General features: G+C 39.0%; 3 protein-coding genes across 4 annotated transcripts; 2 read left to right on the top strand and 1 right to left on the bottom strand.

The window, feature by feature from the left end:
• Window positions 1-47,003: 47,003 nt before the first annotated feature.
• Window positions 47,004-51,499, top strand: LOC145072157 (vacuolar-sorting receptor 3-like). Of its 2 annotated transcripts, XM_079018541.1 has the most exons (12): window positions 47,004-47,620; window positions 48,161-48,853; window positions 48,948-49,036; window positions 49,117-49,186; window positions 49,270-49,353; window positions 49,912-49,988; window positions 50,078-50,159; window positions 50,235-50,317; window positions 50,410-50,476; window positions 50,580-50,708; window positions 50,963-51,072; window positions 51,171-51,499. In XM_079018541.1, exons 1-12 carry the CDS (start codon window positions 47,323-47,325, stop codon window positions 51,267-51,269), a joined length of 1,881 nt encoding a protein of 626 aa, XP_078874667.1. In that variant the 5' UTR covers window positions 47,004-47,322; the 3' UTR covers window positions 51,270-51,499. The 2 variants fall into 2 exon arrangements, with proteins under 2 accessions (XP_078874667.1, XP_078874666.1); XM_079018540.1 differs by having other exon boundaries at window positions 50,078-50,317.
• A 1,792-nt stretch (window positions 51,500-53,291) lies between these two features.
• On the bottom strand, window positions 53,292-56,018 carry LOC145073557 (uncharacterized). The gene is made up of 8 exons (XM_079020097.1): window positions 55,728-56,018; window positions 55,381-55,461; window positions 55,178-55,298; window positions 54,972-55,066; window positions 54,754-54,825; window positions 54,323-54,629; window positions 54,081-54,255; window positions 53,292-53,506 (listed from the first exon to the last, which is right to left on the bottom strand). The coding sequence occupies exons 1-8, from the start codon at window positions 55,749-55,751 to the stop codon at window positions 53,416-53,418; spliced, it is 966 nt and encodes a 321-aa protein (XP_078876223.1). The 5' UTR covers window positions 55,752-56,018; the 3' UTR covers window positions 53,292-53,415.
• A 1,283-nt stretch (window positions 56,019-57,301) lies between these two features.
• On the top strand, window positions 57,302-60,772 carry LOC145076650 (mitotic checkpoint protein BUB3.1-like). The gene is made up of 8 exons (XM_079022460.1): window positions 57,302-57,607; window positions 58,344-58,474; window positions 58,565-58,647; window positions 58,751-59,020; window positions 59,281-59,437; window positions 59,687-59,765; window positions 60,161-60,261; window positions 60,508-60,772. Exons 1-8 carry the CDS (start codon window positions 57,491-57,493, stop codon window positions 60,593-60,595), a joined length of 1,026 nt encoding a protein of 341 aa, XP_078878586.1. The 5' UTR covers window positions 57,302-57,490; the 3' UTR covers window positions 60,596-60,772.
• Window positions 60,773-72,089: the final 11,317 nt, after the last annotated feature.

Raw genomic sequence — 72,089 nt, 5'->3', positions numbered from 1 at the left:
TCGTGTATCAAATTGTTGAGTCTATCTTTATGTGTGTAATTGTCCCTAGATTCTTTCTTTTAAATTGTAACAATATAAAGGAAGTCTTTGAAAGTTTTCTTCATGGGTCCCTCTCAACAATTATAGAGCACATATTTTTGCATTCCATGTTTGTCATTACGAAATATATACATTAACACAATCATTTATAGTTCATTGGATTTGTTTTCCCATAGCATATTACCAGTACTATCAGCTAATATGTCATATAACAAGTGACCCAACACTTTCTTGTTGGTTTGGCAATGATGGGGACAATATTGTGTGTTTGAGCAAGTATGGTATTCTGATTGTTTACGGACTTGAAATGAATTAATATATTTATCTTTTTGTAGCCCTTAACCATCATTTATAATTTTCTGCAAAGCAAGCAGCTTCAAACATGTATATTGTAGATTTTCTTACTCTTATTTGAAAGCTCTCATTTACACATTCCAAATTAAGCTTAAGCTCTTCTTTGTTTTTTAAACAATTGAAACAACTTCAAATACGAAGAGTGATTGTGGGCTATAGAACCTTTAAGTTTTTTGATCTGATGATTTAGGCGATGGTAAGGATTCGGGCATCCCTCAATGAGTTGCTTTTGTTTCTTCGTAATCTGAAAAATAATAAGGGTAACTTTCTTGTCAGGGTATAGTTTCCTCCTCTTCAAATTCAGTCACACCCCACAAAATTCAGAAAATGACTTCAACTGTTCCACTGTGTTTGCATGTGAAGTTATATTACCATCATCAACCAATATCATTAGTTTTTCCTGATCATTTGCATATGCATCAACCTCAAATGTTGGACCAACATCAACAACAACCTTACATTTATACCTAACATCACCCCATGTATATTATGACATCCCGAAATTTAGGTCATAGACTACAAACAACTAAATTATAGTAAATCTTTTTGTAATTTAACTCATTCAGCTTTAGTGCATCTAATGTAAATTAAGGGAGTGTTTGGCTTTCCTTTTAAAACAACTTTTAGACTTTTAACTTTTCTAAAAAGTTAAAAAAAAAGTCCAAAAAATGTTTGGCAAAATAGAAAAGTTCTTCTAAATCAACTTTTACTCATGACCAAAAAAGAGTCTTTTTAAAAGTCATAAAATCTCATATTTTTGTGACTTTTGGCTTTTGTCTCTTAAAAGTCTTAAAAGTCCACCCAAACACATTTTAAAGACCTCCTTTTAGAAAAAGTTCTTTTAGAAAATGTCTTTTTTACAAAAGGACTTTTAACTTAAAAAAATCTTAAACACACCCTAAATGAGTTCATTTCAAATATTATAAGATATCAAAAGATACCTTACTTCAAAATGTGTAAATTGTCAAACGAATCAAACAGCTCAAACCGCAACACTGTAACATCCATAAAAATCAAGCCAATTTAAAACTTTTTCAAACGTCTAAAACCATGAGTTATTACAAAAAGGTTTCTAAAAATAGTTTCATATCTGAGTATCCCAGAAATCCAAATCATAAAATGTGAGGATGTGTACGGTTACGCCTTCGTCATCCTGCGGTCATCCACTGCACCTGAAACAATAATCGATAAATGTAAGCTCGAAGGCTTAGTGAGTTACCCCCAAAATACCAAAAACATACCGATATAACCATATCATATAAACATATAAGCAAACAGCATGCATAATGAGCCGTCAGTGTGACTGGACAGCCTAGCAAGCCTTCAGTCTATCTGGACCGCTCTCCGAGCCTTCGGTACGTCTGGACCGCCTCGCAGGGCCTTCAGCCTATCCGGACCACTCTCCGGGCCTTCGGTCTGACTAGCATACCCTCCTAGGTCTGTAGTATATCTGGACCGCCCTAGGTATGTTGGCCCTCGGCACAAAGCAGGACCGCCTCAACCCAACCCCCAATCAAACAAACATGTGCACATATATATCATATGCTATCATAATAATAGTCAAACTGATCTAGCATATCAAATAGCATAGAAAACATCCTATAACCAAGACACTGACCTACCCAGGTCACTAACATAGCATAATCCTATAACTAGGATACCGACCTAACCAGGTCACTAACATAGCATCATCATAACCAGGATACCGAACAAACCAGGTCATTAAGCATAAGCATATCACCATCCTAACTACCAGGATGCAAAACAATAAACATATCATGTAATAATCCGGATACAAATCCATAAAGGACCGCCCTGAGTGCCTTAGACCCTGTTGATATAGTGAGGATAACTCACCTAGCACTGTTAAAGTCCCGCGGATGAAACTTCAGCTGCTAGTTGACAGATTCCTGAACTGCCAACATCAAAAAATACCCAGTTAATAATTAGGTTCTAAGCCCAAGATCCAACTCACACTCTAAAGGTCCAATAGTCAAGTAATGGGCCAAAGCACAACATATGGCCCAATTTTCCAAATTTGACCCAGACCTCTACATGGTCTTTCCTTAAGGTCCATCCAATTGTTCTAGTCCAACATCTTGGTATTCCCAAGACCCAATATCACATAATCATAAAGGCCCAGACTATGGCCCAATTTTCCAAATTGGGCGCAACCCCCTTACAAGGGCCTTATCCTAAAGCCATTAAATTATTCTAGTCCATGTGCTTGATTTTGGATGGCCCATTAATAGTCCAATCACCAAAGCCCAAAAGAAAGGCCCAACATAAAGCCTAAGTGAAATTAGGGTTTCACATAAATTAACATTTAGGGTGAAGTGTTTTTCACTTAACCCATTAAGGACTTAATCCATTAAGTCCATTAATCTATTAGTATGCTCAGGTATGATTAATAATTCAATTACAATGGCCCAAACATGGGTCCCGATAAGTCCAAGGCCCATATATCCAAAATTAGGGTTTTCTAAACCCTAATTAGGGTTTCCAACCCAATCCTAACCCAATAGGCCCAGTACCAAGTCCTTAGATCCATTAGGGTTCATTAAGCCATTAGGGTTTTAGCCCATTTATACAAACAAGTCAAAACGCAAACGAGGCACACCGCCACCCGACACGGCAGCCGGTGGCGGCAGCCACCACCTCACGGTGGTGGTTTTGAGTTTTCTTTTCATTATTCTAGCCACTATTATAATTTTACAATGAAATAAACCAAAATAAACACACACTCAAAATAATCACACACACACACACAACCACCCTTGTGGTGGCCGGTGGCCGGTAGGTGGTGGTGGTGGATGTTCTTCATTTTCTAGCCACACAAACACATGCAACACACACTTCAAATAGTAGTATACACTCCAGTCACCCACCTGGTGGCTCACGGTGGCGACAACAACGAATTAAGGATGGCAGCCACCACCTCACGGTGGTGGCGGTGATTTCTTTGGTTCCCAGTCAAACAGCCAGACCTAGGAAATAACACAAACCACTCGGACTTGAAGCAACAGCACACTCATACCCACGAGAAACACGAACACGCCAGTCCTTAGGGCGATAAGCGATAACCAGATCAACATGGGAGTTGCACAGGCGGCGGCGGGTCGAGGCTGGAACATAGCACATGAGAACAGGAAGCAACAGCGGCCATTAGCGATAGAAGATGGTGATGGGACCATTGTTGAAGTGGTAGCGACGATGCTCGACGGGAACTGCGTCATTCCGACGACGTGAGTTGTAGAGGCAGCAGTGGAGAGAAGCGGCAGAACTATCAGCGGTGGCTACGAATTCGACTGCAGGAGGGGTAGCGGTGGTATTTGCTGGCAGGAGAATGGAAGTAGATGGGTGGTGCGGCGGTTGGAAGAGGGAGGCATAAGGGTGGCGGCTGTGAGAGTGTTTAGGGTAAGGGTTGGTACTGGGGGTGATGGGTTTAAATACCCCGATCCCCTTAACTAGTTTCCATAATGTCAAAAAGTAGTCCCTCATTTCCCCATTTCTTTCAAAATAAATCCAATATTTACCATTTAAACCATCAGCATTAAAATCCATTACAACTTAGGTATAAAATTTACCAAACAACCCCCTATCCTCCAAAATCTCTTCAAATGAAGTCCCATAAATTCCCATTTTATCCCTGCCTTCAATAATACTTACAAATTAAGTTCGGATTTTACACTTTAATCCCCGCCTTCTAAAATTATGACAGTTAACTCCTCGAGACCAACACCTTGCTATATAATTATTAATTTTAGGGCTTTTATCCATTTATTAATTAATTAATTTATTTATTTATTTAATAAACGGGATGTTATAACTCTCCCTCACTTAAATTAGATTTCGTCCTCAAAATCATTCCTTATCATTCCTTACACGCCAAATGTCACACCCCCGAACCAGACGACGGAAACGTCCGGGGGCTTGAGCGTGATTCCATTGTTGTAGTATCATTACAGAGTATATAATTGAAACATAACATCATCATCATCACACTTGCAATATAACAACATCCATTGTTTACATCGAGTATTGTATTTGAATATTATATGCCAAAATAGTCAAAGTATGATGAAACAAAATATCCATTAGTTTGTTCCGCTCAACCTGCTTCAACGGTTTCCTGATAATACAAGTTAATTTAAAAAGGTCAACATAAAAATATTGGTGAGTTCATAAGCATGTTTGTGAAAATGATTTGTATAACTTTGTAATCACCAGAAAATCCTATATTTTCTGAAAACCAGTTTTAGTAAGTTTGTGTTCGATCTTGTATTAATGCATGTGTGTTAATGTTTATTAGAATGTATAAAGGTAATGCAGAAAATGAAAAGAGAATGTAAGGAGAATGTAAAGAAAATGTCCCCAGACAACCCGATGTTGTCTGAAAAAGAAAATGTTACCATACCAACTCCTGAGGTTGAGTACCAGTGCGAGTATGTTCCTGATTAAATCCCAATAGAAAAGAGAATGTCCCCAGACAACCCGATGTTGTCTGAAAAAGAAAATGTTGTCATACCAACCCCTGAGGTTGAGTACCAGTGCGAGTATGTTCCTGAGTAATCCAAAGAGAAAAGAGAGTGGTCTCCCGTAAATTTATAACGTTAATTCCTCTAAGTGAGCCGCTATAACCATACTTGATAATGACAATTTCGTCTGTCTTGACGTCTGAAAGACGCCGACTTGTTTAAGGTACGGTTTGTCACCCTAGACTGGACTAGTCTAACTGTAGCGAACAGCTCAGGTGTGGGGCGTCACCCCCGTATAGATCTATACACAAACTCATCCTCTCCCTCCAAGAGACTCTGGTTATAAGTACAGGCTACGATCGTACACTCAATAGGTGTCAACCGACAAATCTCGCTAGATCCTTAATCGAATTTACGCGAAGAGAAACATATAAAACTTATTCCAGACCCAATAAACCATGTAAGTGAACCACTAAGGCATCGCTAAACATGTAAGTCATTTCAAGGCCCAATAGGAATGAGATTATATAACATTGACCCGAAATATATGTAAAAGGACAACATAGGCCCATTTCACATGGAAGGTATTTACAGGCCCAAATAGCATGCAAATAGTATCCAAGGTCCGTCGCACATGTTAATGGGTCAATGAGGCCCAATAAGCATACAAATAGTATTCAGGACCTATCAAACATATTAATGGGTCTCTACGGCCTAATAAACATGAAAAGGACCTAAATAGCCCGTTTGTTATTATATTGTTTGTTTTAGCTCAATTATTTAATAACATTATATAAAAGTCCACTTTTTGTAAAAATGACACTCTTGGCCCAATAAGCCAAAAATTTACAATTAAGGCCCAATCTTAGTAAAAATAACACTTTTCAGAACTTGTATTTATGGCTATTTTTTGGTAAAAATACATTTTTAAACCATTTTTGTCAAAAATATCATTTTTGGCTTGCTTTTTGCGAAAATACACATTTTTCTGATTTTTTCACTTTTCTGACCCGGTTGTTGGAAAATTTGTAGAAAAATCATCGTAAGTCGGAATTTGGATCCGTAAACTCTGGAAATTTGGAAATTTTGTCTACTTTGTTCACAATTTTTTTTCATAATTTTTAATGGCCTCAAATCAGTGTAAAATTGCTCACCTTCACAGGCTGGTCCGAGATTATTTTAAATATGATAGGCAGTTTTGTAAAATTCGCCAAAAATTGTAGAAAAATCGTATGAAAACGTGAGAGTAGTCATTTTAAAGGTATAAACTGGAACGTTTTTCATATAAAACAGTTTTGAAAAATATTATCGTTAAGGTGGTCAAAACACTCCAAGATTAGGCTAAAACTTTTCTGTCAAAGGCTGATTTTTGAGTTTAAGTTATCCATGTTTGGACACAACACTTGTTTTTGCCATTTGAAGTGTATAAATCCCAAATCTACAAGTTTACGTGTATTATATGTGATAACACATACTTATCCCAAGGTTTTTATGAAAATCCAAGTGATAAACTTCATATTTTTAGATTTATGGAGTAAACAACACATAATCACCAAATAAATCATGAAAACACACATAATCATGCATATACACATAGATCTACACAAAACAACTTGTATTCTCCCCTAAAACAAAGTAAAATTCGAAATCAAGGGGGTATGAACTCACTTTGGGGTTTGGATTCGGTTTGATGAAGAGATTAAAGAAGATCTCGACTTTAGCAAGCCTCTTGAAGAGGTTTTCGAACTTGGATGGTTCTAAGAAACATGATCCACAAAAATATGGGGGTAAGAGGAGATTTTTGAAGAGATCAAGAAGTTAAATCCTAGATCTAAGTAATAACTTACCAAAGTTGATGATCTTCAAGAAGAATCTCTTGAAGCTACACCCAAAATCTCGAAAATTTTGGAGGAAAAAGGGAGGTGTTCTAGAGAATGTTTTGAAGATGTTTGAAAGGAAAATGAGAGAGGTGAGGGGAGGGGTTTTGGCTGATAATAAGAGAAGAGAGAGAGAGAGAGAGAGAGAGAGAGAGAGAGAGAGAGAGAGAGATGATGAGGTGATGTTTGCATGGAAGACCACCATGCAAACATGAGGTGTCTAATGCACAAAATGCCTCCTTTTTTTTGTCTAATAAGCATAATGGGCTGAGAATTTGGGCTTAAGAGAGATCAGGATGAAATGATTTGGCCCATCATTGGTCTTGTTCGAATTTTTATGAAGCTCCAAGCATTTGTGATAAGAGCGAAGTATCCCCATTTGTTTTAATCATTATGATTTCGGGGACGAAATCCTCAAAAGGAGGAGGTATTTGTAACATACATGTTCTGAAATCGTGTATTGTTATTATTTAAAGTGAATAAAATCAAGTGTTGAGTTCTAATGGATAGTTTTTACTAGAAATGAAGTAAAACTATGTTTAGAATCACTCATAAAATATTGGAAGTCTTATGAGATTCCAATTAATAGCCAAATAGTGAAATTTAATGAAAATATAAAATTTGGAATAAGTAAAATTTTATTATTGAAATTTGTAGATAGTCTCGTTAGAAACATTTAGGCGAAAACCTTATCAAAATCTGAGTTATAACGAAGAAGTTATGACCAATCGAAGATCCGCGACAAAACCGGCATGGCGCCGAATGATGTAAAAAGTGAGTTTTTGATAAACTACTTTTTAGCCTTAGTAATCTAAATGAAAGTCGTAGTATTCATTAAACTGAGAAATTCGATAAAAAGAACGCCAAAATCTGACATCGTATGAGGAAGTTATGATTTTTCTAAGTTTCAGCTTAGCAGTAGACAACTAAAAACTCGAATTTTAGATCGAGTGATTTTTAGCCGACACAACCTAAACGAGAATTGAAGGTATCGTCATTAGTAGTGTAACGGTAAAAAGTCTGACGAAAACGGATGTCGGATGAAGAAGTTATGAATTTTCAACGGATTATCCTGTCCCGGTCTGTTAAAAATAATAATATTAAAAATAAAGTCAAAATTAGCCGATAAAGTCTAAACGAAAGTTGTAGAGCATAATTTTACGTACGCGTTCATATAAAGAACGTCGAAACATATGCGAAAGTTATGGATTTTAGAAGATTAGGGCTCATTTTCCGAGGAATCTCGCATGGATAAGCCTTATCTGGATGAGCCACGTCACCTCGCATGAACAGTAGTCGCGTGTCGCACACCTGTCGCCTTCTGATTGGACCGAGCTTCGGTCTGGTAAGCATCCGACGCGCCTTTTTACGTCCTAGGCGACGTCAAAGACACCTCCTAAGACGCCTCGCATCTGGATGCCACCTCCTCGCATCTGAGCCAGCTGCCGCGCCACGTGCTTCGCTCCTCCTGCTGCCTCTTGTCCTCGGTGCTGACTCCCTTCTCTCGGCCAACTTTGGACCTCGCCTATAAATAGGAGGCTTGCGAGATTTGTCGGGTAATTTTGAGAAATTGCCACTTTTTCACCCCAAATTTAATATTTTTAGTATTTTGACTTCCCTCGAAGCCCCGATGTCATTTTTAAAGCCCGAAATACGTGCCGAAGTGCCCGGAGAGCCCGAAAAATTTATCTTTTCGGTTTGAAGCTCTATCTTCGCAGAGCCTGATTTTCAATAAAGCTCTCGGTTTTCAACGACGAAAGCTATTTATAGAACCGAAGTGCTGCACAAATTACTATTTTAACCCCCAGTTATTTTAAGATGAGTTTAATATATAGAAATAATTGTATGTTATGTGTTATATGTGTTATGTGCTTTTCAGTGTTATTATTCTGGGTTATTTTCCCGTGTTATTTTTATTCGCTATTTTTATGTAATGACTCGTCTCTGGTATGTTGCTTCCATGATATTTATTTAGAAGTTTTCAAGAGGGACTCGGCGAGTCTATAGCCCCACTCGTCGAGTAGGGACGGGATTTCGAGCACGTGTAAGTCGGTGACTCGGCGAGTCCATATTCGGGACTCGGCGAGTCTGCCTGCCAGGAAGAAACCCTAAATCCCCGGGTTTGCTCACTATTTAAGCAATGTTATGTGCCCCAAACTCGCCTCCTTCACCCTCAGAGAGCTGTGAGAAACCCTAAACCATCCCTTGATTGATTAAAGTGACTTTGTGTGAATTCTTGAAGGTTTGAAGAAGAAAAAGAAGAAAGGACCAAAGAGAAGAGGTGTAGAGCAAAGATCCAAGGTCAAAATCAGAGTTCATTGAGGTATTTCTCGGAATCCTTCTGTTTTATGCTTAAAACCTCCATTAGAACACTTCTAGGGCTAGTTTGATGTATTTTCCAAACCTTATAGTTGTATGGATGCCTTAATAGGTCGAGATATCCCTAGATCTGTTCATTTAGGAGTTGTAGAGCCCGGATCTATTGCCTTTTTGAAGTTGCTTTGCATGAGAACCCTAGATCTAGCCTTTATTATGCTTTTTGAGCCTTATAATCTTCATGGATGCTTATGGGCACGTAAAGATAGAATCTTTACGTGTTAATCGAGCTAAGGGAGCCCAGATCTATAAGTTTTATATGCTGGATTCAAGCAGAATCGAGTTTAGAGTAGCTGCATGCATGCGACTCAGCGAGTCGGAAGAACGACTCGGCGAGTCGAGTCGCGAGTCCCCGATTTTTCCCCTTTTGAGTGATGACGAGTGGGGACCAGTGAGTAGTAGAGTGGACTCAGTGAGTTGGAGGTCAGACTCAGTGATGGAGGGACTCGACGAGTTGTTCATACAACTCGGCGAGTCCAAGACAATCTTCTTAGCTCAAGAACAACTCGTCGAGTTGTTCATACGACTCGGCGAGTCGGATGCAAATTGCCTGAGTCTTAGAATCGAAAGGGAACTCGTTGAAGTTGATGCCATACTCGACGAGTAGCCACGAGTAGGGTTGAGAAGTGAGAATAGAGACTCGGCGAGTTGGCGGCCCAACTCGGCGAGTCAGGTCAACTGTAGGTTGACTTTGACCTGGAGAGTTGACTTTGACTAGGGGTAAAGGAGTCATTTTACCCTAATGCAGTGATTAGTATTTGATTGAGTGTGTTTATGGAATTGTAGCTGGGAAGATACCGGAGCAGCAGCAGATAGCTTCCAGAGCCATACACACAGCAGCCAGTTCACGAGGTGAGTCTCCTTCTAGTAGGAACGGGTCTACGGCCACAATGTCGGCCCGTTAAGTTAGCAGTAGTTCCGAACTTCAGTCAAATGTAGTAGTTAGAGTGCTTGATGTCTTTGTGATTCAAGCATGTTTTGTGTTATGTGTTCCGGACTTCGGTCCGATGCAGTATATGTGTTATGTTAGCAAATACGTGTTTATGTTATACTATGTTCAGACAGTTCCGGACTTCGGTCTGATGCAGTTAGTTCCGGACTCCAGTCCGATGCAGGGGACAAGGTCCCAGTCAGTTCTGGACTTCGGTCCGATGCAGCAAGTTCCAGACTTCGGTCCGATGCAGTCAGTTCCGGACTTCGGTCCGATGCAGTCAGTTCCGGACTTCGGTCCGATGCAGCTAGTTCCGGACTTCGGTCCGATACAGTGGGCAAGGCCCAGTATGTGCTTTATTTGTTATTGTGTGGTATGTGGTAGTTTGGGGGAGCTCACTAAGCTTCGTGCTTACGGTTTCAGTTTTTGGTTTCAGGTACTTCCGCAAGTAAAGGGAAGAGCTCGGGATGATGGCATCGCACACACCACAGTTTCAGTTTTGTCCTGGGAGTCGATTTAGTTTCTTAGATATGTTTTGATACAGTTGTGACACAGTTTTTCTCACATTATTTTAGTATGGTTTGAGATATGCGGCGTATGGTTTTAATATGTGATACTCAGTTTTATGATTTTTGGTTATATTAAAAGTGAAATTTTCGGATCGTATTTTTGGGATGTTTCAAGTTGGTATCAGAGCCTTGGTTTGAGGGATTCGGATACACTTCCGGGTGTATCTGAACTCAAACTAAGGGAAAAATAAAAAGATTTTCAAAAGGAAAATGTTTTCGAAAGAATTTTGAAAAGCACTTAGAAAGAAAAGAATTTTTAAACGAGATAAGAGTGTGGTGCATGCGATCAGCCGAGCTCAAGTAAGTACTCCCAAATTACCCATACAAGTTTATTAGTTCAGTTTCAGTTTTAGTTCTAGTTTCAGTTTCAGTTTCAGTAGAACAGCATGCTAGTATAGGACTAAGGATCTAGGAGGATGCCTTATGTGCCTACTATATGTGTTTCAGCTTTATGAGAATTGCATGCTAGTATTGAGTAGACAGCAGTAGGATAGCCTGTTTAGTTTATGCCTGATAGTATGAGTTTAGCATTGTATGCTAGTATAGTTTTCTCGGTATGAGGATAGAATTGCTTGAGTAGTTTCTTGTGTCCGAATGCTGCTTGCTTTGTGCTTTGTGGTACTCCGAGTGATGGGAGTTAGCCATTAGGTGAATACGTCACATCACATGTGATCAGGGTTGAATAATCTCAGAGTGTTGGATTTGACCCTAATGCGCAACTCTTGTTTGAGTCCAACCGTTGTAGAGACGAGCCTTTTACTCGAAGGATTATCTGAGCCTCATCACATGTGATGGTATTCAGGTGATGGCTAATTAGCATTATAAGGAGGCCTTCAACAGCTGAGGACTGGTTTGAGTGGAGTCAGAGATTTCCCTAGGGCAAGCCTAGGATGAGAGTAGCAGAGATCAGTAATAGTAGTAGTGACTTGGTGGAGTCAAGGCAGTTCTTGAGGAAAGTACGGATAGATGTGGAAAGTAGTATGGGCCCGTACTACTGAAAGCAGAGGATCCGTACTCGAATCAAGGAAGGCTGAGGCAAGACCAGGAAGCTAGTAGTAGTATCAATGATCCCTTGTGATATTTCAGTTTTCTGATGTTGCCATGATGTGTTTCAGAATGGTGGTTTTGCGTTCGAGGCTAGCAGACGGCAGTACCGGTGCCGGGGAGGGATCAGGATCAGGCTCGGGGGCCGAGCGTATGGATGAGCAGACCAGAGAGTTTCTTTCTTCAGAGATTACTCGTATCATACTGGAGCAGACTCCTGTGATCTTCGGTTCGATCAAGGAGGGTATCCTAGAGCTGATGGATGAGAGGTTGGGCACCTTCCGTGCTAAGGTGGCGGCCATGATGGGGTCGCGCACACTTACGTTCAGGGAGTTCAGGGCATGTGGAGCTCCAGATTACCACGGGGTGCGGGACCCCATAGCGAGTACTAGATGGTTGGCGAATGTAGCCAACGCTTTCCGCACGAGCAGGTGTCCCGAGGGGGACAAGGTTAGATTGGCGTCCTGTCTTCTGAAGGACAGGGCACGGGATTGGTGGGAAGAGGTCGGACATACCATTGGAGATGATGCAGCGCTAGATGCCATGACATGGGCTGATTTCTCTACCAGGTTCAGGGCGGAGTTTGCACCGGTTATTGAGGTGCAGCAGTTAGCTAGAGAGTTTCAGGACCTCACCCAGAGTACAGAGACCGTGGCGGAGATCACCGCCAAGTTCAGGGAGAGGGCTCTTCTCGTTCCTCAATATGCAGCCGATGAGGAGATGAAGATGGCACGTTATCATGAGATGTTGCAGAGCGATATTCGCCAGTTTGTGAGCCGGTCCAGCTGTAAAACGCTGGATGACATGATTGCTAGGGCTCGGGAGAGGGAGATTGGCCTTGAGATGGAGAAGAAGAGGAAACCGGAGGCGGTTTCGGGTATAGGTAGTTCGGGCAAAAAGCCCAAGGTTTCAGATCACAGATCTAGGAGTCAGCAGAGCCACGGTCGATGTGGCAAGTGTGGGAGATTTCACGATGGGGTGTGCAAGGCAGGGAGTTCCGGCTGCTACAAGTGCGGTCGGACTGGGCATTTGAGTAGGGATTGTACGGCCGCTGCTACTGCTGTTGCAGCATCAGATCTGATTTGCTTCTAGTGCAATCAGAGGGGACATAAAAAGTCCCAGTGTCCAAGTTTAGCTGCAGCAGGGAAGGTGGCTGCACCTGCCCCTGCTACTTTGAGGATTACAGATGGCCGGCATGGCCGAGCCGAGGCGCCAGTGGCGAAGAGTAGAGCTTTTCAGATGACAGCAGAGGAGGCACGAGCGACTCCTGATGTGGTGACGGGTATGTATCTTCCCTTCATCTCTATATTATTATTGATTGATTATTGCTTATGATTATATGTTTTGTATAGGGTCGTTCTTTGTGAACGGCATTTCTGCTACAATATTATTTGATTCGGGGGCTACCCGATCGTTTGTATCGCTAGCGCTTAGCAAGAGATTTAGTAGAGCTCCAGGGGAGCTGGATTGTCCGCTAGAGGTTGAGATAGAAGATGACAGGAACGTGAGGGTCGCCAGAGTGCATAGAGGATGTTCTCTTCAGTTGTTCGACGAGCAGTTTTCGGTGGACTTGGTCCCTATTCCCCTGCGAGGGAATAAGGTCATAGTAGGCATGGATTGGTTGAGTCCCAATGGGGCGGTGATTGATTGTGAGCTGCAGCTAGTGAGAGTTCGCACTCCCAGTGGGGGAGAGTTAGTGATTCAGGGCGAGAGGCCACAGCACGAACCAACTTTTTGTTCAGCTGCGAGAGCGAGGCGCTATTTTCAGCAGGGTTGCGCCGGATATGTAGCTTATGTTTTGGATGCCCGGGAGAAGGGTAAGGTGGCAGTAGATGATGTCCCGGTAGTGCGAGACTACCCTGATGTATTTCCAGAGGATTTTCCTGGAATACCTCCAGAGAGACAGGTCGAGTTCGGGATTGATCTGATTCTGGGTGCGGCGCCGATAGCTAAGGCACTGTATTGGTTAGCTCCCCCTGAGATGCAGGAGTTGTCTACGCAGTTGCAGGAGCTGCTAGACAAGGGTTTCATCAGACCGAGTAGTTCGCCTTGGGAAGCTCCGATTTTGTTTGTGAAGAAAAAGGACGGGTCGCACCGTATGTGTATAGATTACCGGGAGTTGAATAAGGTAACGGTGAAGAACCGTTACCCACTCCCGAGGATAGATGATTTGTTTGACCAGCTTCAGGGAGCGTCTTGGTTTTCCAAGATCGATTTACGTTCCGGGTATCATCAGATGCGAGTCAGAGATGAGGATGTGCAGAAGACTGCTTTCAGGACCAGGTATGGTCATTATGAGTTTGTGGTGATGCCATTTGGGCTTACCAACGCTCCAGCCGCGTTCATGGGCCTCATGAATCACGTGTGCAGGCCGATGCTGGATCGGTCTGTGATAGTATTCATAGATGATATCTTGGTGTATTCCAAGACGCAGGAGCAGCATGAGGAGCACCTGAGAGAGGTGCTAGAAGTTCTAAGGGGGGAGAGACTTTTCGCAAAGTTCTCTAAGTGCGAGTTCTGGTTGCGCGAGGTGCAGTTTCTTGGTCACCTCGTCAACCAGAAAGGCATTTTAGTAGATCCGGCCAAGATAGAGGCCGTGATGCAGTGGGAGGTCCCGAAGTCTCCATCCGAGATTCGGAGCTTCCTAGGGTTGGCAGGGTATTACCGGAGATTCATTCAGGATTTCTCCAAGATAGCAGTGTCGCTCAACCGACTGACCAAGAAGTCAGTGGTGTTTCGTTGGGGGCCTGAGCAGCAGGCAGCATTTGAGACCCTCAGGCGAAGGTTGTGCGAGGCTCCGATCCTTACCCTGCCAGAAGGAGTAGGGGATTTTGTAGTCTACTGTGATGCCTCAATCACAGGTATGGGAGCAGTATTGATGCAGTGAGGCCATGTTATAGCTTACGCCTCGAGACAGTTGAAGCCTCACGAGGCTAACTATCCTACTCATGATTTAGAGCTGGGGGCGGTTGTGTTTGCCCTCAAGATTTGGAGACATTACCTTTATGGGGTCCGTTGTACCATCTACACGGATCACAAGAGTTTGAGGTACCTTATGGATCAGCCGAATCTGAACATGAGACAGAGGAGGTGGTTGGATGTGCTGAAGGATTATGATAGTGAAATCCTTTACCATCCAGGGAAGGCCAACGTAGTGGCCGACGCCCTAAGCCGCAAGGTGTCAGCAGCCCCTATCAGAGACTTATGTCTGAGGATGGCAGTGATTACTTCGTTGTTGGAACGAATCAGGGAGGCTCAGGTTGAGGGCCTCAAGGAGGAGAGAAAGAAGTGTGAGAGGATAGTAGGCCGAGTAGCTTCGTTTGATTATGATAGTCAGGGGTTGTTGACCCTTCATGGGAGAGTATGGGTACCATACTGGGGCGAAGTACGACAGGTGTTGATGGACGAGGCTCATAAGTCTCGATTTTCTATCCACCCAGGGGCGACGAAGATGTATAGAGATCTTCGACCCGATTACTGGTGGCCCTGCATGAAGCGAGATGTCGCCTGGTATGTAGAGAGATGCCTGACCTGCAGGAAGGTCAAGGCAGAACACCAGAGGCCTCACGGCAAGATGCAGCCGTTAGACATTCCCGTGTGGAAATGGGAGGACATCACCATGGATTTTATCACCAAGCTTCCCAGGACCGCACGTGGGGTAGATTCGATCTGGGTAATAGTGGATCGGTTGACGAAGAGTGCTCATTTCATACCGATCCAGGAGAGCATATCGGCAAAAAAGTTAGTCGATATCTATGTGCAGGAGGTAGTGGCACGTCATGGAGTACCGGTATCGGTGGTGTCAGACAGGGACGTCCGTTTTACATCCAGATTCTGGAAGTGGTTTCACGACGAGATGGGTACTCGTCTCCATTTCAGCACCGCTTTCCACCCTCAGACGGACGGGCAGAGCGAGAGGACGATTCAGACTCTCGAGGACATGCTCCGGGCATGTGTCCTAGACTTCGGTGGCAGTTGGGATACGTATCTTCCATTAGCGGAATTTTCGTATAACAACAGTTATCATGCAAGCATTGATCGACCTCCCTTTGAGATGCTTTATGGGAGGAAGTGTAGGACCCCGATTTGTTGGGGCGAGGTCGGTCAGCGGGTCATTGGGAGCACAGAGGTGGTGCTCAAGACGACCGAGTTGATTCAGCAGGTTCGTAGTAGACTGCAGACTGCGTAGAGTCGGCAGAAGAGCTATGCCGACAGGAGGCGTTCAGACTTGGAGTTCCGAGTGGGCGATATGGTCCTTCTGAAGGTCTCACCTTGGAAGGGTGTCATCAGGTTTCGGAAGAGGGACAAGCTGGGTCCCAGGTTCATTGGTCCTTTCAGGGTTTTGGCCCGAGTGGGTCGGGTTGCTTATCGGTTGGATCTTCCAGCAGAGCTTAGCCAGATCCACAACACTTTCCATGTGTCTCAGTTGAGGAAGTGTTTGATGGATGAGTCAGCAGTTGTTCCCTTAGAAGATATTCAGGTTGATAGCAGCCTGAATTATATTGAGAGGCCAGTCGCGATTCTGGACCGGAAGACAAAGACCTTGAGAAACAAGGTAATTCAGTTAGTGAAGGTGCAGTGGCAGCACCGGAAGGGGTATGAGTGGACATGGGAGGCTGAGGAGGAGATGAGAGAGCACTACCCGGAGTTATTTGCAGATTCAGCCGTAGCAGACTTCCAGGACGAAGTCTGAGACAAGTGGGGGAGAATTGTAACGACCCGTCTCTGGTATGTTGCTTCCATGATATTTGTTTAGAAGTTTTCAATAGGGACTCGGCAAGTCTATAGCCCGACTCGTCGAGTAGGGATGGGATTTCGAGCACGTGTAAGTCGGCGACTCGGCGAGTCCATATTCGGGACTCGGCGAGTCTGCCTGCCAGGAAGAAATCCTAAATCCCCGGGTTTGCTCACTATTTAAGCAATGTTATGTGCCCCAAACTCGCCTCCTTCACCCTCAGAGAGCTGTGAGAAACCCTAAACCATCCCTTGATTGATTAAAGTGACTTTGTGTGAATTCTTGAAGGTTTGAAGAAGAAAAAGAAGAAAGGACCAAAGAGAAGAGGTGTAGAGCAAAGATCCAAGGTCAAAATCAGAGTTCATTGAGGTATTTCTCGGAATCCTTCTGTTTTATGCTTAAAACCTCCATTAGAACACTTCTAGGGCTAGTTTGATGTATTTTCCAAACCTTATAGTTGTATGGATGCCTTAATAGGTCGAGATATCCCTAGATCTGTTCATTTAGGAGTTGTAGAGCCCGGATCTATTGCCTTTTTGAAGTTGCTTTGCATGAGAACCCTAGATCTAGCCTTTATTATGCTTTTTGAGCCTTATAATCTTCATGGATGCTTATGGGCACGTAAAGATAGAATCTTTACGTGTTAATCGAGCTAAGGGAGCCCAGATCTATAAGTTTTATACGCTGGATTCAAGTAGAATCGAGTTTAGAGTAGCTGCATGCATGCGACTCGGCGAGTCGGAAGAACGACTCGGCGAGTCGAGTCGCGAGTCCCCGATTTTTCCCCTTTTGAGTGATGAGAAGTGGGGACCAATGAGTAGTAGAGTGGACTCAGTGAGTTGGAGGTCAGACTCAGTGATGGAAGGACTCGACGAGTTGTTCATACAACTCGGCGAGTCCAAGACAATCTTCTTAGCTCAAGAACAACTCGTCGAGTTGTTCATACGACTCGGCAAGTCGGATGCAGATTGCCTGAGTCTTAGAATCGAAAGGGAACTCGTTGAAGTTGATACCATACTCGACGAGTAGCCACGAGTAGGGTTGAGAAGTGAGAATAGAAACTCGGCGAGTTGGCGGCCCAACTCGGCGAGTCAGGTCAACTGTAGGTTGACTTTGACCTGGAGAGTTGACTTTGACCAGGGGTAAAAGAGTCATTTTACCCCAATGCAGTGATTAGTATTTGATTGAGTGTGTTTATGGAATTGTAGCCAGGGAGATACCGGAGCAACAGCAGATAGCTTCCAGAGCCATACACACAGCAGCCAGTTCACGAGGTGAGTCTCCTTCTAGTAGGAACGGGTCTACGGCCACAATGCCGGCCCGTTAAGTTAGCAGTAGTTCCGAACTTCAGTCAAATGTAGTAGTTAGAGTGCTTGATGTCTTTGTGATTCAAGCATGTTTTGTGTTATGTGTTCCGGACTTCGGTCCGATGCGTATATGTGTTATGTTAGCAAATATGTGTTTATGTTATGCTATGTTCAGACAGTTCCGGACTTCGGTCCGATGCAGTTAGTTCCGGACTCCGGTCCGATGCAGGGGACAAGGTCCCAGTGAGTTTCGGACTTCGTTCCGATGCAGCTAGTTCCGGACTTCGGTCCGATGCAGACAGTTCCGGACTTCGGTCCGATGCAGTTAGTTCCGGACTTCGGTCCGATGCAGTCAGTTCCGGACTTCGGTCCGATGCAGTGGGCAAGGCCCAGTATGTGCTTTATTTGTTATTGTGTGGTATGTGGTAGTTTAGGGGAGCTCACTAAGCTTCGTGCTTACGGTTTTAGTTTTTGGTTTCAGGTACTTCCGCAAGTAAAGGGAAGAGCTCGGGATGATGGCATCGCACACACCACGGTTTCAGTTTTGTCCTGGGAGTCGATTTAGTTTCTTAGATATGTTTTGATACAATTGTGACACAGTTTTTATCACAGTATTTTAGTATGGTTTGAGATATGCAGCGTATGGTTTTAATATGTGATACTTAGTTTTATGATTTTTGGTTATATTAAAAATGAAATTTTCGGGTCGTATTTTTGGGATGTTTCATTTTAATAGCAAAGAAATACCTTTGACCATGTGATCAGTGAAAGGACTTAGATTCACATTGGTACGGTATGAAGCCTCTGACCATGTTGAACATATCTCTGTAAGAGAATGATTTCTATTCTATGGTATTGGCAGAAGGTTAGACAGGGCTGAAAGCCTGAAATCTACCAAAATGTTTAATCAGAAAGTGTATGTCTTCTGTGCCATTTGGGCCGAAGCTTTATTGATGTATATTAAGAATGGAAATCGTTGTCTTATTGATTGTATATCTTTGAATCAAATCCTCAATTTATATGAAAAGTTTGTCACATGTTTCACATATGCCCTTGTTGTTCCTTGTTCCTCTTTGCTTCTGCCATATTGAAGTATATATATGACATAACGTTATATTGTATCTATTATTGAACTCACTAAGCGTCACCGCTTACCCTCTCAATGTTTAACAAATTTACAGGAGATAAATAACCAGTATAGTTATATAATGTCGGGAGGTTTAGAATAGTTGTAATATTACTTTTGTATTTAGGGATCATGTATGTATAAATGTATAGTATCCTATGTAGTTATGTAATATATAACACTTTGTAATAGTCGGTTTGTATCCAGTTATTTGTAATCTCTTTATCAATGTAAAATATTGTTTTTATGAATATGCAAATAACATGTTTTGAAGTAACTATATTGTCAAGTATGAAAGTTTGGTTTTTTCAGAAATACGAAAGTGAAGGTCTTTCAATCATGGTATCAGAGCAATAGTTTAAGTGAACTAAATATCATGGATTGGTATTTAGACTTAAACTGTTGGAAGTTCAATATATGAACTGGATTCATAGTAATTATATGGATACAAACCATAGGAAATACTTAAGTGGGGTATTGGGTAGTGATAAACCCTAGTATTCTAAGATATTAAGTTACTTCAAAATTTTCAGAGAATTAGTTTAAGTGAACTAGGAATTTTGAGAAATTCTAGACTTAAACATAAATTGTTAAGTGAAGATGATACGATGTGTATCTGGTAAACTTAGGTTGAATACCTAAATGGAAACAAGCACTAGAATATTAAGATGAGATATGCCTTATATTCTAATATGTGCTAAATGATAAATGAATATAGCATGCCTTAGGTTGCTTGCCATATTGCTATTATTTAATAAAGTTTATGGTCTGTTGCCGACCTTGATTTAGAAGAGGAAATTTTATGCTTAGTATTCTAAGTATTTCCATATTAGAATTTACTTGAAACTTTTCGAAGTGATAAAGAGACTATTGATAGTCGAAATCGATAAGTTTGTAGATAAACGATCGAAGGATATCGTAATGTGTTATCGTAAATAGTGTATTAATACCTATAGAGTGGTATTATATATTCAAAGTATATTTGATGATATAATAACATCTTTGGAAGAATGATGTGCGTATAAAACACATTTGGACGAGATAAATGTGTTGGTGTAATCCATGAAGTTGTTCCACCGCTGTCCAGAATGAAGCAGTGATTGTTTTTAGAGACAAAAGAACCGAAGGTGGTGATAACTACTTCGACAGTATCACAATTAACGTTGTGCGAGATTTAGAAGAATTAAATGAAGATCAAAGTAAAGGCTGATGAAGTTTTCAGACTCAATAGGCCAAGACTTTGCCTTAACTATGTGATATAGTATGCAATTCAAGTAGTATTCATATAAGGATGTTCAGACTTAGTAATTATTAATATTGGGTGATGAATGACTTCTATCACATCCTTATGGAAGTTCCATAGTGTGTTAAGCCGACTGTAACATACAAGATTAGGATGGTGAATTTAGTCATTTAGTAGTAAATGGTTAAGCAACTTACTTGTTTAAGTAAGGTAGAATGTTTAGTTGAAGAAGAAATACACTCATAGTATCATATGAGAAGAAATGTAGTAGTCAGGAATGACAGAGAATCAAGTCAAAGCTAGTAGAGCTTGTTGAGATGCAACTATAATGCATACTTTCTAGGATAGACTCCTATGAAATAGACTTAAAAGAATACACCTAAGAGAAGAAGACTTACTCATATACAAGAATGAAGATGTCAAGTAAGGATAATGAAATGAACAAATGTGCACGGTGAATCATATGAGTTAGAAGATGATGCAGGTAGTTGGAAACCATTTGTCTTCACACTGCAAGAGTAAATTTTGGTATTGCATGTCTAATAGAGTAGACACTACCCAAGAAAGAATTTATACGAAGAATTGGAAGTAGAATCCATATTAATCTAGGAAAAGTATTAGAATATGCTAGATCGAGCATATGCAAGAGAAGAATCCTAGAAGGCGAATATAGGAAATACAATATATTTTTGATAGAAACGTGAAATGCTTAATTGAGTCTAGAGGAAATTGTTGTATGTACTTGTTTGAACACACTCATGTGTGATAAATTGCTTTGTGATTTTGAATGGTAACTTGGACAACTGCGAGACAATACTTGGGACGAGTATGAGTAGGTGTGAATGGTAGTAGAGGCCTATACTACCAGAAGCACAAGACTCACACTTGGATCAGGGAAAGTCACAAGGTTACCAAGAAGCTAGTAATTGATTTTGTTTTATTCATGTATATCGTTACCATCGTTTCGGTAATGACTCAGAAGATGATTGTTATTCCAACCCTAGTGGTCATATCAAACCATGTCCGAAAAAGATGAGTATGTTACATGGTTCAGAGAACCAAGATCGATGTAACATCCGACTTAGTCCAGGAAATTAAAATGAAAGATAGTTGATGCGATCAATAGAAGAATCGCGATCACCATTATAGTAAAGAATTTTGTAGCAAGAAGTGCTACATAATAGAAATGGTTATATTACATTAGAACATGAAGGAAGGTTACCTACATAATAGTATTTGACAATTAGAGACGAGAGTTTGATTCATTATGTGTCTCTTGCGTAATGCAATTAAAAGTCATTGGAATATGACCATTCGAATTGTTGTTATAATAAAAAGTAAAGATTTTATCTTGGGTTTAATATATAAACCAAGACGGAGTAGAAGTCTGCAATGAGAATTGAGTTTTAACTTAAAGATTAGAATTGAAGGTTCAATAGAGAATAAAGAGCGGGTATAGTTTTAAATACCGCTATTAATTAAGAAGTTTGAAAAGTTTAATAATAAATAGGTAAATCAAAAGTTAAAAATAATACATTTTAGATTATTACAAGAAGAGATACGTTAGTACCCGAGTGTTATGACTGGTACAATTACCGTCAACCCTCAGCCTGCTCACATCAGGTTTGATTCTGTTGTCTCAGATTCTTTTGTGTCTTGAGAATTCAAGTATTCATTTTAAATTGCTTGTTACGTATTTGTCTAAATTATTTCATTTAGATACCATAGGAAGGGTATCATTAATTGCTGATAAAGTCTATAGAGATTATGTCATAGGAATTAAAGGTTATAATCTTCTTGCTAACCTGATTCCTATCTTCTTGCCCAACTTTGATATTATGCTCGACATGGATCGATTATTAAAGAACCACGTAGAACTCTTGTGCTACGAAGAGATGGTGAGCATCCCTATCGAAAGGGAGGATTCTATTTATGTCTACGGTGAAAATAATAAATTTCTTTCTTAAAAACTCGTAAATTTATATCGAAGAGATATTCTACTTATCCGGCTTATACAGTTAATACCTTGAAAGAGGAGAAGAAAACTGTGAATGATAGCACTTGGGAAATTGTCGACCGGCTAATTTAGAGTGCATATTTTCTCGCTATATGTGAAACGACTTCAATGGAGAAATACGCACAAGTATACTTGGACGAAATTGTGGAAAGACATGGCGTGTTCACTAAAGATTAGTTCCAATTGTGATACCCACTTCACTCTTGATCGAGTATGCAACAAGAATTGGAATCTCAAATTACTCTTTGTACAACTTATCAACCCCGGACAAATGGTAAGACGGAAAGAACAATCCAAATTGTAGAAGATATGCTTCGTGCATATGTCTTGGAGTTCGGTGATAACTGGGACAAGTATTTTCTGTTGTCAAATTTTCGTATAATAACAGTTACCACGCTTCAATCAAAATACTACCATATGAAGTACTATATGAGCGCAGATGTCGCACTCCACGATGTTGGTGTGAAGCAGGACAGGAAATCCTTGATGGCCCTGAAATGATTCAAGATACTACTGATAAGATTCAAATTGTACGAAAAAGAATGAAAGCAGCCCAGGATCGACAAAAGTCTTGTGCAGAAATGGAGGAGACGATTCATAGATTCCAAGTGGGTGATACTGAAGGTAACCCCGTGGAAAGGCATTATGAAATTTGAAAAGGAAAAAGAAATTGAGTCCTAGATTTGTTTGACTTTTCAGAATTAACTAGAGAATTGGTCAACAAGCATATTTCTTTAGATTGCCTGAAGAATTGTCAGGTATACATGATGTGTTTCATGTGAGTTATTAGCATAAATGTTTGAGCATTTGTGATAAGAGCGAAGTATCCCCATTTGTTTTAATCATTATGATTTCGAGGACGAAATCCTCAAAAGGAGGAGGTATTTGTAACATACACGTTCTGAAATAGTGTATTGTTATTATTTAAAGTGAATAAAATTAAGTGTTGAGTTCTAACGAATAGTTTTTACTAGAAATGAAGTAAAACTATGTTTAGAATCACTCATAAAATATTGGAAGTCTTATGAGATTCCAATTAATAGCCAAATAGTGAAATTTAACGAAAATATAAAATTTGGAATAAGTAAAATTTTATTATTGAAATTTGTATATAATCTCGTTAGAAACATTTAGGCGAAAACCTCATCGAAATATGAGTTATAACAAAGAAGTTATGACCAATCGAAGATCCGCGACAAAACCGGCACGACGCCGAATGACGTAAAAAGTGAGTTTTTGATAAACTAATTTTTAGCCTTAGTAATCTAAATGAAAGTCGTAGTATTCGTTAAACTGAGAAATTCGATAAAAAGAACGCCAAAATCTGACTTCGTATGAGGAAGTTATGATTTTTCTAAGTTTCAGCTTAACAGTAGACAGCTAAAAACTCGAATTTTAGATCGAGTGATTTTTAGGCGAAACAACCTAAACGATAATTGAAGGTATCGTCATTATTAGTGTAACGGTAAAAAGTCTGACGAAAACGGATGTCGGATGAAGAAGTTATGAATTTTTAACGGATTATCCTGTCCCGGTCTGTTAAAAATAATAATATTAAAAATAAAGTCAAAATTAGCCGACGAAGTCTAAACGAAAGTTGTAGATCATAATTTTACCTACGCGTGCATATAAAGAACGTCGAAAACGGCTCCCGTATGCGAAAGTTATGGATTTTATAAGATTAGGGCTCATTTTCTGAGGAATCTCGCATGGATAAGCCTTATCCGGAAGAGCCACGTCACCTCGCATGAACAGTAGCCGCGTGTCGCGCACCTGTCACCGTCCGATTGGACCGAGCTTCGGTCTGGTAAGCATCCGACGCGCCTTTTTACGTCCTAGGTGACGTCAAAGACGCCTCCTAAGACGCCTCGCATCTGGCTGCCACCTCCTCGCATTCGAGCCAGCTGCCGCGCCACGTGCTTCGCTCCTCCTGCTACCTCGTGTCCTCGGTTCTGACTCCCTTCTCTCAGCCGACTTCGGACCTCGCCTATAAATAGGAGGCCTCGCCTATAAATAGGAGGCTTGCGAGATTTGTCGGGTAATTTTTAGAAATTGCCACTTTTTCACCCCAAATTTATTATTTTTAGTATTTTGACTTCCCTCGAAGCCCCGGTATCATTTTTAAAGCCCGAAATACGTCCCGAAGTGCCCGGAGAGCCCGAAAAATTTATCTTTTCGGTTTTGACGCTCTACCTTCGCAGAGCCTGATTTTCAATAAAGCTCCCGGTTTTCAACAACGAAAGTTATTTATAGAACCGAAGTGCTGCACAAATTACTATTTTAACCCCCGGTTATTTTAAGGTGAGTTTAATATATAGAAATAATTGTATGTTATGTGTTATATGTGCTATGTGCTTTTCAGTGTTATTATTCCGGGTTATTTTCCCGTGTTATTTTTAATCGTTATTTTTAATAGCAAAGAAATACCTTTGACCATGTGATTAGTGAAAGGACTTAGATTTACATTGGTACTGGTATGGAGCCTCTGACCATGTAGAACATGTCTCCGTAAGAGAATGATTTCTATTCTATGGTATTGGCAAAAGGTTAGACAGGGCTGAAAGCCTAAAATCTACCAAAATGTTTAATCAGAAAGTGTATGTCTTCTGTGCCATTTTGACCGGAGCTTTATTGATGTATATTAAGAATGGAAATCGTTATGTCTTATTGACTGTATATATCTTTGAATCAAATCCTCGATTGATATGAAAAGTTTGTCACATGTTTCACATATGTCCTTGTTGTTCCTTGTTCCTCTTTGCTTCTGCCATATTGAAGTATATATATTGCATAACGTTATATTGTATCTATTATTGAACTCACTAAGCGTCACCGCTTACCCTCTCAATGTTTAACAAATTTGCAGGAGATAAATAACCAGTATAGTTATATATTGTCGGAAGGTTTAGAATAGATGTAATATTACTTTTGTATTTAGGGATCATGTATGTATAAATGTATAGTATCCTAGGTAGTTATGTAATATATAACACTTTGTAATAGTCGGTTTGTATCCAGTCATTTGTAATCTCTTTATCAATGTAAAGTATTGTTTTTATGAATATGCAAATAACATGTTTTGAAGTAACTATATTGTCAAGTTTGAAAGTTTAGGTCTTTCAGAAATACGAAAGTGAGGGTCTTTCAATATCATATCAAATATCTTAAATAAAACTCCCAGGAATAAACTGCAACTGTGGTGTGTGCCATGCCATCAAGCCGAGCTCTTCCCCTTGCTTGCGGAAATACTTGAAACCAAAACTGAAACTATAAGCACAAAGCTTAGTGAGCTCCCCCAAACTACCACATACCATACAGTAACATATAAAGCACATATTGGGCCTTGCCCACTGCATCGGTCCGAAATCGAGATTAATTGGGGCCTTGCCCCCTGCATCGGACCAAAGTCCGGACTAACTGGGGCCTTGCCCCCTGCATCGGACCGAAGTCCGACTAACTGCATCATACCGAAGTCGGGCTAACTGCATCGGACCGAAGTCCGGTGTAACACCCAAGATTTTGAAAGCCAAGAAAGTAAAGGAAACCCGAAATTTAGGAGGGACTCGGCGAGTCCAAGGAAGGACTCGGCGAGTTGGAGCGGGATCCGGGTCGAGGAGTAAGTGACCAACTCGGCGAGTCGGCCAAGTGGACTCGGCGAGTCTGGTCTGTGCGAGGAAAACCCTAAATCCGGGGCTTGGAGCCTATTTAAATGTCTCAATCTTCTTCCTAGGGCTCCTTTACTGCCCTTCACACCCAGAACGCCGCACCCTAAGCCTCCATTGTGATGATTCATGCTTTTGGCCATTCTTGAGTGATTTAGAAGAAGAAGAAGAAGTGGGAATCTTTGAAGCATCAAGGAGTGGCTTTGGATCTGAAGTTTGGGGAACATTTCAGAGCATTTGAAGGTATCAATTCGTTTCCCTCCTTTAGATCTTCTTTGGTTATGAGTTTTGGGGCTTTTAAGCCATGCCTAAGATCAATGTCAAGCTTAAGGTCCAGACCTGAGGTTGCTACCTCAGATCCATGCTTGTGTTGGTTTAGAATCCCGTAAAGTATCAACCATTGGGTGGATTTTGGAGCCTCTTGGTCTTAAACCCTAGTTATTGGTGCATTTTTCCTAGATCTCCCTCTCTACACGTAAAGTTTGCAACTTTACGTGGGGAATAGGCTTGGGAAGGGTAGATCTACAGTTTGGAGTTCATGCATGACTCGGAAGTCCTCTGCATGTAAGTGGATCTTATTGGACTCGGCGAGTCCTTCAAGTGGACTCGGCGAGTAGCTTGAAGATGAGGAGGAACTCGACGAGTGGGATGAGCAGCTCGTCGATTCGGATGAAGATGAGCATGAACTCGGCGAGTTGGATGAACAACTCGGCGAGTCGGATGAAGTTTGCCGTGTGCTCGGCGAGTCTGTTCTTAGACTCGGCGAGTCAGGTCGCGTGGTCCCAAACCCTTCGAGTTAAGTCTCGATTCAGCGAGTCGAGCCAGGACTCAGTGAGTTGGACAGGACAGGAATCGGGAATCAGTAGACTCGGCGAGTCAGGGGCTGACTCGGCGAGTAGAGTCGCGAGTGGAAGGACTCTGGACTTATGAACTCGGCGAGTCAGTAGGGTGACTCGACGAGTAGGGTTGACCTGGAAGGTTGACTTTGACCAGGACGTTGACTTTGACCAGAGTTGACTTGGTTGACCTTTGAAGGTCAGTTAGACTAAGTGTTATGTTGATATTGGTAGCTCGGGGAGCTAGCGGAGCAGCAGTTCGGAGTCAGTGGTCAGGTAGCGGTCAAAGGGGTTAGCATCAGCAGTTCAACAGGATCAGGTGAGTTTCCTTTCCAGTAGGAACGGGTTTAAGGCACCAAGGCCGACCCGTGTAGACGAGATGCTAGTACTAGAGTGTGGGCCGAGCTCGTATCTCTGGGTTTAGTCAAGTATGATATATGTGTTAATATGATAGAGTTGCTTATACTTGTTGTCTGCGTGATACTTGTATGTTATGGGTTAGCGGTTGAGTGTGGTCAGGGCCCGTATCTTTCCGAGGTTGGAGTGTGGGCTAGGCCCGTATCTCCCAGATAGCGAAGTGTGGGCAGGGCCCGTATCTTCACGAGTGTGGGAAAGGCCCGTATCTCCCGGCTAGCGAAGTGTGGGCAGGGCCCGTATCTTCCCGAGTGTGGGCAAGGCCCGTAACTCCTAGCTGAACATTGGTTGTTATATGTTTGCATGGTATGTGGTAAGGTGGGGAACTCACTAAGCTTCGTGCTTACGGTTTTCAGTTTTGTTTTCAGGTACTTCCGGTAGAGGATGATGGAGCTCGGAATGATCGCATGACACACACCATAGATTAGTTAGCCTGGGAATGTTTTACTCTGATAATAAACATGTGTTTTGAAAACTAATACTCTGTTTATGTTTTGAAACGATGATTTTACTTTAAGTGGTACTTTATTAAAAGAAATTTTTAGTCATGAATTTTGGGACGTTACATCCGGACTAACTGGCTGAACATGGCATAGCATAATCATAACTACTAGCATAAACACATATATTGCATACTGCATCGGACCGAAATTTGGAACACATAACACGAAAACATGCTTGAATCACAAAGACATCAAGCACACTGAACTACTGCACCGGACCGAGTCCGAAAACTACCGCTAACTAGACAGGTCGGCATTGTGGCCGTAGACCCGTTCATACTCGAAGGAAAACTCACCTGAACTGTTGAACTCGGCCGATAACCCTCTGGCTGCTAACCGACAACTTTCCGAAATGCTGCTCCTCTAGCTCCCTGAGCAACCAATACCAATATCAACACTTAGACTAAACTGTCCTCCCAGGGTCAACGAAGGGGGTGTTTGGCTAAGCTTTTGAAATGGCAAAAGTCCTTTTAGGAAAAGTTACAAAAAGTCAAGTTTCTCTAACTTTTCCAAAAAGTTCATTTTTCCTTATATAAAAAAGTAGCTTTTACAAGATTACCAAACATCTTTTTCCTTTTTATCTTTTCCAAAAAGCTAAAAGATGTTTTAAAAGATAAAACAAACACCCCCTAAGTCAACTTTGGTCAAAGTCCTGGTCAAATTCAACCTTCCTGATTGACTCTACTCACCGAGTCAACCCGTCAACTCGTCGAGTTCTTATACTCAGAAAACTCCCATCACACGACTTAACTCGCCGAGTCGCCCCAGGACTCGTCGAGTTGAACGATCTCTAAATTCCGTCTTGACCAACTCACCGAGTCACCAACTAAATCACATATCCGAAGCTTAACCTAAAGAGGTTGGGGGTCTGCGACCTGACTCGCCGAGTCCAAGAACAGACTCGCCGATTTGTTCTTCCAACTCGTCGAGTCCATGCCTATCTTCATATGACTCGCCGAGTCCACCCAAGGAACTCGCCGAGTCTCTTCAGTCCTTCATCCATACAGAGGCCTTTTGAGCCATGTAGGGGCTCCAAACTATAGATCCACTCTTCTGGGGCATAACCCCCACGTAAAGTTGCAAACTTTACGTGAAACCAAGGAGTTAAAGGTCCAATTCACTCTAGGGCTAGGGCTTAAGACAAAGGGTCTTTACCAACAACTCTTTGACTAATGCTTTATGATATTCTAGACCAACACAAGTCTAGATCTGGAGTAGCAACCTCAGATCTAAACTCCAAATCGAAAATATATCTCAAACATACCAAAAAGGCCCCAAATCTTATTTATGAATAGATCTAGATGCAAAATATGGAAGGTAACAGCTTATTACCTCCAAGATGTGCCCAATTGAAGTAGATTCTGGATCTACACCACTCTCTTGATGCAAGACCTTTTGATCCTCAAGTTTCTTCCACTAGAAACAACTTCCAAAGCTTCAATCTCCCTCCAAAGGCCTCACGCACACGAGCTTAGGGTTTTCTGGTTCTCAAGGGCAATAAGGAGGCTGAGAGAAGGACATAAAGTCCTTTAAATAGGGTGCAACCCTCGAGATTAGGGTTTTTCTCATTTCAGCACCAACTCGTCGAGTCCAGCTTCTGACTCAGCGAGTTGGTCACTTAATTCTCGACCCAAAACCCGCTCCGACTCAGAGAGTAAGTATACCTACTCGTCGAGTCCCTTCTTCAATCTAAACTTTAAGCCCTTAACTCAAAATTCTGAAATTTGGGATGTTACAACTCTCCCCCGCTTAAATTAGGCTTCGTCCTCGAAGCCTACTGCAGGATACGCTTCCGAACTAACCACTTGCACTACAAACTCTGAATTCCCAAATAACTCAGGTCCTTCCAAACCCTACCACTGCACGCCTTTTTAAAATAACTTCTTCTCGTGTGGCATCCTTGCCAAAACTCCATGCCAACAACCGGCCTCATTGTCATCACATAACTACCAAGTATCACCAGAGGATACTGTCCCCTTCCTGACAGGAACACACTTTCATGACTTGCGAGAGTTATATACCACAATAATCCACTGGGTTCTCTCCCGGTGCCAAACTATCCTCCCTTTTTCCCTATCTGACGATAACCCGAGCAACTCGCAAGGTTGGAACTCATTCTGTCCTTTTCTTGAATCCATTCCTTTCATGCTAACTACCCAAGGTTCTCACTAGAACAACAAAATTCACAGATCCACTTATCCTTATGATTCACTTATACTTGGCCATAACTCAGATAATCGTGCTATGAGTGACTTGCCACTCCACAAGCTATTCATGAAAATCCAAAATACCATTACCGCTGGAGACCCAAGACTGTCTGAAAACACTAAACTGCCTAAAAACACTGAACTGCCTGGAACACTGACTGTCTGAAACACTGAACTGCCTGAAACACTGAACTACCTGAACACTGACCGCTTGAAACACTGAACTGCCTGAAACACTGAACTGCTTAAAAACTGAACTGCCTAAAACGCTGGACTGCCTGAAACACTGAACTACCTGAAAACTGACCGCTTGAAACACTAAACTGCCTGAAACACCGAACTGCCTGAAAATTGAATTGCCTGAAACATTGTACTGCCTGAAACAACATGCTGCCACATGGCTGCTTTACAACATCTCCCGAGACCTTCCTGGTCTCAATTCATTCGTCAGTAATCTGAAATATCGGGTTCCAACCCGACTGTGGGACCAAAGGACTCCCTGTTTTAGTCGTCTCCCACGACTTCCGAACAAAATCCTTCTCCGGAACTAGTTGCCACTAGTTATCATGTCACTGAGGCTCTAACATCCTCCTGATCCAACCGATCGGGTCCGAGCATCGAATCCTGATGTTACCAAATCGCGGCTAAACGTGATTGCTACATGACCAATTGTAACCTTATATAACAAGTAACCTGAAGCAATCCATTGCTTCCTCGATCTCAAAACTGCTGTGACATTCCTATAGTCTTATCTCTAGCTCAACTAGGTCTAATCCATCCAAATAATTCCGAAATCCACTTCGTGGATTTCCACATCCTTACTGCTACGCCCGAACTGGGAGTTAATGTTCCTTCCACGTCCTAACAATGTGCTCATGCTATCTACCAACCTAATGAATGCTACGGCTACACCCGCAGACTTACAACACTCTATCACTATCTGACTGCTAGTGAATGTTACGGCTACACCTGCAGACTTACAACACTCTAACACTATCTGGCTGCTAGTGAATGCTACGGCTACACCCGTAGACTTACAACACTCTAACACTATCTGGCTGCTAGTGAATGCTACGGCTACACCCATAGACTTACAACACTCTAACACTGTCTGAATGCTAGTGAATGCTACGGCTACACCCGCAGACTTACAACACTCTAACACTGGATCGAACACGTGCTTGACCCACACTCAACTGTATTCATGTCCTGCCTGGAATCCCCAACCTGATTCCATAAGGCTTGCTAGCAAACATTACGGGGATGCAATCTCCTTATTGGCAAGTTTTTCTGAACTTCTATCTCACACTATCCTCAAATCCTACAGCCGCTTGGGCTTTCTTCCTTCCTGACAAGGATGCGGAACTTATCCCATCTTCATAACCACTCTTGCTTCTGAATCCTTGGGTGATTCTCCCCCACTTTGATGCAGCTGGTGCTCTACAACACTTAAAACTGGAAAATTTCTCCATTCTTCCTACCATTCAAAGCCCAATCTGCTGAAAACCATGCTTACCATTGCTAGTGATTCAATACTAGCTAATCCAAAAGATCACACCACCTCCAAGAACCCGAATAGATATGCAGGAATAACCTGCTAGACCCAGGGAACTCTGAATCTCAATTGGAGACCTCGGAATCTCCCACTGCATCGCGACCTTTATCTTGGCCGGATTGACTAAAATACTCTTCTGATTGACAAGGTGCCCAAGAAATTGCACCTCGCGCAACCAGACCTCACATTTGGAGTACCTTGCAAAAAGTCTCTCCTTTTTCAAAGTCTCTCGCACCTTCCTCAGGTGCTTCTCGTGCTGCTCCTCAGTCTTGGAATAAAACCAAGATGACGCTATACTCTCCCAGTCCCGCGATTTGGGGATATGATCTTTCGCTATCCGCTAAAAATTCTCGGTATGCAATTGGCATATGCCATTTTCTTGGAAGTATAATTCAAACACAAACGGAGGATAACCTAGAGTCACACTTACTCAACCCCTGGAACGAAAGACTCTATCGTGCAGTTTCCCGTACATGCTGTACTGAATCTAACCCTGCTGGTCTCTCAAAAGCTGATCCAAAATCTAGGGTCCCATCCCGAGACCCCTCAATATAAGCAACTGATATGATTCCCTCTTACCAATGTGCTCCAAGTCCATATCTCGTTCTCAAGCTCTAGAAGTCATATCATTCAGGGTCTTGCACCCCGAGATACTCACGATCTCCCTGCTTTCACTCTACAATATGTTTTGATAACTTACCTTCTTCATTTCCTCATATGATGCATTCTGTGGTACCTTATAAGCTCTTTCCCGAGACTTGGCAGTGAGCTCTGCCACAGTCTCAGTCGTGTGGTGGAGATCTAACAACTCTTGCGCCATCTACTATGCCTTAATCGCCTGGGCACAATCTGCCCATAATCTAGTCTAAAAGTCATCCCATGACATAACATCAACCGCATCATCACTTAACTCACTACCAACCACTTCCTATCAATCTCGTGCTCTATCCCTTAAGAGATAGGAAATAAGTCAGATCTTATTTCCTTTCGAGACAACATTTGGTGCTAAAAGTGTTGGTGACATCTGCCAACCATCTGCTGCTAACAATTGGGTCCCTAATCCCCATGACAATCTGATGCCTCACAAACTCTGAATTCCCAAAACATCAACGTACGAGTCTTTATCATGACTGCTATCTCAGTGCATAATGCACTCGGCCTCTCATCACAAATCTCTATAATGCCCTCCTTGATCTCACTGAGGATCACAAGAGTCTGATCAATGATACTGCACGTAATTCTCAAATGAAATGAACTCCATCATCTGATCATCAATCTGCCCGGCTCCAGAGTCCGAGCTTGATCCCTCGTCGACACCAGAACTACCATCTGGTCCATCACGTAGTGTCACTATACTCGGCAACATAACATCACTAACATCATAATACTCATCAAAACTCGAGGGATCTCACACATTACAAGTTCCCTGGTCTTATCTCAGTCCTCCTTGATTCGAGTACGAATCCTCTGCTTTCAGTAGTACGGGCCCATACTACCTTCCACATCTATCCGTACTTTCCTCAAGTATTGCCTCGACTCCACCAAGTCCCTTCTACTACTACTACTAATCTCTTGCTAATCTCATCCTAGGCTTGCCCTAGGGTAATCACCAACCCACTCTCCGCCATCAGCTGCATAAGAGGTCCCTGCTATCTTCCCCTAACTAGCTCGTGAATACTGTCACATATTACTAAGACTAGATAATTTTTTGAATGAGAGATCCTACCCTACAATGGTTGGACTCAGACATGAGCTGCGCAATAGAGCTAGACCTAACCTTCTGAAATTATTTAATCCTCGCAATATATAACGTAACATATTCATTTACTAGATAGTAAAGTTAACTAGAACTCCTAAAAGCACAAAGCAAGCAGCATTCGGGCATTGGGTACACATAATCAAGCATATACTACTGTGGCTATCATACTGGATAATTTGTACTAGCATGCAATTCTAAGCTCATACTATCAGGCATAACCTAATCAGGCTATCCTATTACTGTCTACCCGATACTAGCTTACAATTTTCATAAAGCTGAAACACATATAGCAGACACATAAGGCATCCTTCCTAGATCCTTAGTCAAAATCTAGCATGTTGTTCTACTGAAACTGATAATCATAGCCTAAACTTGTATGGGTAATTTGGGAGTACTTACTTGAGCTCGGCTGATCGCATGCACCACACCCTTTTCTCTTTTTAAGAAAACTCTTTTTCTTACTAAGTTCTTTTTCAAAAATTCTTTTTGAAAATGTTTCTCTCTTGAAATTCTTTTACCATTTCCTTAGTTTGAGTTCAGACACACTCGAAAGCATGCCCAAATCCCTCAAACCAAGGCTCTGATACCAACTTGAAACGACCCAAAATACGACTAAAAAAAATTTGTTTTAATATTACTAAAAATCACAACATCAACTATTAAATAATAAAAACATGAATCGTATGTCTCAAAATGCCATAGAAAATGTATCAATTCAAAACTGAAGTTAATAGCATAACAAATATCTTAAATAAAACTCCCAGGAATAAACTGCAACTGTGGTGTGTGCCATGCCATCAATCCGAGCTCTTCCCCTTGCTTGCGGAAGTACCTGAAACCAAAACTGAAATTGTAAGCACAAAGCTTAGTGAGCACCCTCAAACTACCACATACCATACAATAACATATAAAGCACACACTGGGCCTTGCCCACTGCATCGGACCAAAATTCGGACTAACTGGGGCCTTGCCCCCTGCATCAGACCGAAGTCTGGAAATTGCATCGGACCGAAGTACGGACTAACTGGGACCTTGCCCCCTGCATCAGACCGAAGTTTAGAAACTGCATCAGACCGAAGTCCGAACTAACTGGGGCCTTGCCCCTACATCGGACCGAAGTTCGACTAACTGCATCGGACCGAAGTCTGGTTAACTGCATCGGACCGAAGTCTGGCTAACTACATCGAACCGAAGTCCGGACTAACTGGCTGAACATGGCATAGCATAATCATAACTACTAGCATAAACACATATACTGCATACTGCATCGGACCGAAATCCGGAACACATAACACGAAAACATTCTTGAATCACAAAGACATCAAGCACACTGAACTACTGCACCGGACCGAGTCCGGAAACTACTGCTAACTAGATGGGTCGGCATTGTGGCCGTAGACCCGTTCCTACTGGAAGGAAAACTCACCTGAACTGCTGAACTCGGCCGATAACCCTCTGGCTGCTAACCGACAACTCTCCGAAATGTTGCTCCTCTAGCTCCCTGAGCAACCAATACCAATATCAACACTTAGACTAAACTGTCCTCCCGGGGTCAAGTAAGTCAACTTTGGTCAAAGTCCTGGTCAAAGTCAACCTTCCTGATTGACTCTACTCGCCGAGTCAACCCGTCGACTCGGCAAGTTCTTATACTCAGAAAACTCCCATCACACGAATCAACTCGCCGAGTTGCCCCAGGACTCGTCGAGTTGAACGATCTCTGAATTCCGTCTTGACCAACTCACTGAGTCGCCAACCGACTCACAGATCCGAAGCTTAACCTAAAGAGGTTGGGGGTCTACGACCTGACTCGCCGAGTCCAAGGCAATCTTCAACAGACTCGCCGAGTTGTTCTTCCAACTCCTCGAGTCCATGCCTATCTTCATATGACTCGCCGAGTCCACCCAAGGAACTCGCCGAGTCTATTCGGTCCTTCATCCATACAGAGGCCTTTTGAGTCATGCTGGGGCTCCAAACTGTAGATCCACTCTTCTGGGGCATAACCGCCACGTAAAGTTGCAAACTTTACGTGAAACCAAGGAGTTAAAGGTCCAATTCACTCTAGGGCTAGGGCTTAAGACAAAGGGGCTTTACCAACAACTCTTTGACTGATGCTTTATGACATTCTAGACCAACACAAGTCTAGATCTGGAGTAGCAACCTCAGATCTAAACTCCAAACCCAAAATATATCTCAAACATACCAAAAGGCCCCAAATCTCATTTATGAATAGATCTAGATGCAAAAGAGGGAAGGTAACAGCTTATTACCTCCAAGATGTGCCCAACTAAAGTAGATTCTGGATCTACACCACTCTCTTGATGCAAGCCCCTTTTGATCCTCAAGTTTCTTCCACTAGAAATAACTTCCAAAGCTTTAATCTCCCTCCAAAGGCCTCACACACACGAGCTTAGGGTTTTCTGGTTCTCAAGGGCAATAAGGAGGCTGAGAGAAGGACATAAAGTCCTTTAAATAGGGTGCAACCCTTGAGATTAGGGTTTTTCTCATTTCAGCACCAACTCGTCGAGTCCAGCTTCCGACTCAGCGAGTTGGTCACTTAATTCACGACCCAAAACCCGCTCCAACTCGGCGAGTAAGTATACCTACTCGTCAAGTCCCTTCTTTAATCTACCCTTTAAGCCCTTAACTCAAACTTCTGAAATTTGGGATGTTACACAAATGGCCCAAAATGTTATAGATTAATGAATTGATGATTTATTGGTCCCTTAGGCCTAATAAGAGAATCCTAGTCGATAATGAACTTAAGCCGGGATTTCTAGTGTTTCAAACCCTTATTTGAACATATGAGATGTATTTGAAGGAGCATAGAGTATAGTATTCACTTAGAGTACAAGCTTTTACAATGGGTGATGTTTACATGAGAATAAAATTTCCTAGCAAAATGCCAGTTGTGACACCAAACCACTCTAGTAACATGGTCACCATCTTGGGCACACCCTAGCCTTTTCGGGGTATCAGTGACCAATCTTCGCAAAGCCCTAAACTCCGCAGGTGAACAAATTCCTCGCAACAAAATCACATCTACTTCGTCTGAAATCTGTTGTCTTGAGATGGTCTGAATCCCTGACAGACCACTCATACTGAATCATTATCGTTGAATCCAGTCCACTTGCCTCTCAACTGACTACTCAACTTCTGATAACTTGAGGTACCCACTGGAAAACAGGTTCACAAACCTGATTATCCCTACTGGTCACTTAGCATAACCTAAGCAATTCATTATTTCGTCCGTATTTGCAACCCAAAACACAATTACTAGCGTTGCCCAAAAGTTGAAACTGCCCGAACACTGAACTGTCTGAAGCAGTATGTTACCACATGGCTGCTTTACAGAATCTACCGAGACTTGCCTGGTCTCAAATCGTTCGCCAACCATCTGAAATATCAGGTTCCGACCTGGTTGCGGAGCCAAAGGACTCCCTCGTAGTTGCCTCACACGACTTCCGAACGAAATCCTTCCCCGGAACTAGTTGTCACTAGTTATCATGCCACTGTGACTCTAACAACCTCCTAATCCAACCGATCGGATCCATGCGTTGAATCCAACCGTTACCAAAGTCACGACTAAAAGTGATTGCTACATGACCAATGGTAGCCTTACATCATAAGCAACCTTAAGTAATCTATTGCTTCCTTGATCTCATAACTGTAGTGTCGTTCTTACAGTCTTATCACTGGCTTAACCAGGTCTAATCCCTATGGGGAAACCCATAAACTAATCTGTGGATTTCCATATCCTCACTGCTACACCCGAACTGGTGGGTACTACTATCCCTTCCGAGTCCTAACAATGCGCTCATGCTATCTACCAACCCAGTGAATGATGCGGCTACACCCATAGACTTACATCACTCTAGCATTATCTACTAACCTTGTGAATGTTACAGCTACACCCGCAGACTTACAACACTTCTCATATTATCTTCCAACCTGGTGAATGCTACGGCTACACCTGTAGACTTACAAAACTTCTAACACTATCTGCTGCTAGTGAATGCTACGGTTACCTGATATGTGTATTTATATATATATATATATATATATATATATATATTTATGCACTTTATCTTAATATTTTGGCCTTATTTATTCTCTTTTAGAACTAAAAAGTACTCATAATGCTTTGAATTATGTTTTGCAGCTATTTGTTGTCGATAAAGCACAAAAGAAAAGACTGAAGCGGAAACCGGACGTAGAAGCTAAAACAAATTAAAAATGCTGAAGGAGTGAGTACGCCCTGCGTCCATAGCTATTACGCGCCGCGTAGCGACCAAAGTGAAGTACGCCCCGCGTACCTTAAGGTTACGCCCCGCGTACAGACTTGCCTCAGATATGTTCAATCGCGTAATTATCCTTAGTACGCCCCGCGTAATCCTACGTACGCCTAGCGTACGTAAGTCGGCTACAAAGGCTATAAAAGTCGATTTTCAGCTAACCAGGAGGGGGGATTCGACTTACAACGTAGTTTAGTCGATATTTAACTTCTGTTAAGTTGTTTTGAGGGTTTAGAAGGCGGCCGGAAGGCCATTAAGCTAACGGGAGCGGAGATCGGAAGGATCGGAGAGCGGATACATGTCGGTAATCATATGGATTGTTAACGTGACCATGTTTAGCATTCCATTGTGGTAATTTTCTGTATTTAGTTTCTGATTTGGGTGTAAAAACCTTTTACTTTGTGTTTATGATTGAATGAAGCTTTGATTATTAGACTAATTGCTATATTAAGTAGTTTATTTGTGTTTAATTTATCTTGCCAAGCTTGTTAAAAGATCCTCATGTGTTAATGATGATTATTTTCTGTTAATTGTTAAGTGAATTAAGTTGTATGAACATCTGCTTGATTTGCTTGTCTCTTATGATTTTTGATGACCATCGAGATTATAAGACTAGAAATAACGAATGTGAAACTAGGATTAATTTGAGAATAAGTAAGTTAATGTGTGAGCCTTGTTTGATGACCATCAACAAGAGGTTAATTAAATGTCTAAATTGATTAACTATATTTACAAGTCTTGCTCGATACGAACTGAACACTAGGAAGCATGTTAGTTTAATCAATTGATCACTGTTTAAATTGACTTGTTTGTTAAAGGATTAGTTATAGTGAACGTGAATCTAATCATTTTAGGAATCGGTGAACATGAATAACTAAATTTGTGTATGCAATTGTCTATGTTTTTAAGGTGTAATTTGTCTAAACCAAAGTACCTGAAGAGATTTGCTTTCCTGTTAGTTTATCGAGAGTAATTAATTAATTGTTAGTTTGATATTTATTTCTTTATTCTTTTTGTGTAACCTGTAACCTATAATCAAATATATTAAATTAATCCACCATTCCCTGTGATCGACACCCGACTTACCTAAGCTATACTGTAATCTGACTAGGTACACTACCTATAAGTGCATAGATAGTCTAAGTTTGTTAGGTTATAAATATTAAAATTAGTGGGTACTTTTGTGCACATCACTACCCCGCAGTCTTACAACACTTTCCATACTACCTGATCACTAGTGAATGCTACGGCTACTCCCGCAGTCTTACAACACTTTCTATACCAGTCGAACACGCACTCGACCTAACACACAACTGAACTTAGATCATGGCTAGAATCCCAACCTGATACCCTAAATTCTGCTTATCAAGCACCGAGAAGACGCGATTCACATGTTGGGGAGTTTTACCGAGCTCCTAACTCACACATCCCTCAACCAAACAACCACTTGGGTTGTCTTCATTCCTGACAACGATGCGAAACTTATCCCATTTTCAAAACTACTCCTACTTCTGAATCCCAGGATAATTCTCCCCTACTCAGATTCGACTACGTCTTCACAATACATGAAAGTTGGAGAATTCCCAACCATCATCTCTTTCCAACGATCGATCCGATGACCACCAACTCTTTCCAACTAATGCTCCATTACCAGGCAACCCCAATGATCACACACTTCTAAGAACTAATTGAACACTTCTTGAATCCCAGTGAAACCGACAGTCTTAAATGCTTGAATGATCCCACACTCTAATCTTGAAGACCTAAAGATAGGTGTTCCAACTAATATCTCAACAATGAGGTACTTCCCTTGGCGCCCTCACCCTCCAATCAATAACGGTTACTAAAACCACTTAATTCTGACCATGCTGAATAACCATCCTGTAGGACCCTGTCCGTAGACCTCCCATATAATACCCTTCTTCCCAAAGTGCTCCAAACAAATCTCCCGCTCTCGGGCTCTAGAAATCCTATCATTCAGGGTCTCGCACCATGACTCACTCACCAGCTCAGTCGTCCACAGCTGAACTGCAGTAGCTAAAGCAACCTCTGCCCTATATCGGGCTACAAACTACTCCCAAGACACCGCCTCCAATCCCAAAAGTGCAATAAATCGCACAACCAATCCTTACCGTCGGAGATCTGAAGAAAAACCCCACTGCCACCACCATGAGGTGGTGGCTGCCACTCTTTGCCACCAACACCAGGTGGGTGGTTGGATTCTTGTTGCAAATAAGAGGCGTGTGGTCATTTTGTTTGGCTGGAAAACCAAGAAAAGGCCACCACTACCACCGTGAGGTGGTGGCTGCCACCTCCAACAACCGTTTGCCGCCACAAGGGTGGTTGGGCATGTGTGTATGTGATATTTGTGTGTGTTCATTTGGTTAATTCGTTGAAATATTGTATTTTGATTGGAATAATTAAGAAAAACCTGTCACCACCACTGTGAGGTGGTAGCCGCCACCATGAACAGCCATTGACCACCACTACCCGAGGTGGTAGTGGGTGATGCCCAACTCAATTAATAATTAATTAACCTAAAAATTTAACAAATGGGCTAATTGGATCGCGATTGGGTTGGAAACCCTAATTTTGGATTTATTGGCATGGACTTATCGGAACCCGCATTTTGGGCCATTAGAATTGAATTGAGAATTACACCTAATCACACCATATGATATATCTAATAGAGTGATGGACTTAATGGATTAAGTCCTTAATGGGATTAGTGAGGAACACTTAACCCTAATCGTCATTTTATGTGAAAACCCTAATTTCACTTGGGCCTTAAGTTGGGCCTTTTTATTGGGATTTGGTGATTGGTCTATTGTTGGGCCATCAAAGAACAATCATATGGACTAAGAATATATAGATGAGCTTTTAGGTAAGGCCCATGTGAGGGTTTGGGCCAAATTTGGAAAATTAGCCCATAGGTGGGCTATAATTGGGCCTTTATGATTATGAGATATTTGACCATTGGAAATGCCAAATGTTTGGACTAAAATAAATGGTTGGGCCTTAGGGTAAGACCATGTAAAGGTTTGGGCCTAATCTGGAAAATTAGGCCATATGTTGGGCTTTGACTCATAGTTGACTTTTGGGCCTTTGGATTTGGGCCTTGGGCTTGAATCAAGCTTAGTTGGGGGTAGAGTAGTCTTTTACCCCAAGCATATACTTATGGATATGTGTTGGAATCCAATTATTAATTGGGTGTTATTTTTATGTTGACAGTTTGGGAATCTATCATCCAACAACTAGAGTTTTGTCTGGGGGACTTCAACAGTGCGAGGTTAGTTACCTTCTAATAGAAGTAGGTCTAAGGCCACAATGTCGACCCACTAGTAGGAGATGTGTGTTAGATGATTGTCTTTGTGATAATTGTCTGGTTTGCCACTATCTGATATACTTTATGTGCTAGGATGCTTTGTTATATATGTTAGTAGTAGTAGGGGTGAAATAGTCCCCGAATACCGGTTGAAAGATACCGAAGGGGTCAGAACCCATGCATGCCTAGCAGTACGTTTATGTTATGTTATTATGTGGTAGTGGTAGGGATGAAATAGTCCCCGATTACCGGTTGAAAGATACCGAAGGGGAGGTTAGCCCCCGGTTACCAGTTGAAAGATACCGAAGGAGGGGGGTTAGCTCCTGGTTACCGGTTGAAAGATACCGAAGGGGAGGTTAGTTCCCAGTTACCGGTTGAAAGATACTGAAGGGGAGGCCAGCTCCCAGATACCGATTGAAAGATATCAAAGGGGATCCCAGCTTCGAGTTATGCCAGACCAATACCGGTTTAAAGATACCGAAGGATAGGCATTATGTGTATATGGTATGTGGTATGATGGGGGAACTCACTAAGCTTCGTGCTTACAGTTTTCAGTTTTGGTTTCAGGTACTTCGTTTTCAAAGGAAAGGAGTCGGCTTGATCCCAACACATCACACTGTGATTTTCCGCACATGAGATCTTTGGGATTACACTATGATATTGATTATGATAACATGTTTTGATTATTGACACTTTGGTTTTGACATGGGATGTTATTATGGATGTTTTCTTATACTGTTGGCTTTATAATAACCTAATTAATAATGAACTTTTTGGTCTTGAATTTTGGGATGTTACAAATATGATATAAATTTATACAAAATACACATAAAATGCTATTATTTTATGTGAATACTATACTAGCTATGAAATTATCGCTTGCCATTATACTAGTTTCCAGTATCAAGATAATCATGTGACATATTGTTAGGATATTACAACCATCTAAATAACTTATGCCTTACTAATACATAGTTTATACAAGGAAGTATACTTAAATGTATATCAATTATACTTTCGTAAACTCTATACAAATTCATTATGCCTAATAACTTATCCACATATAAGTTAGGCTGAGAGCTTTTTCAACTACCTTAGTTAAGGGTTTTTTAGTGAGACTATATTCATTAGATAAGTCTAAACACTTAGTATACCCACACTACTATAATCGTTAATCTTCGGAGTGTGATACATATGTATAGATCTACATGGGGTTGACATCCCCACCTGTGGTTGCTAGCTACAACCTCGATCGATCAATAAAAGCAGGTGATAAGTGTCTACAATCGTTACTGCAAGGTCCAATGAAGCGTTGTAGGGGGTACATTCAGTCACATAGCTCGGTTATAGGACTCACTATAAACATTAACTAAAAACTCTCGTTTTCCTACAAACCATGGATTTGGTTATTTTCAAAACTATCTTTAAGTATCGTTATACTTACAAAGACAATACTTTTTAGACTTGTTAAAGTATATTACTACGGTTAACATAAAACTTGTAACTCTCACCAACCTTGTGTTGACTTTAAAACTGCATGTATTCTCAAGGAATCAGTGAATTCAAGCATATTCAGACATTGGGAAAATCATGGATGGATTGCAAGCACTTTAAATTTGTAGTTTTTGTTCTGTTAAGCCTATCTGTTATGGCAATTCATGTATTACTATTATCTGTAAGTACCCTGTATTCAAACTTAAAGATGAAATACAAATGTTGTTTTGTTTATTGTTGTACTTGTGCTATATATTCAGTTTATCTGTGATCCATGGACTTAGTCGCACAACCTGACATGTTCCGCCGCCTCGGGCGGGGGTGTGACGAATTGGTATTAGAGCTAAATTGGCTATAGAGAACTCGTATCCTCAAAAGAGGAATACAACTATAGCAAATAGCTTCTAATAAAAGTATTATTAATAATAACACTACTTCTAGATTACTTAGGGTACGGGGAAACTGGTTTGAAGGGCTACTTAGGTTGTTGGATTTCAGAACGGTTTAATTGCTAAAATGGTCCTGCCCTCGTCTATGCTTGGTAGTCTAGAAGTACAAAACAAAAATTAATAATACTACAAACCCCACCAACCATAATATATAAGAGTTTATATATGCTTTGACCCGCAATGAGAACACTTAATCAAAATTCTAAACATACCTTCAACTAAAACTACCAACTCAACCCTTTAGGTCAGACGCCTCAATTAAGGTTAGTACTGTACGTAAGATATACCACAAATAAACTTGGAACGCGTGCCTATGTTATTTATGGTTGGGCCGATGCACAACCAACCTTGAGCAAGAAGTTTGACAGACTACAATGGTTGAGAGTTTTAGAGATTGAAGAATGTTCTCAAGATCCGTTGTAGATACCTAGTATCTTAGAACCTTTTGTATCAACCTTAAAACACTTATGTAATTTTGATACTTATACATTTAAAAACTTACTAACACACTTAAAACCCTTTTATGTAAATGGAAGATTTACCTAATGACCATCTCGCTTGGATGAAGATTGTCGACCCTGAGGAGATACAAGAAGTTTCGATGCACTTGGTTGGGGATCCATACTTTCCCCAAGATGCTCCAACTAATCAACCAAATAAGGAGGACCCATATGAGAATGAAGAGCCAGACGATGAGAGCATACTCCAGGATGCCCAAGAGATTGATGACGATGGTCCTATTGAAGAAAATGAGGACCTTGTTTGAGGATGAATGTTAGAGTTTTAGATGACTTTTGGACACAAAACCTGCGAAAATTAATCTTTAGAAGGAGGAGAAGATTGAAGATCAAGAGTTTAGAAGATTGTAGCAAGAATTCACATCATACATTCGATTTGCTTAGATTTGATCATGTCTAATTTACTTTCTTATGTGTTTATGTGTTTCTTTTATGCAATTATGAGCTAAATCATTAGGCTTTCATTTAGTGATGATGAACCCTAATACTTTGAGTTAGTTTCTAATTTACATGGATTTATGAAGTTGTTTTAACTTGTGTTTGATTTATCAATACATAGCATGTTAAAATTTTTATTTTTTGTTGCTTAGATTTCACGTTTAGTGTAGTTGAATAACCATTTTAATTACATGAACTAGTTTACCTAGTTGTTTATGAACATTAAATTACTAGAGCTTGTGATGGACCAAATCCAAGAATATGTAATAAAGATAACAACTTTAATTGTGTTGGGGAACATAATTTGATCATACTCTTGATCATAGAAAATTAATCTTAGATATATCTTACATAACCCAATAATCTTAAATAATTAATTATATGCCCACTCGTATATGATCATTGCATAGTAGTTCATGAATTGGTGAAAATGTTAGGAGATCAGATCAAGACTTCTAATAAATTTTACATTGGTTACCAACTGAATTAATCCATGTCTTGAAATTAACCATATGCAAATGGGGGATTCAAAACTACATGAAAGTGTCTTCATTCTCTTGATTACAATCTTTTTTAGTTAGTTGCAAAATCAGATAAAATACCCCCCCCCCCCACTTTAGTTGTTTTTTCTAGATTAATTTTAGTAGTTATTTTACTAGCTACATACCGGTCCCTGAGATCGACACCCGACTTACTTTTCTTTACCGTAATCTAATTAAGTCCACTGCCTACAAGTGAATTAGTTGATAAGTTTTGTTAGGTTATAAATTTAAAACTGATAGGTATATCTGCACTCCATCAACCGACTACCCACTACTTGCCTTGAGATTAGTGCAGACTCCAGCTCCCGCGACTTTACGCATTACTGGTGGACGCCAGGGGAAGGCTGAGGCCCTAAATGCCCGAGGGAGAGCCTTCCATTTGACAGCAGAGGAGGCTAGGGCGATGTTGGACGTCGTTACCGGTATGTATTTATTTATATTTTTGCCAATTTATATTTTCTTGTATGCATATATCCATGCTTATGTATGTATATTCCTAGTCAATTCATTACCTGCGTTAATTTTGTTTGAATCGGGTGTGAGTCGATCTTTTATGTCTTCGTCTTTTAATAGGGATTTTCATGTTTCCCTTGGATCATTAGATCGACCGCTTGAGGTCGCCATCGCCTATGACAACATGGTTTTAGCCTTGGATGTTTACCGTGACTGTATGTTAGAGATTTTTGGTGTGAGATTTCTGATAGACCTTATTCCTATTCCGATGAGGGATGTATGTATGATTGTGGGTATGGATTGGTTGAGCCGGTTCGGAGCATTGATCGACTGTAAACGTCAGCTAATGGTACTTCGGACCCATAGTAAGGGAGAACTAACCATCTTTGGGGAGGGTACTAGAGTTGGTTCTACCCTTTGTTTGGTCGCCAGGGCTAGGCATTATCTTCAACATGGATGCTCGAGTTACCTTGCTTATTTGGTTGACACATGAACATGATATTTCATGCTATTATCGTGTCGAAATTTGAACACGAAAACGACATCAACACAAATTCGAAATTTGATTCTTTCAATTTCGTTTCATTTCATGTCGTGTCGACTAGGGGTGTCAAAAAGTCTTGTGGGACCCCGAACATGTGGGCCCCAATCACATATGGGGGATATTTGTTAAAAAATGGGGGCAGCGACAAATCTAACCTCCATTTTAATTTCAAGGGCGGGGACGGGGTGGGCAGTCCCGTCCCGATCCCACCATGGGGGTCCCGTTAATATCTTATATCTTATAGTTTATATCTTATACTATATATATAAAACATATTAGTTATATCTTGAATTTTAAGAGGTACAAGATACAAAGCTTTTTGTACAAATCAATTATGCATAACAAAACCATTAATACTTGCCAAATTTTGGAAGACTTGAATTAAGGAAGGTTATTAATAAATTAATTTGGAGTAAAAATAACAATTTTAATATATTAAATCCGTCAATATAAGTTAATTTACATTTCTTAAATTAGATACCGATAATAATTAATTTACATCAAATGTATAAACATATAATATAAATATAAGTTCTAAACATAAATATTTTAATTAAAAGTGGTAATTTTTCTTATTACATAATAACTAATAACAAAATCTAATAATTATTTTACCGTAAAAAAATTATTTGCCAAAAAAACTATTTATTGTCGCTGCTTTGCGCGGGCACACATCTAGTGTGTGTGTATATATATATATATATATATATATATATATTGTTAGTATAACATTTTTGAGATGTGATAACATTTATTGAGCTTCCAAAATCCAACAAAAAAATCATGTTTTTAAATTGTTAGTATAACTTTTTTTGAAATGTGATAACATTTTTGTTTTTAACATGTAAAATTATATTATAAATAAGTATTTTTAATCAAAAACACATCTTTAAGCCAAAAAAACTTCTTTTAGCTCAATAAAAAAATCATCCCAAAATCAATCGGGGGCGAGGGAATAGGAGGCTGGAAATTTTGGAGGCAGGGATGGAGGAATGAGGAAATTTTGATGATGCAAGCGGGAGATGCAACCCCGTCCTATTTTCCCCGGTTGACATCCCTAATTTTGACTTTTTCCACCACTATACTTAATCCATTAATACTAATAGAGTGCTGAAAAATGACAAAAGTTGCAACTTTGTAAAATCACGGTTAGAATTTGAAGCGTTTTTGAAAGTTGTCCTCAACCTGACATTTTATAAAAATCACAGGGACCAATTCTGAAGTTTTGTCTATATAATATTTTCTGTAAATAAAAAATAAAATAAAATAAAAATGTTTATTAATGTGCTAAAGTTTGATCATTTCCGACGTATAAGCTGTAGCCACTTCACTTGCAGTCTTGCAGTTTTCCATTACAAGTCTAAGGCACTGAAGAGGGTTATCGGCGCCTCACAGACGCCGGTGGATCCGTCAAACATCCACCTCATCGTCATCACAACCATCACTACTCTCATGGTCATACTCGTTGCTCATGAATCATCATCATCATCATCACCGACATCGTTAATTTCACTTCTAGATGTCTGTGTGGAAGAAGTAAAATCAAGAAAGAATACGAAGATTTCATCAATCATCATTGTGATAAAGGTGGCGCGATACCGGAGCTTCGTGGTACTCACCTTAGCCATAGTTGATAGCTTCCACCATCGTATTTATTGCTCCATAAATTATCATCATATGGCTAATCTCGCGCTTAGATGTCTATGTAGACGAAGATATAACCAATGCAAAAATAAGGAGACTTCATCGGTGGCGGTGCTAATGAAGGTGTCGCGACAGGTGGCAGCGGAGCTCCGTCGTGAGCGTCTGAACAAAAAAATGACGGAAATATGCAAAGGGGTAGTTTGGTCAAAGTCAAAAGTTACCGACTTTAACCTCCATCTGTAAACTGTGAAATTCTCTCTCCATTTTGGGGGAAAAATGTTCATAGAATTGTAGTCAACAAGGAGAAGACTAGAAAATTCAGTATACGACAACAGTGATTGATTGAAGTTGAATCCCTTTTTCCGTTCTTCGGTCACACGTTTAACATTTTTTCTTCAAAAGAACACCAAATTTCAACAGATATTGTTAAACTATTTCGCCAATCAATTCCATATTCAACAACAAAACCCCAAATCTCCAACTTCGGGTTTTTAATCTCTACTTAAAAACTTCACCCACTCAGACCCCCCATCACACGCACACACTAACAGATCCTCGAACACATCAATCCCTGTATTGCGTCGAGAAGCGATGATGACGAAACTCTTTCTAGGGTTCATATTATTGAGCTGCTTCTATCATCAATCAGCAATGGGTCGTTTCGTAGTGGAAAAAAACAGCTTAACAGTATCTTCACCAGAAAGCATCAAGGGAAATCACGATAGTGCCATCGGTAACTTCGGGATTCCTCAATATGGTGGTAGTATGGCCGGAACTGTGAGTTACCCAAAAGAAAACAGAAAAGGTTGTCGTGAATTCGATGAATTTGGTATTGCTTTTAAAGCCAAACCTGGTACTTTGCCGACGTTTGTTTTACTCGATCGTGGAGGTATGCAATTAACTTTTACTATATGATTTTCCATCGTTTATTCTTAGGTATCTTTATTATTGTTTCTAGCTAAACCTAAGCTTGTTTCTTGTTGTCGCTTCAAATTGTTTTTGACTTTTTTCCATATAATGAATTTGGACTTTCCCTTTTGGATGTACTCTTTCCTAGTTGGTAATTTTCATGATGTTTATTCTGATTCATAATAAAAGAAAAAAAAAACGGCTTGTATTATCTTAGCACTGATCTTGTTGTTGCTTATTCTTTGTTTTTGGATAATTTGGTAGCTGTCTATTCTTTAGGGATATTTCCCTCATGTTCAATTATGAACATTCCCAACTCAACAAGTGTATGAGATGATCATAACTAAACATCCATGTTCATATGTATGTTTAGTTATGAACATACCTATGTTCATGAATTCATGAACATGGGTATAATTTGGTTCAGTAGTGTAACCGTGTAAGTTACACTACTGAACCAATATCTACAAGTTTAATATTTATGATAATCACAATTCATATTCTTTCTGCACCCACCCAGACTGCTTCTTCGCGTTAAAAGTATGGAACGCGCAAAACGCAGGCGCATCCGCAGTCTTGGTAGCAGACGACCTCGACGAGCCGCTAATCACCATGGACACACCGGAAGAAGACAGCGCATCATCAAAATACATCGAAAACATAACAATTCCATCCGCTTTAATCTCCAAATCATTTGGAGAAAAATTAAAGAAATCCATAAGTGATGGAGACATGGTCAACGTAAACCTTGACTGGAGAGAATCGGTCCCACATCCAGATGATCGTGTAGAATACGAACTTTGGACAAATAGCAACGATGAATGTGGAATAAAATGTGATATGTTAATGGATTTTGTTAAAAATTTCAAAGGTGCAGCACAAATATTAGAAAAAGGGGGGTATACTTTGTTTACACCTCATTATATAACATGGTATTGTCCTCAAGCTTTTACAATAAGTAAACAATGTAAGTCACAATGTATAAACCATGGGAGGTATTGTGCTCCTGACCCTGAACAAGATTTTAGTCAAGGGTATGAAGGGAAAGATGTGGTTATTGAAAATTTGAGGCAACTTTGTGTTTTTAAAGTGGCAAATGAGACAAAAAAGCCTTGGGTTTGGTGGGATTATGTTACGGATTTTCAAATAAGGTGTCCAATGAAGGAAAAGAAGTATAATAAAGATTGTGCTGATGGGGTTATCAATTCTTTAGGTGATTTTTTTTTTCTAATTGTTATTGTAAAATGTATAGATGGAAGGTTGAAAAAGGAAAATGAATATTTGTTTTTTATTTTTTTATTTTATAGGACTTGATTTGAAGAAGATTGAGAGATGTATGGGAGACCCTAATGCAGATTCTGATAATCCTCTCCTCAAAGAAGAACAAGATGCTCAAGTAATATTTTTTACATAAAGGGCGATTATATAAAATAGTTAAGTGATTAATTAAAAAATATTATGTTTTTTTTTTGGCAGATTGGGAAAGGGTCAAGAGGTGATGTGACCATATTGCCCACACTAGTTGTTAATAATCGACAATACCGAGGTTAGTTTTTAGCTTTATGTTCACATTGAAGGAGAAAATTAATTAAATGTGTTTGTATTATAAATATCTATATTTTTTTACAGGAAAGTTGGAGAAAGGTGCTGTTTTGAAGGCCATTTGTGCTGGTTTTGAAGAAACAACTGAGCCAGCTGCTTGTCTGAGTGACGGTAAGATATAATCTGTCAGTTTATGGGTCATGACACGACATTGGAGAAGGGTAAAATGGTCATTTACTAACATTCAGACAATTCATTTAGCCCCAAAAGAGAAACAGTCTTTGTGTATGCACCACTTAATGGATGTGAAAATAAGTCTTTATAGGTCATGACACCAGACTTGAGAAGGGTAAAATGGTCATTTACCACTGTTTGATTCAGTCCAGAGAAAGAAAGTCTTTATGCATACATCACTCGCTCACATTCAGAGAGTTCATTTAGTCCAAAAAAAATTAGTCTTTATGTATACAACACTTAGTAGGATGAAAAAAGTCCTTATATGTCATGACATGACACTCGAGAAGGGTAGAATGGTCATTTAGTGACTGTCTGATTCAGTTCAAAAAGGGATAGCTTTTATGTATGCATCAGTTAAAATGGGAAAAAAAAAAGAAACATTCTCTATAGGTCATAACACATGACACTTGAGAAGGGTAAAATGGTCATTTACCACATTCAGAGCATTTAATGGGAAAAAAGAAACTGACCTTAATCTGATTTTTTTTTCAGATGTGGAAACAAATGAGTGCTTAGAGAATTATGGTGGATGTTGGCATGACAAAATTGCCAATGTCACTGCATGCAAGGTACATTTTGTAATTTGTAGAATTATTATTATTATATATATTTATTATTATGTTGCTTAATTTTTTATATTTATTATCTACATATTTAGGACACTTTTCGTGGGAGAGTTTGTGAATGCCCTTTAGTTGATGGTGTACAATTTAAAGGAGATGGTTATACCTCCTGTGAAGGTAAATTTCTAATAACATATTGTATTATAATTATAATAATGATAATAATATATTATAAAAATAAAATTATTGTAGCAAGTGGGCCCGGACGTTGCAAGATCAATAACGGAGGATGTTGGCATGAAACCCGAGATGGGCATTCATATTCCGCTTGCTCGGTTTGTACTTTTTCTCAAATTTTATAATTTAAATTTTTTTTAAAAGTTATAGATTAAAAAAATAAATTTTAAAACATATTATAAAAAAACAGGATAGTGGAAATGGGAAATGTGCATGTCCTGTTGGGTTTAAAGGTGATGGTGTCAAAAGTTGTGAAGGTAATTTATTATTGTTTTTTTTTCTTAAAATTTATTTGAGAAATTGTTAAATGTAAATATTCTGGGTAGAAGATAAATTTACGATTTTGCCCTTGAGTGACAGATATTGATGAATGCAAAGAGAAGAAAGCATGTCAATGTCCGGAATGTAGTTGTAAGGATACATGGGGAAGCTATGAATGCACGTGTAGTGGTGACCTTTTGTATATAAGAGACCATGATACATGCATAAGTAAGTACACCTTCTTTTTTTAGGAAGGAATGGAATCATTCATTCCGTTGCCAGTTGGAATGGAATGGACCATTCCGTTCTTCCCATTTTGTTAATTTTTCATTATTTAGTCGGTTGCTGTTTTTCTCATTCCATATAAAATATAAAAAAATCATACCAACATTCAATACATGATCACAGAATCTAATAAACTCATTCCGTTACCTTTCATCATTCCACCATAAGTAAAATTCCGTTTTTGCCCTTCTAATTAGGCAAAAGGGCTGTTCAAGGAAAATCTGCATGGACCGCTGTTTGGATCATTTTATTGGTGTTAGGTTCGATTGCTGGTGGAGCATATCTTGTCTACAAATATAGATTAAGAGTAAGTCACCAAAGGGCATATCTTTTCATTAATTTGCTTATTATTATTATTATTATTATTATTATTATTATTATTTGTTTGTGGTGTAAAAATTTCAGACTTACATGGACTCGGAGATAAGAGCGATTATGGCACAATACATGCCTTTGGACAACCAAAGTGAAGTACCCAATCATGTTAGTGAAAATCGTGCTTGAAATGAAATTATAAATTTAAAAAAAAAAAAAAAAAGGAAATAGTGTTGGATGATTCGTTGGAACTATGGTGATGTGTTTGAGGGGATAATTACTATAATACCCTTGTACATCCAACCGATGAATTTGTTGTGTACCATTATATCATGATAAGGGAAGTGTAGAAAACTTTGTCAAGTTTGGATGTTTTGGGGATGAGATTTGATAGGAAAATTTGATGGTGTGTTGTATCATTTTTTTTTTTTTTTTTTTTTTTTTCTTATTTTATTATTATCATTTCGATTACAAGTCAGAAGCAATATACAACATGTGATTGGTCAAATTTATATTTTAACAACGCACTTTCACAGTCACAAGTTTATAGTTCAAATCAGGGTAACATGCAGAAGTGTTGAGTGAGCCTCATTTTTCATGTTTAACATCATTTTTGTGTGTACATTCCAGAAATATCACAAGTATTCATATTGGATTACCTCATTTAAAATTTATATATTGATTATAACATGTATATCACTAATCACATCATATTGTTAAGAGGTATAAAGTCATAAAATGAGCAAGTATTATTTTTAATTTTTTTTTTCGAAAGAGAAGTATTATTTTTAAATTATTAAGGCGGTATTTGGTATTGCTTATTTAAAACTGTTTTTAATTTTTAATTTTTTTTTTTGGTAAAAGTGCTTAGCTTATATAGTACCAAAAGACACCCAGCAGATAAATTATTTTTTTAGTGTTTGATAGTTAATATTTGTACATGTAGAATGATAAAAGAAGATACTAGTAAAATGGAAAAAATAATATACACATATTTGGTCAAGAAAAAATAATAACAAGGCTAAAATTCATGTAGTTTTTTAAAGTTAAAAATTGGTAAAAAAAAACGTAAATTGGTTTCCACGTATCATAAACACTCTCATATAAGTTTAAAGATTTTCATATTAGTTACAAGAAAAATACTTATAAAATTTACTACTTAAGTCAATAACAATTTTTATTATGTTATTTAAACTGAACATTTTAAAAATACTTACCATCAGTTCTTATTCATATTAAACTAATAAACGTCTTGAATAAGCAAATCCTAAACAGTAAACACCTCGTTGGATTTTTATTAGACTACTCCTTGGATCGTCCACAAAATATCAATGATCAAGATTTAATGATTTATCTACAATTGGGTCATCTCAATATCACCATAACACTAATATTAAAATTTACTTATTAAATGAAGCATATATATTCTCCAATAAAGGTGAAAATATTAGAGAGGCTAGTGCTTTTTACATTATAGCACACATGCTAGATGGTTTGTTGATGTAACATGTCGTTTTCTAGCATGTGTTTATTATGTACTTTTTATTAAAGTATTAATGATATGTCACATATTTTTCCCGAAATTACACTATAATTAATAAACATATTGTAAAAAAAATACCAAAAAATATTAAACCGATATTTAAATAAATGTTGAGACCAATATCAAAACAACATGTATATAAATATAATTCGAATTTTTGATAGACATAAATAACAACATTGATTGGAATCCAAAACCTATTCAACATATTCTATTGATCTATTTGAAATAACGACGTTAATTGGAATATAAACTCAAAAGCTTTATCTTGTTATCATGTGCTACCTTCCAATCACGTTATTGTATAGCGAATCAGCTTCACTAATCATATTTCCATCGTTTTAACATGAACTATATTGAAAATCCGTCAGATTTTTTTTTCGTGAATTAAGTAGACATTTTGTGATAAAAGTTGAAAACATACTCATTTTTTAAACATGGTTTCCACTTTCGAGCGAATAACTGATTTTAAAAGGTGTTTAGCCCTAGTTTATTTAGTTGAGAATAGTTTAACATTGTTGAGTATCACAAAAATCAACAAAATACATTATAACATTTAAGTCAATTGCAAAATAGATTAGTTAAAAATCAACAAATTATACTTGCAAATGTGTACGCATGTTTTGTATCTATGTGAATCAAATTTAATCAAGAAAGAAACCGCTGGCTTACTATATAAAACTTGAAACTATCATTTATTAACTATTCATGAAACAAATGATCCACTTTATATCAATCAAATCATGATTCTGAATAGTATGAGATGATCATCGATCAAAGTAACAAAACATGTCACTGTTGCACTACCTGATCAACCAACTTATCCTCCAAACCATGTTGTGCAATCCTGTAATACAGAACACCCATTGTCGCCAAACACGCCCTGCATCAATAATTTTATAGCTTTTTCATAACAAAAAAAACGGTAATAACTTGGTACGCATGATATAACAGGTTGTACTGCGTCTGACATGCATTGGACCGAGACTGAGACTCAGACTGACGTCCGTCGCTGTAACAAAAATTGCAACTTTTTGCTCCATCCAAAAAGATGGAACAAGACAGGGAACCGCTCTCGATCTCTCTCGTATGTGCAAAAAGACGTTAATGTCCTCCTCATCTTCATCATAAAAAATAACCCTTGATAGCTTGTGTAGTCCTGTACTGTCTCATTTAACAAACGCAGCCTTATGGCTGCGTTTGTTAGACAGGACACAGGACATGATTGGACAAGCTTTTAATGGTTATTTTTTATGATGAAGATGAGGAGGGCATTAACGTCTTTTTGCACAGACGAGAGAGATCGAGAGCGGTTCCCTGTCTTGTTCCATCTTTTTGGATGGAGCAAAAAGTTGCAATTTTTGTTACAGTGACGGACGTCAGTCCGAGTCTCAGTCTCAGTCCAATGCATGTCAGACGCAGTATAACCTGTTCTGTTCTGTCATGTCATGTCTTACATGATTGCTATGACGAGAAGTATTTTTCTTGGATCCATTCTTGATGGTCTATGGTGACACGATGACGTGTCATCTGCATTTCCCTCTTTTTTAGGAGGTGCGGTTACAGGTAAAGTTGGCAAAGCACTTGACCAAAAAGGTACCAATGATCTCAGAAACTTGTCACAACAACTACCTACATTCATAATTATAGAATTATTACACAATACAATAATAAATAATTATTGAATTTTATTGCTCACCTCTTCTTGTATACTTCTTCTTATTAGCATCTTCATCATCTGCATAATAAGAGAATTCAGATGTTTGCTTTTCACCTTGTGGAGTAGTCTTTCTTGTTGTAGCACCAGAATTTGGGCTTTTTGAGAAATTGGGTTCATGTGGAGCATCTTTTTCCACAACATTAATGCTTGAAGGTTTTGAAGAACTGTTTCCAGAGGGAACTTTTGGTTTTAAAGGATCAGAGTCAAAAGCAGGAGGTGGCCCATGAGAATGTATGGGTGGTGATGAAATTGGATGATTTCCAAACAAGCTCTTCTCATTTCCACTCTGTAAAACAAAAAGTAATGCTTAGTGTGAGAACTTAGAAGGGCATTCACGTCTTTTTGTACACAGTAGACAGTAATTGAAAAGTTAAGAATATAAGAATTGCAATGAAACAAATACTAATTACCTGCATAATTGCTTCCTTCAACTGTGAATGCAGGCGGGAGCCTGAGTTTTTTACATTTTTAGGAGGCCATATCTGCAAAGATGAAGCAACCAAAATGTTGAATTTTTTAATAAACTACAAAAGAGAAGCATTTTTTAACAGTTTACAACCTTTCCAATCAAGTTTTATATAAGCAGATAACAAGCTACATAAAAATGAACCATAGACATGGATCTTACTGGAGTTGAACATGCTGGACAAGTAAATCCATCTGGAGCAGTGTCTTGAGGAAAATTTTTAATATGTGAAACTAAGCAATTTGTATGTATATTATCTGAAAACACATAGAGAAAAGAAGAAGAATAAGTAATGTAGCAATTTATAGTAATCTAGTATTCATAGAAGATGAATATCAATATAAAAATTCAAGTGCAATATAACATACGCAAGCAACCCAATCGTGTTATTTGAGGATCATTGCTCTCTGTGAGCACAGTTTGGCAATGGCAGCACTTTGTAGGCCAATCATATTCTCCATCAACTACCCATGCTGAGTATGTTCCAACCTACAAAATCAGCCAAATTGTGTCATTCAAAAGATCAATTTTATGATTATATCAGAATGATATACATGTGACTACAACATACCACGCAAATTTGGTGTTCCTCGAAACATATACATTCACCACAAACAGGAACCTTGTGGACGAAGCAGTACAGTTTAGTTGCCTGTGACGAAAATCTCCAATTTCATTACCAACAATAAACGTGTAACATCGTTGAATAAGCTCTCGATTATCAAACTATTATCGAATTGGAATTCGTAATCCAAAATTAACAGCATTTGGAATATGAATTTAGTAGCTCGGTTTGATCTAAAAGCTTCAATTGTTACTGAGAAAACTACATTGCAGTCGCTTCGCACAATCAAACTGAGGAAATACGTTAAATTGTGTAAAATTATGACGTAATGTGAAGAAAGGGAGAAAGCGTACCTTTCGGCACTTGCAGACCACCATTGGAATGAGTGTAACTTGTTACACATAGGAAAACCTAAATTCGAAAGCTTCCATTGTACGTTACATGTGAAATCGGATAGAATATAGATCAATTTAATGATGCAAATTGTTTATGTAAATTTATAGGGTTTTAGGACAAAATAATGGAAGATCCGAGCAAGAGATCTTTGAAGAAGATGATTATGTGTGATTCTTCGGATATGTGTCGCGAATTCTGAGACAGATTCTTCATTGAAGGAAGATGTGTAGTTTCATATTGCTGGATGATGTATCATGTATGATATTTCTAAGTTTTGTGATCGTACGTAATTCGGTTTTAAATTGCCAAACAAACCGGGCTGTATTGCATGGGCCCGGTCCGGTTCAAAAATCCAATGAAAATCTGATTCGCTCGCTTTTTTTACTATATCCGGTTTTTGCATTTGTAAAGGTCATAAATACTAGTAGGTTACATTTTATTTTATTTATTTTAATATTTAAGAGAAATGCGACTAGTATCATGAGTAACAATATCTAGAAAGCCTATTGGATATTCTACAAGAAAACAATTTCTAGAAAGCCTCTTACCTCCGAAATTTCTAGAAAAACAACCAATTTAAGCCTTTGTAGAGCCCTCCAGAAGGCTCTCGTGAGCTTTGGAAATCACTTAACTTGAAAAATTAATAAAATTTCAGAAGCCTAAATAAGTTGGAAAGTTAACACATGGATAATTCAATATTGGCTTAGTCAAATTCAACCCTTTATACTAATATGCATTGGAACATATTTTTCCACCTCACTTGTAGTCTGAACATATTTTTTATTTACAAGTGGAAGACTATGAATGTACCATCATGCCCCTTGATCCCATATAGGGGTGGAACCCTTTGATACTTGTCATGTTTGGGATAAATAACATAAATTATATATTGTATTTGGTTCATTTTTATTTGATCAAAGATAAAACCCTATATAGGGCAATCAGATAAATATAATTTAGATGTGATTTATCCAAAATTTTTGCTTGAAATTATCGGATTTTGGATAATCCCTTGGATAGGATTCATCCGGATTTTTTTTTTCTAGATTTTGGATGAAAATTATAGGATTTTTAATTGGATTAAAATCCGGTTTCAAATCTTTTGAGGTATCTGAATCGTATCCAATGGATCAGAATGATCTTATCCAGATTTGGATTTCTTTTCGGATATAGTAAATCCAAATCTTGTTCGGCACCTTGTTGCTTCACACATCCACATCATCTATATGCTTCCTTCGTCGAACTCCTCCGATAACACCATTAATCAACTGACGAATATGTGAAATGATGTTATAGTGAAGATGAGTCTTAATCACTAGTGTTTAGTGATCATCTTTATCAGAAAAATATAAAATAATTAATATGATGGTCATTATTTGTAAACAAAAAAGGGGTTTTTAAAATATTAATCCACTTTTTTTTTTTTTTTCATGAATAGCTCTTGCAATTTCTTTTCTCAAAAAACTTAAACCGGGTAATTAAGCCCAATGGCCCATAAAGAACCCAACATCTCGAATAAAATTACGACAATCGAGTGCCCGACTGAATTCTGGAACTCAAACCGAAAAATATTCCCCAAAATTTGAATTTAAAACCCTCAAGATTCGAATCTAACAAAAAATTTGAAACTTTAGTTTAAAATCCCAATCCCTCCTCTTTCTCAACACATACCAGAGCTCCATCTGAACCCTAGATAATTAACTCCGATCAGCAAATTGAAATGGCAGTGGCGCCACCGGTCACCGGCAAGGAACTAATAAATCCTCCGTCTGACGGTATCTCCAACCTCCGATTCTCTCATCACTCCGATCACCTACTTGTGTCTTCTTGGGACAAAGTACGTATTTACTTCTCTCCATCTCCTTATCTACTTATTTAACTAGAATTGAAGCTAAAGAACTCAATCGCTTCATGTTTTCCTTTCCAAACTCCATCTGCCTAAAGAAATGTTCCTATATACGGTTTTCGTTTACGAAATTCTGAATCATATTTGAAGATTTTAACATAAAACGAAATATGTAAGAAGTACCAGTTTTTTTTTCGCTTATGATAAGATAAAAGATACATTTTGTTAATCTGTATTTGATTACAAGTGCAAATTGTAAAACTGTAGTATCTCTTTAGAGTGTGTTAATGTTACTTATTTTTGATTTAGGGAGTACATATCCAAACATTAGAGCTTAACTCATAATTTCTTTCCCCAAAAGAGCCAGATGATCTAGTAGACTAGTACTTTCCAAAATTTAAGTTGATACTAAATTTATTGCAGATTTAAACTTTAATGGCAACATCATTCAATTTTTAGTAGTTAACAGTTGACTTCATGTAGCAAAATTTCTCCCTAAATCTTAACATTTACATCAATTTCAACTTTCAAGCATCAACTGCCATGCTCTTGGCAGCTCGGTTTAGGAATGGTTGAAGTATTATATTTAGGATAGTGATAGAATGAAACATATACAAGTGTATTTGAATGTATCTAACTTTCTCTCTACACACATACATGCAAAGCTTAATTTATATCAGACTATTGGTGATCAAGATTGTAAGTTTATTAACCTTTTTGATGACAGACTGTTCGATTATATGATGCAAGTGAGAACGTATTGAGAGGAGAGTTTACACATGGAGGTGCAGTTCTTGATTGCTGCTTTCATGATGATAATTCTGGTTTCAGTGCAAGTGCTGATAATACTGTCAGGAGGTAAGCATGAATGTTATACTGAATTACATATGATATGAACCTATAGTAAAAAAGAAGCATTTTTTACTATAATTTCTACTTGAATCTCAGACTTGTTTTCAACAATGAGAGGGAAGATGTTCTTGGACGCCATGATGCCCCTGTTCGATGCATTGAATACTCTTATGCAACAGGTAGTTCTTGACTTCTTGTTTGCAACTTTTACTAATATTTTGACTTTTCTTTGTTCATATGATCTAAAAAGTTCAAATCTACTATCTTGTTTTGTGGTTTTAGGGCAAGTGATTACAGGTAGTTGGGATAAAACCCTGAAATGTTGGGATCCAAGAGGTGCTACTAGTGCACAAGAGCGTGCTCTAGTGGGAACATATGCTCAACCTGAACGTGTCTATTCTTTATCTCTTGTTGGAAATCGTGTAGTTGTTGCAACTGCTGGAAGACATGTTAATGTTTATGATTTGAGGAATATGTCTCAACCTGAACAACAAAGGGAATCTTCATTGAAATATCAAACAAGATGTGTCCGATGTTATCCCAATGGAACAGGTATTGCATATTTTACATTTTATATGGTAAGGGTATTTTGGTCTTTTAATAAAAGAAGGGATGATGGAATTGAAAAATATTGAATTTGAATTCCTTCTACCCATTCTTAAGGATGAAAAAAATTCATTGAACATGGATTCATGGAATTTGAAGGAATCTGACAGAATTGATTTTTGTCAATATACAGATGGAATGGAATCTTGAATTCCAATTCCAAACACCCTTGTGTTTCCATTAAACAAAGATGATGATTTTTGTAGGTTATGCTCTTAGCTCTGTAGAAGGTCGAGTTGCAATGGAGTTTTTTGACCTTTCGCCAGCTGGCCAATCAAAAAAATATGCATTCAAATGTCACAGAAAATCAGAAGCTGGAAGAGACATTGTTTACCCTGTAAACGCCATTGCATTTCACCCCGTGTAAGTTTGACTTCGTTGACTTACCCAATTCACATTGTAACATTATAAGTAGAGTAAATTACAAAAATTGTCCCTGAGTTTAGCTTAGTTTTTCAAAATTGGTCCCAAAAAATTCTCTTGCAATTTTAGTCTCAAGAGTTGCAAAGGAAATGAAAGAGAACTTTTTGGGACCAAAATTGAAAAAATCAGCTATGCTCAGGGACCTAAAATGTAATTTACTCATATTAATGATTGAACACAAACATGCAGCTATGGGACATTTGCAACAGGAGGTTGTGATGGTTTTGTCAATGTATGGGATGGAAACAACAAAAAGAGGCTCTATCAGGTATATTTTTTTACCATAGGGTTAAAATTACAAGAATAGCAATGCACTTTAGTTAATTAATTTATTATAATTGGTTACTTTTTCAAGATACAGTGTCATAATAAAAGAAATTCGAAAAGTACAATACATAATTTAGTAGTTTTTTTTTTTTTGAAATTAAAATGGGTAGATTTTTTCAATGTATAGTGTCTTAATAATTTTGTGGGAAGTAAAATGCTATAAGAAAAATAAACTTAATGAAAGTAAGACGCTACAATTTTAAACAAAGAAACAAAAATACATTGCTATTTTTTGCTTTATCCCTTTCACAATACACTAGTACATTCTCTAAACCTTTGATGGCCAAATTACGGTTTTACCCTTTTCAAGGCTCTTACTTTTTGGTGTATCTTCAGTATTCAAAGTACCCTACAAGCATTGCGGCTTTATCATTTAGCAGAGATGGTCGACTATTGGCTGTTGCATCAAGTTATACATTTGAAGAGGGGGAGAAACCGTAAGATCTTTTTTTTCACATCCTTTTTTGTATGAGTGTTGAGTGGGCCCACATAGTCACATCAACATCATGTCAGAGGTAAACCAGGTACATAGGGGCCCACACATAGTCTCATCGACATCATGTGCCCACTAGGTGGCTCCCACCGTCTCTCATGTGAGATGTAAATCGTATACACAGGAGCACTCGAACTGTGTTTTTGCATAAAATCTATTCAATTTATATTTATTATTTGTTTTTTTGCAGACATGAACCGGATGCTATATTTGTTCGTAGTGTGAATGAAGTTGAAGTGAAGCCTAAACCTAAGCAATACCCAAATCCTGCCACGTAAGTGGAAAAAAAAAACATTACAAAAAGGTTGGTTTGTTAAATACTAGGTTTAAATATGTTTTTAGTTACCATGTACTAAGGTTGTTTCCTTGTTTGAATGTTAACTAGTCATCCTATTGAGCAAAATATATTTGCAAAATGATGGTGAAGTGCATTTATAATATAAAGCTATTAACTATGGTTGATGTTTGTGTGAAATTTTGCTTATGTAAGTTTGGAATTGTGTATGATGCTATGCATCTATGGAAGAATTAGAATTTTTTTAAAGTATTGAATTGTGAGATGGAATAAAATTTAAATTCGTTCATTTTAATTAAAAAAAAATCGAATTCTAATTATTTTATAGAAGGAAAGTTAAATTCCTTTATTGCTAATAATTACAACCACTTTAGTTATTAATCAGTCACCTAAAGTAAGCTTTTTACTCTACGAAGTAGAGATCAAATAAAAAAGATTTAACTAAAAATAACAAATATGATCCGGTTTTAATAAATAAATCTGACACATTACAAGATACATCTTGAACCACATGTTTTGAGGTCTCTACATCATGGGAATAAAGTTGGAATCACGTCCAAAATTAATGGCTAAACCTACGTAATAAGTTACTTGAAATACAGATGTGCAACATCCATCCACGTTGTACCAAACTTTTACGTGTTCCAATAATTTATTCCTTGATTGCTCCTAGTTTTTGGTTGGTTAACAACATTATCTTTTTGCCTAAAAGGAACAGCCATAAGTGTTGGACAAATGGCTTCTAAAATTTTCGGACCATACCAAACGATCACTGTTTGGTCATGAAATTAGTGGTAGTGAAGTATTGAACTACATATTTAATAAAAGATGTGGGTATTGGTTGGCAAAAACAACTAGTAGTATAGATAGCTGATTACAGAAGATGAAACTGAAAAATAAAAATTATAGTAGCTTTTATTTATGTATCAAAAAACCTTTTTGTAAATTTATATAAACATAAAAGCAAAAAACTAAAAACTCTTATGTGGAGTAGCTTTGTATTTTGAAACAAAAAAATTTAATTCGTTCTTTCCAACATTTTTTTTTTATTAATTTGGAGTTCTTTAAAAAGCTGAAAACCAGACGTTTATTTTTTTTTAGAACAATAAATCTAATTTACTCTTACATTAAACAGTAAACACCTTATTTATTGGGAACCCAAGACGATTTTGGATTTATCTATAAAAAGAAAGCCTACTTATGTTGAATTAAAAGAGTATTGTAAGTTATGCATACGTTGAACGACTATGTAAAATATTTACACTCAATAAGTATATGATGTAGCATGAGCATGCTCCTTCTAGATGTTGAATAGGCGGAGACAACTTCCTTCGAAATCACAAAACCATGACTCCGTGAGATGGCAAGTTGTTTTGGTTTGACTAGAAAAGTTGACTTGATTGGAATAGTAAGATGTCATAACATTGAACGTATGATTGCAAAAAAAATATAGAGAAATTGCTAAACTAACCATATATTTAAGCAATTTTTTTTAAAAATAACTATCTATTTATTTTTTGCAAACTAATCAACTACTTTGGAACGAGACATTTTGGAGTATATACGAAAATGGGCCAAGTCCCGATAGCAGATGCAAAACATTTGAATAGCGGTGACACAAAAATAAATAATAGTTGTATTCATATTTCAAAGATGTTGCACCTAATAGAAAAAAATTACACTACGGGGTTAAATCAAAATAATGGTCCGGGACCCCTCAGACACTACATAGGTCCGCCACTGCCAAGTCCATTACTAAGGTCCAATCCTATATATTGGGTCCACATGTACCGGAATGTCATTCTGACAAATTCGAAAATATTATAAACCAAAACTTTGAACCTTTTCTCTAATTTTAACCACAGATTCCACAAAAAATGTTAGTTTTACAAATTACTCTACTTAGGTTTTTGTGAATATGTGTAATGACGCAGTCTGGAATACGAAAGCATCTCCGAAATGCGTAAAACATGTTCGGAATTTCATATATCATGTACTTTTTTTTGTTAGATTGGTCACTAGTGTTATTATTGACTTGTTCGTAGTCTAAACACCCTTAGAAATACACCCTAAAAAATCAAGTAATATACATAATGCTTGGAAATGATTTTTGGAGGGAAGAACTAGTCTGAAATGCAAAGAACTATTTAGGAACACAACGGTCTGGAATGAGATTTTATGTTTTGGAAAGCTAAGAAATGCCCGAAATAACTAATACTTTTTTCCATACTATTGTATCTTTTTTACTGAAAAACTAATGATGATTTTCATAAAACCAATTTTTCTAAATAATTTTGAAATCCAAAGCAAGGGTTTGAATGAGTAAGTAGGTGCCCCTGCTCAATTTGTGTGAGTTTTACAGATAACAAGACTATAAACCATCTACAAGAAACATTTGAATTAGAGCCGATTAAGGTAAGTATTGATTTAAACACTTCCATTATATTCATATTTTATGATACTAAAAGTGTACATTTTTATTTGCATAGAAAAATACCGAATGTGGAAATATTAAAAAAAAATACACCAACACCCACCAAAGTTAAACAAGTAAATAACACAGAATTCAAAGAGTTGTTAAAGCTTAAACTGAAAGTTGATAGAACTCTCAAACACGAGAGAGGATCAATGTAACATCCTGAAATCAGGTATATTCTATTATCTCTTGAATCTTTATCAAAAGTGGCACATTTGGTCCCTTAAAGAAAAAGGCTCACATAATTGGTCTTACACAGGGCGTACGTATGAATACGCACAACATACTCATGCAGTGTGATTGATCGTTGATGGTCAACTAGTACGTTGGGTGTACGTGTGGTACGTCGGACGTACTAGCCCGGATGTCAAACCCTAATTTTAAGGGTTGCCCCCTATTTAAAGAACATTATTTCTTCATTTTGAGCATCCTTATCAGCATCCAAACCCTCTCTAAAACCCTAATCCCGAGTTGTGTCCTTGTGTGAGCTTTTGCAAGGTTATAAGTGTTCTTGGTGCTTGTAGTGGAAGAAGGAAGCGTGAGAATAAGGAGTGGGTGCTAGCAAGTTTGTAGATCTAGAAGCCTTCGCTTCTTATGCATCATTTTCAGGTATAAAGTTTATACCTTGGAAAGCCTTTCTTTAGATCTCCATGTTTGAAGTTCTATGAAATTTTGTCCCCAAGATTGGACCTTTATGAGTTTGGAGCACTCTAGAGAATTGTAGTTGTCCTTTCATGCATTTTAGGGCCTTTAGATTCATAAAAATGGTTCCTTGATCATTCCCTTTGGTTAATGCATGAGTAAAGTAGCTTAGAGTGCATTAGAAGCTAAAGATTGTTGCATTGGGTCCTTCCTAGCCATTCAAAGGCTTAAAGACAACAACTTTATGGATTAAAACATCTTAGATTAGTCAGATATGTGGTTGGGTTAGTTGTCTTAAAGGATTAAGACACTAACTTGGTGGAAGTAGAGGCAGACGGAGTACGTCGGGCGTACTCCTGGCTATGCGCAACGTCACTTAATCCTTCCCCGGTGAAAGCTGGATTCATTGTATGCCCAACATAAAGATTGGTACGCTCAGCGTACTCGCTGAGCGTTGACTTTTGTTAACTTTGATCATTGGTCAAGATTTAGGGTTTTTGGACCATGAGAAGGGAAATGGTCCTTTTACCCTCAGAAGGTTTAGCCATGGGATTTGGACTCGCAAGTGAGTTTTTGTAACGCCCGCAGATCCGGGCTAGTCAATTTAGAGGCGATAAGTGTCGAAAACGACTTTTTGACAAAAGATTATTTATAATAAATAGTCTTAACCAAGTTGTAGAATATGTATCAAGGTTTCCGTACATATAAAGAACGCCGAAATCCGAGTTATAACGAAGAAGTTATGACCCGTCGAAGTTTTTCGGCAAAACCGGCACGGCACCGGGAAACGTAAAAAGTGAATTTACGATAGAAGAATTTTTAGCCTTATTATTCTAAACCAAAGTCATAGAGTATGTTAAAACGAGAAAATCCATAAAAAGAACGCCCAAATCTGACTTCGTATGAGGAAGTTATGATTTTTCAAAGTTTCGGCTTAGCAGTGTACAGTCCGAAACTCGAATTTTAGTTCGAGCGGTTTTTTGCTTACGTGACCTAAATGAGAGTTGAGGATCTCATTAATAGGAACTCAACGGTAAAAAGATGGACGAAAACAGAGTTCGTATGAAGGAGTTACGAATTCTCCGCGGTCATTTAACAGTCTAAACGCCTCCTACTGTTAAATTTGAGATTGGTCGAGAATTAGCCAACGGAGTCTAAATGAAAGTTGTAGATCTTGTTTTTACCTACGTGTGGAAAAAAATAACGTCGAAAACGGAGCTCGTATGCGAGAGTTATGATTTTTCTAAGTTTGAAGGCTGATACACGATAGGGGGTGACGTGGCACCACCAGAATTGGACACGTGGCACCACCAGAAGGTTGCCACATGCACCAACTCGGCGAGTAGGTCCTCCTACTCGGCGAGTAGGTCAGTCAGCACCCCTATAAATAGAGGTGTCGGGTTCCCTCATTCTTCACACCTTCCCAAACTATTCTTTTTCTCTCTAGACTCTCTCTCTCTCTCTCTAGCCCCCTAACCCCCCTAAAAGCCTAGGTAAACCACCTAGAACCCGAAGGAAGCCCCGAGAAAAGATCCTTTCAGCTCAGGAACGCTGCTCCAGCGAAGCCCGGTTTTCGAGAAAACTCGCTGTAAGTAAGCTATGCCTACGCTATCTTTAGTATTGCTTATGTTTCAATATAGTAATGTTATTAGGACCTTATAATAAGTATTTGGGCTATTATTATGAGTTATATTGAGTGTTATTTAACGTTTATATAATAATAATAATAATAGCTAGACTATTAATTTGTCGCGGTTAATGTCAGACTAAACTCTAGTGGTAATGATACTAGGTTTTGTCGAGGAAGTTGTTTTAAGAGTAATGAAGTGGTGTCCGAGTGCCGAGTCACCACCTTCCCAGGTGAGTGCATAGTCCCTTTCATGAACATGATTTTAATACAAATATTTATTGAAGTATTAATTATATGTTTATGTGCGAGTTAATTGATGTTGCCTGAAATACATGTTAAAGAACATACCTGATTATATATGATGATTTAGGATGAAGAGTAAACCTAAATTAATTATGAGGAATATTGGGTAGTATTTTCTTACGAGTACGAGTGACTTATACCCTGAGAATAGAACTTTAGTATATGTCATTGATCCGAGAGCATGGATTAGACATAGTCATTATCCCTAGTCCGAGAGTATGGATTAGACATAATCATTCATCATTAATCCGAGAGTGTGGATTAGTCATTTGTCCCTAGTCCGAGAGTATGGATTAGGTAAAGTCGTTCATTTCTGATCCGGGAGTATGGATTAGGTAAAACGGCTAACCTTAGGTCCGAGAATATGGATAGTCTCGTTGTGAGGATCGACGGGGTGGGATAAGAGTTGTTTATATATATGGTTAAATGGTATATTTTGTGAGTTTTAAACTATATATATGGTATAACATTGTGGGATTGAAATCCCTATGTACTCACCACGTTTCCCAACCTGACCCACCTAGTTTATTTATGTCACAGGTGTTGTCATGAAGTCACATTACACTGAGAGATTAAAGAGATGTAGATCACTAGTAAGTTCTGTTTATGCTTATGTTTCTGTATTAACGATGACATCCCAAACGTTTTAAAATAAATAAAATACGATTCTTCGAAAATGTTTTGATAACGTATTTATCATGTTTTTCTGGGAACAAATTCCGCAACATTTTTATGAAAAGAAGTACTCTGATTTTTATAAAGCATAAACAAAATCGGTCTTTTCTGGCCGTGAAAATGGGGATGTCACAGTTTTTGGACCTTAATTATTAATTAGGGTTAATTATTTTTTTGACTAGGCGGAGTCTAGATCCGACAGTTCAGGTGCTAGGTTTTCGTGTTGTCAGTATCAGGTGAGTGTCCTCACTTACTCTTACCTATGTGGTAGGATAGCTATATTTATGATGACTAGTTGGGTCCAACTGTTATGGTTATGTTGTGCTATTTTCTAGCTGGGATTAAAACCTTAATTGTGATTTGATGAACAAGATGCGGAAAATAAGAACAAACACAAATAAAGAATATATGCCGAATGATCACTCGATTTATTCAAAACACTGGGCTGGTCCAGACGGGGGGCAACCCGGGTGACCGCCTAGGGCCCAAGTCTTTAGGGGCCTAAAAATTCTAGGCTATGTAGTGTGTATATATAAAAAAAAACTTATTACCTAAATGATTTTTAGAGCATAAAGTTTGTTCAAATTCAAACTAGCTTAAAAGATAAACAATTTTGTTTGCTTGTTATTTCTAATTGAACACATTTATAATGAAGAATAAATGATATTTTTTTAATCTTTATTATATTCGTCTTTAAGGGGCCCTTTTTTTCTTTCCGTCCTGGGCCCCGTATACACTTGGACCGACCCTGTCAAAACATGATGAATAGATTACACTTTCAGAATAGACTAAATAATCTAACTCTACATAAGAAACCTCAAAACGTAGCGGCTACATTTTCCCTCACTCTTAACCCTAATTATGAATAATACATGACTATTTATAGGGAAAAGACAAGTATTGGGCTTTTAACCTACATTTCATCAAGGGGGTCCATTGCTATAATCCATGGAGTACTTTGAAACCCTATAATCTCCCCCTCAAAGTGTGGAATGGAAGACAATGCTTCAACTTCCAAAACAAGCATCTAGCAAATAAGAAATGATCTCTTGACGAGGAATATTAGAAGCAATCCACGAATCTTGATTCTTCAATAGTCTTCAAAAACGGGTTCTAGGATATATACAAACCAAGCACCGAAGTAATGTCTTTAAACTTCATTTTCTGATGTAATCCCAAAGATCTTCAATAAAGCCAAACTCGCCATAAAAATCCATTTCAGACTAGATAATTCTTCGAATGAGGGATCCTACCCTATAGTGGTTGGACTCAAATGAGAGTTGCGAAATAGAGCTAGACCTAACCTTCTGAAATTATTTAGTCCTTGCAATATGTAACTTAACATATTCGTTTACTAGTTAGTGAAAGACAACTAGAACTCCTAAAAGCACAAAGCAAGCAGCATTCGGGCATTGAGTACATAATCAAGCATATACCACCCTGGCTATCATTCTGACTAATCTGCACTAGCATACAATGCTAAGCTCATACTATCATGCATAACCTAACTAGGCTATCCTACTGCTGTCTACTCAATACTAGCATGCAATTCTCATAAAGCTGAAACACATATAGCAGGCACATAAGGCATCCTCCTAGATAGTCCTATTCTAGCATGTTGGTCTAACTGAAACTGATAATCATAACATAAGCTTGTATGGGTAGTTTGGGAGTACTTACTTGAGCTTGGCTGATCGCATGCGCCACACCCCTTTTTAAGAAAACTCTTTTTCTTTCTAAGTTCTTTTCAAAATTTCTTTTCAAAAACGTTTCTCTTTTAAAAATCTTTCACCATTTCCTTAGTTTGAGTTCAGACGCACTCGGAAGTATGCCTGAATCCCTCAAACCAAGGCTCTGATACCAACTTGTAACAACCCAAAATACGACCCAAAATTTTTTGTTCTAATGTTACTAAAAATCACGTCATCCAATTTCATATATAATAAGAACCATGGAATGAGCACTCAAAAGTCATAGTAACTGTGTCAAAACAAAACTGTATCAATCATAACAAAATGTCTGAATAAAACTCCCAGGATAAAACTGAAGCTGTGGTGGGTGTGATGCCATCAACCCGAGCTCTTCCCTTTGCTAGCGGAAGTACCTGAAACCAAAACTGAAACTGTAAGCACGAAGCTTAGTGAGCTCCCCCAAACTACCACATACCATACAATAACACTTAAACAACTATTGGGCCTTGCCCACTGCATCAGACCGAAGTCCGGAAACTGCATCGGATCGAAGTCCGGAAACTGCATCGGACCGAAGTCCGGAACTAACCAGGGTCTTGCCCTCTGCATCGGACCGAAGTCCGGAACTGAATGGGACCGTGTCCCCTGCATCAGACCAAAGTCCGGAAACTGACTGCACATAACATAGCATAGCATAAACATATCAACTAGCATAAGCACATATACTGCATACTGCATCGGACCGAAGTCCGGAACACATAACACAAAGACATGCTTGAATCAAAAAGACATCAAACATACTGAACTACTGCATCGGACCAAAGTCCGAAACTACTGCTAACTAGACGGGTCGGCATTGTGGCCGTAGACCCGTTCCTATTGGAAGGAAAACTCACCTCATAACGCTGGCTGCCGAGATGCTAAATCTAAAACTGCCTGACCGCTGTTCCAGAACTCCCCGGCTACAAATCCCATAAACATTAAATCAAATACCGATACTAATCTCAGGGTAAAATGAATATTCACCCCTGGGCAAGTCAAAGTCAACTTCTTGGCCAAAGTCAACTTCATAGTCAAAGTCACTTCCTGGTCAAAGTCAACTTCCTGTTGACCGGACTCGCCGAGTTGGGTCGTCAACTCGCTGAGTCCCTATCACCCATTCTATTCCTCTACGAGTTGTATGAAAAACTTGTCGAGTTCTCCTTCAACATATGAACACGTCCAGTCTGTGACTCGCCGAGTCGTATGAACAACTCGTCGAGTCTGAAGAACAACTCGCCGAGTTGAAGAACAACTCGTCGAGTCCCAAGCATGCTATTACTATACAGTCGATTCTAATCGATTTCAGTGCTTCCAAAACATAGACCCGAGCTTCTAGGACTGGTTTTACACGTAAAGTTTCCAACTTTACGTGCATGCATAAGGGTATGAGGCTAAAATACCCAAACTCCTCAATTCCTAAGCTCTTAGGGTTTGGAATAAAGCCAAGATTGCATAAAGGTGGCTATAATGAGCTCCTGGAGTTCAAGAGAGGCTAGATCTGAAGTATAACTCGATCATAAGGATTTATTACAATGGATTTGGAGTTTTTGAGCTTAATATCAACAATTTGGGGACTTTATTACCAGAAAAGATGACCACAAAAGAGTGTGTTCCGGATCTACTTCGTCTTCCTTGAACTCTTCAACCTTCTCCTTCTTTTACTTGCTCCAAAATGAACCAAAAGTTCCTTCACAAGGCAACAATCACTCACACACTCTCTAAAGAGGCTAGGGTTTGATAAGAAATGTTTTGAGGGTGATGGAGGCGAGGTTGGGGCACATAAATGTGTTTAAATAAGGTGCAGACCCTTAAAATTAAGGCTTCATCCAGACAAGCGGACTTGCCGAGTCCCAACATATGGACTCGTCGAGTAGCCAAATCCATTTGCGTGATCATCCCATCTCTACTCGACGAGTCGGGCTACAGACTCGTCGAGTACCCCTTAAGAATTGAAAATACATATTTAAATTACATACCAGAAAATGGGGCGTTACAACTCTCCCCCACTTATCTTAGACTTCGTCCTCGAAGTCCGCTGCTGGTAAATCTGAAAATAACTCCGGATAATGCTCCCTCATCTCCCCCTCGGTCTCCCACGTCCACTCTGAACCCTTTCGGTGCTGCCACTGCACCTTCACTAACTGAACCACCTTGTTCCTCAAGGTCTTTGCTTTCCGATCTAAGATCGCAACTGGCCTCTCGATATAATTTAGGCTGCTATTAACCTGAATATCCTCCAAGGGTACAACTGCTGACTCTTCCACCAAATACTTCCTCAATTCGGAAACATGGAAAGTGTTGTGGATCTGGCTAAGTTCTGCTGGAAGATCCAATCGATAAGCTACCCGACCCACCCGGGCCAAAACCCTAAAAGGACCAATGAACCTGGGGCCCAACTTGCCCTTCTTCTGGAACCTGATAACACCCTTCCAGGGTGACACCTTCAAGAGGACCATATCGCCCACCTGAAACTCCAAGTCCGAACGCCTCTTGTCGGCGTAACTTTTCTATCGACTATGCGCAGTCTGCAATCTGCTACGGACCTGTTGGATCAACTTTGTGGTCTTGAGCACCACCTCGGTGCTCCTGATGACTCGCTGACCGACCTCGCCCCAACAAATCGGGGTCCTACATTTCCTTCCGTAGAGCATCTCGAAAGGAGGACGGTAAATACTAGTGTGGTAACTGTTGTTATACAAAAATTCCGCCAAAGGAAGATACATATCCCAACTGCCACCAAAATCTAGGACACATGCCCGAAGCATGTCCTCGAGAGTCTGAATCATCCTCTCGCTCTGCCCGTCCGTCTTCATATGACTTGCCGAGTCAACCTTGCGACTCGACAAGTTCCTCCAGTCCTTAGCCCATACAGACTTATTTAAGCCATGAAATGACTCCAAATTTTAGATCCAAGCTTCTAGGACATGCTTTTCACGTAAAGTTGCAAACTTTACGTGCATGCATGACTAACAAGGCTCTTAATGCCAAATCTAAGCTCTTAATGGGGTTTCATGCACAAGGAGGGCCTCAACCACGACCAAAACAGAGACTTTATGATTCTAGAACTTGAGAAGGGTCCAGATCTGAAGTTACAACTTCAGATCTAGCCCATAGCTCACCAATGTGACTCCTAAAAATCCATAAAACCCTCAAAACTCAACCATAAGAGATCTAAAAGGGGAAAGAAGATAAAGGTGGCGATTTGATACCTCAAGGAGATGCTTACACAGATATGATCTGATTCCCACACTCCCTTGCTCCAATTTCCTTGCCTTTCCTCTTCCAAGAACCTTCTTTCCAAGCTCTATACACACACAAGAGGCACCACACGAATTGGGGTTTCTTAGGAACTCTTCAGAACTGCCAAGAGACCAAAGGAGGCTGAGGCTCCTTTAAAAAGTGTGCAAGACCCCGGGATTTTGGGTTTCATCTGCCAGCTCCTACTCTTCGAGTCCCTTCTTGGACACGACAAGTAGGTCACAAAACACGCGATCTCACTCCACTGCTACTCGACGAGTAGGGAAACCAACTCATCGAGTAGGACATAAAACCAAAGAACCTTTTATTAAATCAATACCTGAGAATCAAGGCGTTACACTCGAATGGCAGAAATCAACATAGTTTTTCAATGATATCATTCATCTAATCATATTTGAATTCAACTTCTAAAGTAGTGTATTCTTATTTTGTAGTAGAATGTGTCATTATGTTTTACTTGGACTTCATTCCAACAAAACTTACTCTTCATTCAATAATGAAGTCAAAATCTAATTATAATTCATAATTATTTATATATGTTTAGAAATTAACATCTTGTGTAGATCTTTCCATAGACTTTCTAAACTAATTGTCTCATATACATTCTCTTAGTTCTTCTAAAGTACTCTTAGAATGTTCTCTTACTAATTCAGTGACTTATCCATGTATTCAATTAGTATCTTATGTCATTCTTACAGCATGATCAAATAGCATGACCTATGCATAATATTGCGTAGGTGCCATACTAAAAATACACCAG

This window comes from Lactuca serriola, chromosome 9 (genome assembly GCF_051521515.1).
Source record: "Lactuca serriola cultivar US96UC23 chromosome 9, Lser_US96UC23_V15, whole genome shotgun sequence".
In the NCBI taxonomy this organism is placed as follows: Eukaryota; Viridiplantae; Streptophyta; class Magnoliopsida; order Asterales; family Asteraceae; genus Lactuca; species Lactuca serriola.
This window is presented reverse-complemented; position numbering and strand designations above follow the sequence as displayed.

What these genes read in the sequence shown, in the direction of transcription:
- LOC145072157 (XM_079018540.1), top strand. Translation starts at nt 47,323, where the DNA reads ATGATGACGAAACTCTTTCTAGGGTTCATATTATTGAGCTGCTTCTAT. An exon ending in TGTTTTACTCGATCGTGGAG is followed by an intron (nt 47,621 to 48,160) that starts GTATGCAATTAA and finishes GCACCCACCCAG; the next exon opens with ACTGCTTCTTCGCGTTAAAA. An exon ending in TGGTGTCAAAAGTTGTGAAG is followed by an intron (nt 50,477 to 50,579) that starts GTAATTTATTAT and finishes CTTGAGTGACAG; the next exon opens with ATATTGATGAATGCAAAGAG.
- LOC145076650 (XM_079022460.1), top strand. Translation starts at nt 57,491, where the DNA reads ATGGCAGTGGCGCCACCGGTCACCGGCAAGGAACTAATAAATCCTCCG. An exon ending in GCTGATAATACTGTCAGGAG is followed by an intron (nt 58,475 to 58,564) that starts GTAAGCATGAAT and finishes CTTGAATCTCAG; the next exon opens with ACTTGTTTTCAACAATGAGA. An exon ending in ACAAAAAGAGGCTCTATCAG is followed by an intron (nt 59,766 to 60,160) that starts GTATATTTTTTT and finishes GTGTATCTTCAG; the next exon opens with TATTCAAAGTACCCTACAAG.
- LOC145073557 (XM_079020097.1), bottom strand. Translation starts at nt 55,751, where the DNA reads ATGGTGGTCTGCAAGTGCCGAAAG. An exon ending in AACACGATTGGGTTGCTTGC is followed by an intron (nt 55,067 to 55,177) that starts GTATGTTATATT and finishes ATGTGTTTTCAG; the next exon opens with ATAATATACATACAAATTGC. An exon ending in GTCCAGCATGTTCAACTCCA is followed by an intron (nt 54,826 to 54,971) that starts GTAAGATCCATG and finishes TCATCTTTGCAG; the next exon opens with ATATGGCCTCCTAAAAATGT.